At 40.0% G+C, this 72010-nt stretch overlaps 2 protein-coding genes and 1 long non-coding RNA gene across 8 annotated transcripts; 1 reads left to right on the forward strand and 2 right to left on the reverse strand.

The window, feature by feature from the left end:
- Nucleotides 1–1202: 1202 nt before the first annotated feature.
- Nucleotides 1203–42956, reverse strand: tut4 (terminal uridylyl transferase 4). Of its 6 annotated transcripts, none has more exons than XM_026147014.1 (31): nucleotides 42901–42956; nucleotides 42518–42663; nucleotides 40919–41481; nucleotides 40676–40827; nucleotides 39446–39562; nucleotides 39179–39356; nucleotides 38964–39052; nucleotides 38825–38876; nucleotides 38564–38633; nucleotides 34576–34702; nucleotides 34050–34169; nucleotides 20849–21037; nucleotides 20582–20756; nucleotides 19971–20503; nucleotides 19107–19257; nucleotides 17584–17670; nucleotides 12029–12132; nucleotides 11870–11927; nucleotides 11664–11767; nucleotides 11463–11552; nucleotides 10736–10849; nucleotides 10532–10609; nucleotides 10075–10252; nucleotides 9939–9986; nucleotides 8305–8387; nucleotides 8081–8196; nucleotides 6839–6993; nucleotides 4031–4128; nucleotides 2793–3357; nucleotides 1793–1963; nucleotides 1203–1705 (listed from the first exon to the last, which is right to left on the reverse strand). In XM_026147014.1, exons 3-31 carry the CDS (start codon nucleotides 41400–41402, stop codon nucleotides 1617–1619), a joined length of 4575 nt encoding a protein of 1524 aa, XP_026002799.1. In that variant the 5' UTR covers nucleotides 41403–41481; nucleotides 42518–42663; nucleotides 42901–42956; the 3' UTR covers nucleotides 1203–1616. The 6 variants fall into 6 exon arrangements, with proteins under 6 accessions (XP_026002799.1, XP_026002802.1, XP_026002797.1 ...); XM_026147017.1 differs by lacking the exon at nucleotides 42901–42956 and adding an exon at nucleotides 42775–42894 and having other exon boundaries at nucleotides 1814–1963; XM_026147012.1 differs by lacking the exon at nucleotides 42901–42956 and adding an exon at nucleotides 42775–42894.
- LOC113009019 (uncharacterized) lies at nucleotides 7155–8074 on the reverse strand. Its single transcript, XR_003270106.1, has 2 exons — nucleotides 7552–8074; nucleotides 7155–7408 (listed from the first exon to the last, which is right to left on the reverse strand). It is a non-coding gene; the product is annotated as an uncharacterized LOC113009019 (long non-coding RNA).
- A 2289-nt stretch (nucleotides 42957–45245) lies between the features above and the next one.
- On the forward strand, nucleotides 45246–56255 carry gpx7 (glutathione peroxidase 7). Its single transcript, XM_026147043.1, has 3 exons — nucleotides 45246–45446; nucleotides 54494–54755; nucleotides 54940–56255. Exons 1-3 carry the CDS (start codon nucleotides 45315–45317, stop codon nucleotides 55101–55103), a joined length of 558 nt encoding a protein of 185 aa, XP_026002828.1. The 5' UTR covers nucleotides 45246–45314; the 3' UTR covers nucleotides 55104–56255.
- Nucleotides 56256–72010: the final 15755 nt, after the last annotated feature.

A 72010-nucleotide genomic window follows, 5' to 3' on the forward strand; every position in this document is an offset into this window, starting at 1 on the left:
TGGTGTTGGCCAGAGGGGCCGATGGCGCGATATGGCAGCCTCGCTTCTGTCAGTCTGCCCCAGGGCAGCTGTGGCTACAACCGTAGCTTGCCTTCACCAGTGTGTGAATGCGAGAGTGAATGAATAGTGGCGTTGTAAAGCACTTTGGGTGCCTTGAAAAGCGCTATATAAATCCAATCCATTATTATTATTTCTTGTGATGAGTCTTACTTCCACTGTCTTCTTATTCCCAATGTATCCCTGCTGTGTTATGCATCTGTCTCCAATTCATCCAAACCATTTTAAATTACAATAAAGAAACACCAGAGCATTAACCACAGCCGAATACTGTGGATCGACACATTGCAATTATAATTTTTGCCTTTTTCTTTGTTTATTTTTTCCATGTTGTATTATAACTTACAAGGATTTGGCTCCCTCCCTATTAGATTATATCGACACAGAACAGAGAAGTGCATCAGAGCTGTGACCACAAAAAGGAGAGAAGAAATCGCTACTCGGAATGCTAATGTTTCAAAAGTGATTCAGAGCAGCGTTCGATCTCAAATCAAATGGGACTTATCACATTAATGCTAGATTAGATCACAGTGCTGCTGTGGTTGGTTGTGCATGCCTTTAGAGGCAGGGTCTGCTCACTGAATCAACTGTAACAGCTGTAAAGTGCTGTTGTGAAATTGTTCTAAAACACTGAGGACCATGTTCCCATTTGTGAAAACAGCACCATTGCTTTCTTCTTGCCATTAGAAAGAATGCACATCTGTACTCGACTACAGAAATCTCTTCAACTGGCATCTTTAATATACGTTGTACACATTACTGCTTCCACTCTCTATAGTATCTCAAGAAACATCAGCGCAGCTGATTAGAAAGATAAAAGAAGTCTCAATCTTAATGTTACAATGTGCACTAGTCCACTAAGCATCTGGGTGCAAACGTTTTGGGGGGCTTTCAGTGGAGCCAGTGTACCTAGATGGAAGGAAATATTCCTTCCTAGATGGAAGGAAATTGAAATATTCAATTTCCTTCCATCTGTTCTCCACATGGACTCAATGCAGTCACAACCTGCTCAAACATCATTGCTTGTAGTCTGAGTTCTAATGACCAAAGCACAAATGCAAACTAGATCATACATATTATGCTGGAGTGTTGGTAAGAGACATAAACACACAGGACACAGTGAAGCGGTTTGCTTTTTTGTTTATTTTTTTATAGCTTTTTTTTCCATTATTATTTAAGACTTTTCCCCTTTTTTCTTGCTATCAATGCTTTTGGCACTACATACTTAGGGTGACATGTTAGATTGTTTTTAAAACAAACATCTATTCAAAGCCTTCATCTTGTGGCAAGCAAAGTATGAATAAAGCTAATAAAAATAAAGGTTTACATTTGTCCTCCTTACTTTACACATAAAATAAAAACACTTTTTTGGACCCCCTCAAAAACGGGGGTATTAAAATATTTGACATTTGTATCACAAATCAATGTAATGACACAAAAAGTAAAACTTAAAAACTGTACAAAAATGATAAAATTCATTTTAAAAATCGTCTTGTGATCAAATGATGCTTTATGCGTTGTTTTACTGACCATAAGCCTGATTAAAAAAAGATGCCAGTTTACTTCTTCTGTTGGATGAAATTCAGATTCACTGGATGCCGGACATGAGGGACCAGTGGGAAGTTGGGATTCGGATGCATCATAGAACCTAAACAAAGAGAAAAGAAATCCCTTAGAAAAATAATGTCTCTTTTCCAAAAGTAATAAAAAAGCATTGCTGTTCATCATATCTAACCTTGGGCCACAAAGGGTTTACCATGGTGGTAGCCTCCGTTGCCCTGCTGGATGAAGTTCTGGGGCATTCTGTAGGGCCAGGATGGAGACAGAGTGTACTGAGGGGTTTTATTGTGCTCCCATAACCGAGAGCCTTGGCTCACAGCTACAAATGAAGCCGGGTGGCCAGACTCTGTAGACAAAGGGGAAAAAAAATCTTTCTGTAACTGTCAAAAAGAGACAATTGGTACCGGTAAGAATTTTAATCCTAGTGCAGATTTTGCAAATCAAATGGTGTTTTGTGGGTGCAGCACCCATAAGGTAGTAATCAGGATTAGACTAACAAGCTGAAATCAGCATGCCACAGGGAACTGCAGAAGGGTCAACACTGAAAATGCTGACTACTTGCATAAATTTGATTTATTTACAAATTAAATCATTAAAACTTGTGAAATGCTTATGACTATAATAATATCATAGAAAATTTTAAAAAAAACCCCAAACAAACAAAAAAAAACCCCAACTAAATACAAACTAAAACAGCTAAGTGTATGAAACTGACACTGACAAGCCTCAGAGCTCGGGTAGACTGTCGCTCCTGTGTACCTCGTTCTTTTCACTAACATTTTTAAATTGTTAGGGTCAAGAAACAATCCTCGGTCTCATGCACAATCTTTTTGACAACTGCAAACTCATGAGGGTTTGGTAACATTTCCTCTACATTTGCACCATTTTCTTTAGCCTCTCCTAGCTGTGATTGAGATCTGCAGTTTCCTAAGACATACACAACCTAAATCCGAAACATCATCCTGGAACAAAAACTCCAGATTTACTTCTGAATGAAAGAATTCCTTGATTTTCTCTGTAAAGAAAGTGCAGACTCTAAAGCAGCTATACCTGAGCACTAGAGTCAGGTGATTGTGTAATAAAATAAGAAATGGTTTGATGCTTTTATTTAAAGCTAAAGATAGAGACAGAATCCCACACAGACAGATAGTGACCCCAAATCACCCAGTGAATACCTGACTTGACTACAGTGCCATTGCCCATGAGTGACCCAGGTTGTGCCAAGTGGTTGTGCCAGTGTCCTTCCCGTCCTGGCCCGCTGATGCCCAGCTGTCTCCCCGCCGGCTGGGCGAAGATTATGCTGGGGTCATTCAGATTCATGGTGCTGGGGTTTCCACCTGAACCTGTGGGACTCCCGTTCCCAGACGCTGAACGCAGGGCGAATTTCATGCCAGGCGGAGAGGGGGCAGTGGGAGAGGACGAGGTGAGGACTGGTCCATGGATAGGCCAGGAGGTGGAGGGAAGGTGGACTGGGTGAGTAGACTGTCCCTGGGACTGGTGTGACTGGTGCTGGTGGGTGGGAAGAAGTCCCAGTGCAGTGAGTGCACTTGGGTGATACTGGCCTGGGTGGGAGGTAGGAAAGCTAAGGAGAGAGAGCGGGACCTGGGGATGTGCAGACTGCTTGTGGGGACCAGCAGAATTGGTCTTAGTGTGGGAGGGCTGAGTAGAACTGGAGTGGGTGGAACTTGGGGGAACAGCAGTGGGCTGTGGTGAGTAGGGTGGAGTCTGACGACTATCAGACTATTAGGAAGAAAGGAAGAAAAAAGGAAGAAGTTAAAAATCAGCAATCTGAACAAGTGATGTGCAAATAAGTTCTAATTTTATTTGTTCGTTATTTTTGGATTCACATATAAAAGTGACGACTCTTTAGACCATGTTTTCTTAAATTCATTCATAAATCACACTAACTACAATCTTTTTTATTTTTATGGCAAAATGTAATCATTGGGATTATTGTAGGTTCTTTACCTACAATATAAACTGCCTTGATTCAACTGTTATTGTGATTTGGCGCTGTATAAATGAAACTGAACTGAATATGCCCAGTAAACTTATTTTCTGTTAATTATTTGCATCTCTTTCCAGAAGCATGCACTTAATTTTCAGTTGTTTAAGTGAGAGAAGATCCTATGACCTACAGTAGTTTGAGAGACATTGCAAAGTTTAATAACTTCCTTCATTATGAAAACTAAAACTACACTGAAGAAAAGCGGATCACATGTTGTTACATGCTGCCATTTATAGTTCTCAGAACTGGAATTGGTACCAAAAAAAAAAAAAAAGAAAAGAAAAGAAAATCACATCTCAGTGTTGAATATGCATCACTTATGAACTTCTGTCATATCTGTGCTAGCCAGTGTCAGTGATTATTTTGAAAGCGTAGTGTGTGTGGAAGGTTAACTGTTGTACTTACACATTCTGAGGCCTGTCTGGTCCTTCCAGGACAGTCTGCAGCTGTCTGGGGAATAGGGATGGACTGAGAGCTCACTATAGTTCGCACCATGTGAGAAGCTGTAAAAGAATAAAAAGCCATATAAGCTATCTTTTGAGTTCCCACTGCAGAGAATATCTGATGTGTCCCACATCTGATAATTATAACTCAAAATCAATAATTGTTAGGGCATTTACATACATTGATATTTAAGATTTTAAAGAGACTCATAATAAGGTTGGGCGATATGTAAAAATCTCCCAACTGACAATTGCCACTCCAATAACAATGATATTCACGCAGATGACTTTTTGATGGGCAGAGCAATCACGCAAACACTGATTAGCACGTTTAGAAATTATACATTTTGTTTAGAGGGAATAATTTACCTTCTTTATATGTTTGTTTCAATATTACCGGTAACCCTTTAAGACCTACCATAGAACCAAGTCCGCCCGAGCTTATCGTTATATTTTTACATGCTGTAGTCCTATTTTGGGGAGTATTTCAAGTTGCTATACATCAATATAGAGCTGGGCGATATGAGATTTTTTCATATCACGATATGTTTTTTTCATTTCAGGCGATAACGATATATATCACGATATAAGCCAAATAACTATATTTGTAAGATTTAAATGTGCCGTTGCTCACAAGTAAAATGTGAAATAATCAGCAGCTTGTTTTTATTTAAATATTTATTTCCCATAATAAGTTCAACAGGGTAGATGTACTAAAGGAACATGAGACTTTTTCAGATAAATAAAGGCAAATATTACAAACTACACAAAAGGAAGCCGCTAAAGCGTTTAAGTTTCAAAATAGAACAAACGAAACAGACTACTAAATTGTCAGTTCCACTTAGAAACAAAATATTAATTCTAAAAATAAATCTTAGTTTGTTTTACAGAAAAACAGACAAAACTGACTAACTTTTGTCAATATCAAATAAACTGAGAACTAAAAGGAAATTCTCAATCTGTCCTTGTTGTATAGCTTAGCTTTTCAAACAGTTTTAACAGTTACTTTAGTCTGACAAAAGCCGAATGACGAATTAGCGCTTCCAGTCAGAGACTGAGGCTACGTCCACACGTACACGGGTATTTTTGAAAACTGAGATTTTCCGTTTTCGTTTTAAAAAATAATCCCGTCCACACATAAAGGCAGAAATGAAGGAAAACGCTGCTATGAACATGCCAAAGCAGCAGGTGGCGCTAGATTCCTAACCGTGCAGAAATGTTGGCCAATCAGAAGTCTAGAAGCCTCGGTGGGAAAAAGTAAACAAAGCTGGGGCATAGAAGCAGAACCGAGTCGTATGTGTGGAGGGACAGTAACTGTGTGTATATGTAAGCATTTAAACACTGCAGAGAGTAGAATTAACAGTAACAGTATTGTAGAAATTCATTTCACCGAAACAATAACGTGGCGCACAGTGTGACGCATGCACCAGTTTATTGTATTTCCAGACTTGCTTTCGGCACAATTTACAGTGCACGCTACTCTGTTTTTTGTCAGACTTGAAATAGCCGAAATACCTTCACACTACGGAACTTCTATGGCTCTTCCGTTCGACAATCTCTCCGGCATTGGAACCATCATCTGTTTTCTCTTCGGTCACACTCGGTTGATTTTTCTAGTCGGCACACTCATTTCCTCCATTAAGCGCTGGCTCCATTACCCGCTGGCTGCTTCCCAAACAAACACACGTGCGGCTTGGCACTTGTGCTGTACGTAACAAGTCACGCGACGTGACGCTGCGGCTGTGATTGGTTCGGCTCTGCGCTACTTAATTTGGATTGGCTGACCTTTTTTTTTTTTTTTTTTTTTAAGAGGACAAGAGCGGCGAAGTCTATCGCGATAGTTTAATTTCTCTATCGAGTAAAAGTTATATCGCGATACATATCGTTATCGTTCTATCGCCCAGCTCTACATCAATAGAACTGTTATATCCCAAAATTTTATAAATGTATGCATTAAGTCCATAGTAACTGCATAAATTGCAAAAATGTGCAATAAACTACAAAAAAAAAAATGGAAAATCGTTTTTTTTTTTGTTTTTTTTTAACACATATTTCTAGTTACAGAAATTTCAGAGGTATATACCTCAAAACTGTAAATACAAAAAAGTTGCACAAAATAGTTTCCAACCAAAGAAAATTTACTTTGAGTGTCTTCATAGTGTTATTTTTGCCATACACCAATTTTTATATACAGCATGAAAAACGAAAATAAATATTATTATGTAAATTAAAAAAAAAAAAAAAACTAAACTTTTTCCAACAGTGCAATTTGAATTCTAAGCATCTCAGAAACTATACAGAAAAGAATAAAGTCAAACATGACTTTTAAAAACACCATTATAGGCTTTTAAAGGCCCTGAAGGTAAAAACTATGTTTCCCACAAAATATGACATCACTTCCGATTTTGGCAGGCAATGGCAGACATGCAATAGTTCGCGCTGATGTCTTTTCCAACGTAGAAAGTGCTATAAACAGCTGATCGGCAAAGCATGTTTCTGGAATACTATGCTTTTGTTGCTGCAAGTGCTTTTTATGCTATTTTTGCAAAGCTATATGTGGAAGGAAACCGTGACTTAGGACAAGCTGAATGCGTAAGAAGTACGTACTCCTCCGGTTTCCTATGCAAAAAAAATTATTGCGCTAGCTTATGTGGTAGCAATTCTACCGGGACTTAAAAATAGTTATGCAAAACGGAAACACCATCCTGACAAATATTCATTTTCATACACAACTTCAAAGGGAAAAAAAGAAGCTTTTTTTTGTGCTGACCTGGTGCTCCGGCAGCTCTTTGTTTGAGGTGACGATATTCAGGGCAGTCTCGCCGTACATGCCCCATGTCCCCACACTGGAAGCAACGCCGATCCTTTGGCTCTCGTTCCTCCTCTTTGATGTCCTCATCTTTCTCATTTTCCTTCTTTTTTATTCTGACAAAAAAATTTCAAAAAAAAAATAAAAAAAATCATGTCACCACAAGAAGGTATGGAAAACATGCCAGATTTCGTACAAGTCAAATAAAAACAACTTTGACTGAAAATATATATCTGAAGTTTGATAGTTGAAATTAATTTACGTCCAGTGCACTGACTTCGTACTTTAACATCCATGGCTGGTTGATTGAATAGAAAAATGTTAGGCCCCAAAGTTATGATATTATATTCTGTACTGTACAGTGCTGTGCAAAAGCCTTGAGCCACCGCTCTCTTCTTTACATTTTGTTGTCAGTGAGCCTGCCTTTCTTGTAAGGTATCCTGAACAATGGTCTCCACGCTTCCTGAAGGTCTTTCAAAGGTTTTAGGACAATGGCTGCTTTGAGACTCATCTTTGGTCTTGTCCTTGTACCTGACCATTTTCAGAGAAATGTTTTTTTAGTATGTTAAGCCCCTTTCTCGGTCAACAGTTAAAAAGAAGCTTAAAGCAACGGATGAACCAGTGTGATGTCTACACATAACAGATGACAGACAAGAACCAATTTTAAATTGTACCTTTGGGTACTTTGGTAATACTGGCCTGTCCCAAAACACAGCATTAGTTCCCATTTGTTTACTTTAACCTACAAAAATATACCAAAGTTAACACAGTTTGACAACCACAAATACAATGTTTGCACCAACAAGGTGAATCCCAGCATGCTGTTAGCCAAAAACTTGGCATATGCTGGGGTGTGCAATGTACCCATTAGAAAAAACCTGAGGAAACTGGACAAGTAGAGAACAAAAGAAGTTGCTTACCAAAAAAAACAAAAAAAAAAACTGGAATTTTCCTGAGAGATACAACTGGCCATTCTCTTGATTATTCTATTGTTCATGAAACTCTCATGAGAAATGGTCTCAGTGGATGGGTGGCTGTCAAGATCACATTCTTTTGGACAGTTCCCTCCACAGCTTTAGTTGTATTTTTTAAGATGTGAGATAAAACAACTGAGAGAAGTTCTTCGTATTTGAGCATATTGATTTTTTTCTCAGAAATCTAGCCAACTGAGAGATAAATCTCTGTGACTTAAGAGGGGACCACCTGCGTCTCTTTGGACAGTCCTTCATGTAGTGTCCAATCTTTCCGCAGATCCTGCAGCACCGGTCATTAGGAGCCAATTCACCATCTGTCAGCACCTTAGAGTCAAAAAAGTATTCCTGCAACAGAACAGAAGACATTCAAAACACAAAACACCATTAGGCTGGGATACACAGCACACAGCAGTCAAAGTCTGAACATTCAACTGTGTTACATGAATGACCTACCACTTCAGTGCCCGGGACGGGATAAAAGGGAGTTCCAAACAGCTTTCTCCCATTTATAAATGCCTTCATGATGAAGTTTGTCACTGGTGGAGGAATGAGAGGCAGCATAAGTAACAGGGCATTTTCACAGTTTCAAAGCAAGCTTCTGCAGACGTACCCAGGCCCAGAGCAGTTCTGAATCGATTTACATAGAATCCTGACATTTGTCTACATATTTCCCCTTCATAACAACTGTACGGTGGGTTATTTGTTTATTTTTAATATTCGTTTGGATGGAGTGTGGCCACTTTGACAAGTGTCCTGACACTGTAGGTGGCACTATTTGCTACGGCTCATTTTCACTAAACGCACAGTGGATTCACAAGTAACAACTTTATATAAGCACTAATGTTGAGACTTCAGGACTGGAAAGCAATGGCTGACATCACAATGACAAAACTTATGTTTCACATATAGTCTATGGTTTTGGTGCCCATTAAATTTGTTTTCAACAATGGACGGGAATCAGAATAGCATTCTGCCTGATCTGCTGATGTGCAACCACGGATGATCTGATATCCACGTGTCTGTGTTGTTCCCACATCATCATAATAAATGTTGTTCCAGGTTCAACATTGCAAGTGACCAATCACATTGTTGTGACATCCCCCTTTTGTGCCTTTGAAAAATGCCGCCTTAAAAAAAATCTACTTCACTTGCGAGAAGAGAAACCGCTTCGGTCCGCCGATCCAGGAACTTGAATTCTTTGAATTTCCGGATACTTTTGTTTAATAAACAGTAAGCATTATACATATTGTCCTTACAGAGGCGGTTTCTCTTCTCGCAAGTGAAGTAGATTTTTTTGAAGGCGTTTGTTTTTTTCGAGGTGGCGGATGACGTCACGAGAAGGTGATTGGTCACTTGCAATGTTGAACCTGGAACAACATTATTTATGATGATGAGGGAAAAACACCAACACGAGGATATCAGATCGTCCTGCAACCACACATGCTGCTACACTGTGATTTTGTGTGTATTTACATTACTATCATAACCTGACAGGACCTGCTGTTTTGATCTAGTCTCTAAACCATCACAATTTGTCCTTCTTCTGTTCATTTTCAAGCATCAAAGTACAATGACTTCAACAGGTGAACAACTGTAAGTGTGGGTGCAGGTGTACAAATATTCAACCAGCCTCATCCTCTGGGCTAATCTACAATGGAAATGAAAAGCTGCAAGCAATGTATGCACGGTGTACATATTAGAGCATTGGTGTCCAAAGACTGTTGCTGACTGTTGCCTGCTTTTACAGGCAACAACTGCAGAAGGGGAGACTAAATGAAAAAAAATGCTGCTAAGATCCACATAAAAGATAATAAGAGGATGAGAATGATGTAGAGGGTGAGCCTTTATAGCACAAGGTAAGACTGGCTACTCAATTTTTTCAGAGTTGTTTGAACCCAGTAGGAGGCTAAACTGACATGAAAAAAGGAAATAAAACCCAAGAATTGTCTAAGATTGTTCAACCACCAAAATTACACCATAACTTGACAGAGGTTTTAGGAAACTTTATCATAACCAAAGACAAGTTTTCAAAGTCTACAGAATGCATCAATAAGATATTTTTTGTATCAGGTATGGCAGGCACTTACTTTTACGAGAAACTCCAGCACCGAGGTTATGATTCAAATCAAAGGGATCTAAGAAGAAGAGCATATCAGTGGGATGAAAACAACTGTGAATCTGGAAGCAAATCAAGTTTACAGAGATGCAGAGCCATGTTAGCACCTTCAATAGCGATGCATTTGCTGGTCCACTGTTTTTCAAACGTGGTGAGGCGTTTCCTTTGGCGAATGCTGATCACGTGCTCTTTGAAGTCAAACTCTTCAGTGTAAAAGCGTAGAAGTCCCAGCCACAGCTCTCCCACAGACTCTGTGTTCTGCTGATTCTCTAAGTGATGACGACGCTGTGAGAACAGAGGAAACTAATTCCAGAGTCATTACAAGACAAACTGTACTTGCTGCTTTTTTTGTGTGTGTGTGTGTGTGTGTGTGTGTGTGTGTGTGTGTTGTTTAATTAGATTTGACTGATTATTCGAGATACGTGGTTTTTTTACACCCCAGGGAACGCTGAGACTACTAAAGTTAACTTAGGTAATGCTTTTAAATAATTTTCCTACATAATTGCCATAAGACATTTTAACGTGGTTGCTAAGCTGCAAAACTCTTTTGTTTTTCCAACTCACCAGATCCTCAAGGTCATCAAAAAAGAAAGCGTTCCAGCCATCTACCAACCGCTGAGGAACAGTATTCCCATCAAAGATCTAAAAAGACATCACGTATCATTTAGAGCTATTTACTTCATGAAATTCAATGCAAAAATAATTTTTAAAAAAAGACTCTTCAAGTTTCAGGCACAGCACTTGACTGAGTTAATCAGTGGTAAATACCTCCTGCAGGACAGGAATGACAGGTGGCTGCCTCTGCTGCAGAAAGTAAAGCACCATCAGGATGTAAGCATAAGAAGAGAGGCTCCCTCTGGAAGCGTCACCGATGTCACAGCGCTGTGAGGACAAAAAGTGGGTTAGTTACAGGAAGAGACGACACTCGTGGTGAAGGCTTTTTGTAAGAGGGCACACTAAATCATGTTATAGATCTTGTATTTTCTGTTGCATTTTCTTCCTTGTAAAAGAGATTTGATTTCAACGTTAAATAAAGGTAAATAAAAACACACTAACATACATGTGTTATGCTTGCAGTGAGATTTCCAATTTTTTTTGGGAAGAAAACCCTGCTAACATTTGTTGTAAAACCCGTTCCCAAATTCAAGTGCAGACATCAGAAGAATAAGCTCATGTATGTTTGAAAACATGCAGGTGGATATACGTTTATTTGTATACTGAGCATCATTGTATACATACCATCTTTTATATAACTGCACTTTAATATTCCTTATTTTTGGTTTTGTTTATGCACTGGCCTCAATGCTGTTGAGTCTTTATACAGCTTTCATTTACTTGCTGTGTTGGTTCTGTTACTCCCACTGGTATGGGGTGGGAGATCACTTGCAAATACTGAATTTGTGCTTCTTTGAAAACACCCAAGAAGGATCGTAGATTACTGAATACTCAGCCTGAGTACTCTGGTTACAAACCCAGATTGTCAATTTTCACATACCTTTGCAAAGACCTTCATTGTGTATCCCAGAAACTGCACACGTGGATCCAGAGCCGCATATGTAGCTAGCATCCTGGTGTTGTGTTGAGCCTAGAAAGAAGAATCCTCCAAATTCATTTATAATGCAACATATTTGACAATATAAAACATCTCTTATAACATTACATGACAACAGTCATAATGAGGGCATCTTCCACTCACCAGTGTGTTATAAAGGCTGATATCCCCCTCCAAACCACTCTGTTTGTGTTCAAACTTCACTATAGGCACTTTAGCTGTGGTGATAGGTAAGATGTTCCTCAAACCTGAGATGATGGAAATTATGAGATTAAAGTCAGTTTTTCCACACAGACAGGAGTCTCCTACCAAATTATTCAGGGGGAAATAATAGGAACACTTTAACTGACCTGTATGCTTCTTGAGCACTTTTGCAAGGCCTTCAATGATTTCTTTGCAGTTCAGCTTCTGTTCAGACAGATCCAAAAAAATAAATTAAACACTGATCATATGAAATAATGATCATGTGTTTATTCAAGTGAGTGCATCTGGATGTTTTGTCTGCTAACCTCTGCAGTTTCGTGGCCCTCCAGAGTCATGCAGATGTCAAGGTCACTGTCACGGAATCCAAAGCCATTTTTGGAAGATCCAAACAAGCAAAGCTGGGCTTTTTCTGTGGAAACATGGACGTTTTAAAAAGAAAACCAAAACAAGGCACATCAGTCTTTTAAAGTGTTCTCACAGTGATGTTGTACTCTCTAAACTCCATCCATCCATCCATCCATCCATCTTCATCTGCTTTATCCGGGGCCGGGTCGCGGGGGCAGCAGCCTAAGCAAAGAGGCCCAGACCTCCCTCTCCCCAGCCACCTCCTCCAGCTTATCCGGGGGAATACCAAGGCGTTCCCAGGCCAGCCGAGAGATAATCTCTCCAGCGTGTCCTGGGTCTGCCCCGGGGCCTCCTCCCGGTGGGACATGCCTGTAACACCTCACCCAGGAGGCGCCCAGGGGGCATCCTTGTCAGATGCCCGAACCACCTCAGCTGGCTCCTTTCGATGTGGAGCAGCAGCGGCTCTACTCTGAGCCCCTCCCGGATGGCCGAACTTCTCACCCTATCTCTAAGGGAGAGGCCAGCCACCCTTCGGAGGAAGCTCATTTCTACCGCTTGTATCCGCGATCTCGTTCTTTTGGTCACTACCCACAGCTCGTGGCCATAGGTGAGGGTAGGGACGTAGATCGACCGGTAAATTGAGAGCTTCGCTTTTACACTCAGCTCCCTCTTCACCACGACGGACCGGTGCAGCGCCTGCATTACTGCAGCTGCAGCCCCAATCCGTCTGTCGATCTCCGGCTCCCTTCTCCCATCACTCGCGAACAAGACCCCGAGATACTTGAACTCCTCCACTTGGGGCAGGAACTCATCCCCGACCCGGAGTGGGCACTCCACCCTTTTCCGGCTGAGAACCATGGCCTCAGATTTGGAGGTGCTGATCCTCATTCCCGCTGCTTCACACTTGGCTGCGAACCGTTTCAGTGCGAGCTGGAGGCCCTCACCCGATGAAGCCAACAGAACCACATCATCCGCAAAAATCAGAGATGAGATTCTGAGGCCACCAAAGCGAAACCCCCTCCGCCACTTGGCTGCGCCTAGAAATCCTGTCCATAAAAATTATGAACAGAACCGGAGACAAAGGGCAGCCCTGGCGGAGCCCATCACCCACCGGGAACGAGTCCGACTTATTGCCGGCAATGCGAACCAAGCTCTTGCAACGGTTGTATAGGGATCGAATGGCCCGTAGCAATGGGCCAGACACCCCATACTCCCGCAACACCTCCCACAGGACACCCCGAGGGACACGGTCGAATGCCTTCTCCAAGTCCACAAAACACATGTAGACTGGTTGGGCAAACTCCCATGCACCCTCAAGTATCCTTGAGAGGATAAAGAGCTGGTCCAGTGTTCTGCGACCAGGACGAAAACCGCATTGTTCCTCCTGTATCTGAGGTTCAACTAGCGGACGAACTCTCCTTTCCAGCACCCTGGCATAGACTTTCCCAGGGAGGCTGAGGAGTGTGATCCCCCTGTAGTTGGAACACACCCTCCGGTCCCCCTTCTTAAAGATGGGGACCACCACCCCGGTCTGCCAGTCCACAGGTACTGCCCCTGATCTCCACGCAACATTGCAGAGGCGTGTCAACCAGGACAGCCCTACAACGTCCAGAGCCTTCAGGAACCCGGGGCGGACCTCATCAACACCAGGGGCTCTGCCACCAAGGAGTTGTTTAACTGCCTCAGTGACCTCGCCCCCGGAAATTGGCGGGTCATTCCCCTCAACCCCAGACTCTGCTTCCTCCTCGGAAGACGTGTCAGTGGGATTAAGGAGGTCCTCGAAGTATTCCTTCCACCACCTGACAATTTTCTCAGTCGACGTCAGCAGTGCTCCACCAGCACTATACACAGTGCAGGTAGAGCACCGCTTTCCCCTCCTGAGACGCCTGACAATTTGCCAGAATCTCTTCGAGGCAGTCCAAAAGTCTTTTTCCATGGCCTCTCCGAACTCCTCCCACACCTGAGTTTTTGCTTCAGCCACTGCCCGAGCCGCATTCCGCTTGGCCTGTCGATACCTGTCGGCTGCCTCCGGAGTCCCACAGGCTAACCAAGCCCCATAGGACTCCTTCTTCAGCCTGGTGGCTCCCTTCACCTCTGGTGTCCACCATTTGGTTCGGGGATTACCACCACGGCAGGCACCAACCACCTTGCGGCCGCAGCTCAATGCAACAGCTTTGGCAATGGAGACGCTGAACATGGTCCATTCGGACTCAATGTCCCCCAGTCTCCCTCGGAATGCTGTTGAAGCTCTGCCGGAGGTGTGCGTTGAAGATCTCGCGGACTGGGGCCTCTGCTAGACGTTCCCAGCACACCCTCACTACGCGTTTAGGTGCACCAGGTCTGTCCAGCGTCCTCCCCCGCCACCTGATCCAACTCACCACCAGGTGGTGATCAGTTGACAGCTCAGCCCCTCTCTTTACCAGAGTGTCCAGAACATATGGTCGCAGGTCTGGTGATAAGATTACAGAATCGATCATCGACCTACGGCCTAGAGCGTCCTGGTGCCACGTGCACTTATGGACACTCTTATGTTCGAACAGGGTGTTCGTTATGGCCAAACTGTGATTAGCACAGAAGTCCAATAACAAAGCTCCTGTGTTCACTGAGATATTCAACATCTCTTTATCTCAGTCGGTGATCCCCACATGCTTCAAAGAGTCCATCATTGTTCCTGTCCCGAAGAAACCCCACCCTGCTTCTCTCAATGACTATCGCCCTGTAGCCCTCACCTCAGTAGTGATGAAGTGCTTTGAACGCCTGGTCAGAGACTTCATCATTTCTTCACTACCAGACACACTGGACCCACTACAGTTCGCTTACCGTCCAAATCGTTCCACAGACGATGCCATCTCTCATCTCCTCCACACATCACTCACTCACTTGGGACACTAGAAGGGGGAATTATGTTAAAATGCTCTTCATAGACTACAGCTCTGCATTTAACACCATAATTCCCTCCACACTCACCACCAAGCTGGAGCATCTGGGACTCAGCTCATCTATGTGTCAGTGGATCTCCAACTTCCTAACTGGCAGACCACAGGCAGTAAGGATGGGCGGACATGTCTCAGCCTCCACCACTCTCAGCACTGGAGCCCCCCAGGGGTGTGTTCTGAGCCCCTGCTGTACTCTTTGTACACATATGACTGTGTGGCCACTACCAGCTCCACCACCATCATCAAGTTTGCTGACGACACCGTCGTGGTGGGCCTGATCTCTGATAACAACGAGACGGCCTACCTGAAGGAGATTAGGAATCTGGAGAACTGGTGCCAGAGGAACAACCTCCTTCTAAACGTCAGTAAGACAAAGGAGCTGATAGTGGACTTCAGCACTAAGCAGGAGAGGAACTACCAGACCCCCGTCATCAACGAGTGCCCAGTGGAGAGAGTGGACAGCTTCAAATACCTCGGAGTTCACATCACGCAGGACCTGTCATGGTCCTGTCACATCAACACCGTGGTGAAAAAGGCCCGACAGCGTCTCTACCACCTCAGACGCTTGAGAGACTTCCAACTGCCCCCCAAGGTGCTCAGGAACTTTTACTCGTGCACCATAGAGAGCATCCTGGCGGGAAACATCTTAACCTGGTTCGGGAACAGCACCATGCAGGACAGACGAGCTCTACAGAGGGTTGTGCGGTCAGCTGAGCGCACCATCCGCTCCGAGCTCCCTGACCTGCACTCAATCTACAGCAGGCGGTGCTGGACCAAGGCCAGGAAGATGGTGAAGGACCTCAGCCATCCCAACAACAGACTGTTCTCTCTGTTGAGGTCAGGAAAGCGATTCCGCTCCCTGAAGACCAACACAGAGAGACTGAGGAGGAGCTTCTTCCCGCAGGCGATACGGTCTCTCAATCACACCACCACACAGTACTGACCCACACATATGGTTCTTACACACACACTGGACTTTCTGGACTTTGTTTTTGCACAACACTGGTCACTATATTCTTCATTTCCGGTTAATACTTGTACAGCTGCTGTTATTGTGTATATATTTATTTATATTTAGATTTCTTCATACATTCTTATATAGTTCTATATTGTGTATTTTGTTGTACAGTTATTTTATTTTCAACTTTAATTTATATATTTTATCTTATTCTCCCAGTTAAATTTACCCTTCATTCTAATTTGTGTTGTACAGTTATTTCATTTTTAACCTTAATTTATATTTTATTCCTTCCTAGTTAAATTTACCCTTTTTTAATTTTTCATATTTATTTCCTATCTTATTCATAGCCTTTTCCTTTTTTGTTTTCTTTAGGTCACGAGCAGTTGTCCAAGCATTTCACTACATATCGTACTGTGTATGACTGTGTACGTGACAAATAAAATTTGAATTTGAATTTGAACAAAGCACCGCTCGGGTTCAGATCAGGGAGGCCGTTCCTCCCAAGCACGCCCCTCCAGGTCTCGCTGTCATTACCCACGTGAGTATTGAAGTCTCCCAGCAGGATAACAGAGTCTCCAGGTGGAGCACCCCCCCCCCAGGGACTCTAAGAAGGCTGGGTACTCCGAACTGCCACTCGGCGCATAAGCGCAGATGACAGTCAGGACCCGTTCCCCGACCCTAAGGCGCAGGGAACAAACCCTCTCGTCCACCGGGAAAAACCCCAACATACCCGCAGCAAGCCGAGGAGATATTAGAATACCCACCCCAGCCTGCCGCCTCTCACCAGGGGCAACTCCAGACTGAGACAGAGTCCAGCCCCTCTCCAGGAGACTGGTTCCAGAGCCCAAGCCATGCGTAGAGGTGAGCCCGACTATATCTAGCCGGTACCTCTCAACCTCATGCACTAACTCAGGCTCCTTCCCCACCAGAGAGGTGACATTCCATGTCCCTATTGCCAGTCTTGGCAGCCGGGGGTCAGTCCGCCAGGGCCTCCGCTCCTGGCCGCCACCCGGCACACAATGCACCCGACCCCTATGGCGCCTCCTGCGGGTGGTGGGCCTGCGGGAGGATGGGTCCATGCCTCCTCTTCGGACTGTGCCCGGCCGGGCCCCATGGACTAAGGCCCGGCCACCAGACGCTCGCCCTCGGGCACCCTCCCTGGGCCTGGCTCCAGGGCGGGGCCCCGGTAATCCTATCCCGGGCAGGATAAACTGTTCCCTCGATGTTCTCTTCTGAATCGCTCTTTGTCTGGTCCCTCACCCAGGACCAATTTGCCATGGGAGACCCTACCAGGGGGCAAAAGCCCCCAGACAACATAGCCCCTGGGATCCCTGGGACACACAAACCCATCCACCACGATAAGGTAGCGATTCAAGGAGGAGCTCTCTAAACTCATTTCTATCAATTCTACAAAATCTGCTAATACTCATTAAGTTCATGGAACTCAACAGTCGCTTCACATTGAATGTATTCCTCAGTATATTGTGTCTTGTCAACTGCTCGACAGCTTTTAACTTAAATTGTGCAAAACACACAGTAACACTACACAGCAAAGTTACCAAGGAAATGGAGAGAAATGTTTGAGACTTTTGTTTGCAGTAGATTGTTTCAGGCTCACCATTGTATTCCTTCCTTATAAACCTCTCCAGGCTAGCAAGGATCTGCTCCCTCCTCTGCTGTTCAGCATGTGTAGGTGACAATTCATCTACCACAGCAGATGACACACACACACACACACACACACACACACACACACACACACACACACAAAGAAAGAAACAACGATGCCTTAATTATTGAAGTTTTTTCTTTTTTAACAACTGCTGAAATACTGGTTTCAGACTGCACAATATGAGAATTATCTGCTTTTGATGCCATTTGTTTTCTCGTGTATTAAAGGAATTTTTGATATGTTTCCTCAAGCTTTGTAGAGTCTTTACATTTTGATCAAATATAATCATAAGGTATTTGCCAGCTGCCCACCATATGCTGAAGAGAAGATGGGTTTTTATTTTACCGTATTTTCACAACCATAAGGCGCACTTAAAAGTCTTAGATTTTCTTCAAAAAGTACGACGCGCCCTATAGCGCGGTGCGCCCTGTGTGTTGTAAGGAGGACGTAGTAGAGAACACCATGAGAACGCTAAAGGGTGAAGTGTGGGCGTTGATCGTATATACCGGACAATCGCACATACCTGTATAAAAGGACAGGTATGTGCATTATGTGGAACATCGTTGTTTTAACAACCCTGAAAATGGCAAAGAGACACGCTTATGAAGCACAGTTTAAACTGAAGGCCATCAGCTATGCGGAGGAACATGGAAATCGAGCAGCCGCGAGAGAATTTAAGATTAACGAATCGATGGTTCGCAAATGGAGGAAGGCAGAAAACAAGCTCCGGCAGGTCAAGAAAACGCAGCTGAGTTTCCGCGGACATAAGGCGAGGTGGCCCGAGTTGGAGGAAAGACTCGAGCGGTGGATCATCGAGCAAAGAACGAGTGGGAGAAGCGTTTCGACGGTCACCATTCGGCTAAAAGCAGTTTCACTAGCTGAAGAGATGAACATTGAACATTTCCAAGGAGGTCCGTCTTGGTGCTTTCGTTTTATGAAACGGTGCCATTTTTCCATCCGGACCAGGACTACGGTAGCGCAGAAACTTCCAGCGGATTATAAGGAAAAGTGAGTACCAAACTTTGTTTTGCTCCTGCTTTATTTTTAAATACGCACACTTGTATGCTTGTGTGTTGTTGATGATGACGATTACTGGTAATAAAAATGTGAGTACCAAACTCAGTTTTGCTCCTGCTTTATTTTTAAATATGCACACTTGTATGCTTGTGTGTTGTTGATGATGACGATTACCGGTAATAGAAATGTGAGTAAGGTACCGAACTCAGGTTTGCTCCCGCTTTATTTTTAAATACGCATACGGTACTTGTATGCGCCCTATAATCCAGTGCGCCTTATGTGTGTGTTAAATACAGTAATGGCACACATAACTGAGACTGCGCCTTTTAGTACAGTGCGTCTTATGGTCGTGAAAATACGGTACTCAAAGATAATGGCTATACAAGCAAAATGATTCCTTGCAGGAAAATGCTAAAGTGAAACAAGTTAGAAGTGCAATGTTCGCTACATACAGTAACATAGTTTGCAGAGGCCATCGAGGATCTCTCTGAAGCGGTCATTCATAGGGGGCAGAGGCTTCAGCTCGATTTTCTTAAAGTCTTCAGGGCACTCGTCCTTCAGGTGACCATCTCGTTTGCAAATGCTGCATACGACAGTTGGAGGCTGGAACAGGAAAATTAACGATGTCCAGGAACAGCTTTAATGTTATGTAAGAGTTCCGAATGTCACATATTGCAAAGCTTGAAAATATTTCCTTATGTTTGCTTTAATGTGTCTAAATACTGAAGCAAGTCATATTGTCGCAATCTTAAAAATACTTGAAACTGCCAGTGCTACCCCTCAGCCTCTAAGTAGACACACCTACGTTATCAACTTCAAAATCCTACATTGCCTTGTTCTCAAGTTATTACATTCACATGATTTTCAAATAAATAAACCAATTTAAAACTACTGACCCACCAACTCATCCATCCACCGATCCATTCATTCACTTTCTTATCCTATTCTGAAGCTTTCCCAGCTGTCAAAGGGAAAGAGGTGGGGACAAGTCTACCACAAGGCTAACACTGAGACAGACAACCGCTCACACTCTCATTCACAATCACTAATTAACTTAGCACGCATGTGTTTGAGGAAGCCGGAGTAAGTGGAAAATAACCCACAAAGCTACAGGGAGAACATGCAAACCACACAGTTATGTAGCATGAGCATCTAAGATGATGCTTCTTCTATACTACAGCAACAAGTTTAATGGATCTCTATTATAAACAGGTCAGAAGCCTTATCTCAAACTACATTACATACAAAATGTTGTGCCTTGCTAAGGCATTTACAAATATTTATCCAATGGATGGATGACATTAATTACTATTTACCTTTCCACAAGTGAAAATCATCTTGTCAAACACATAGTGCAGATCATCTGGTGCAACAGGCCCGTCATCCTCTGAAACTCCGTTATCCTCCTCTTCCTCTTCTTCTTCCCTGTCACTGTCCAGCAGGCCATTGGGGGAGGAGGAAAGTGTGTTTCCCTCACTGAGAAGCATGTCCATGAGGCGGGTGTCTAAAGTGCTCTCATTTCTTTCTTTGGATGGATCTGAACCATCTTCATCATCACTGTCAGGCTCTTCGTCCTCCTTTGATCCCTGGTGCCCTCTTTGAACACTCTGGCTTTTTTCTGCTTTGATGTTATTCTCATCCTTGTTTGTAGATGAAGGCTCTTTCTTCCCAGCTTCTTCCAATTTTACACCCTGTGCCCTTGCTTTCTTCTTTGTTTGGTGACCTCCGGTGCCCTTTTTCTGAGGGCAAGCAAAGTACTTGTAAGCTGTTCTGAAACGCTCTTGGATGTACTCAAAGACCATCTGGCTGTTCAAGCTTCGAGCAACGTTCCTCTTCAAGGCAAACGGATCTAGGAATATAAGAATGAATGAATTTCTCCATTTCTCTATGCTTGGAAAGTGAGTTTTGCAATAGAACTATCTCTTACCTTCGATAGCAAGCCTGCGACGAGGCCAGTTCTTCACTTCCCTAGAGAGGAGGTCCTTTAAGCGGATGCTGATGATATATTCTTCAAGTGCAAATTCCAGTGTGTAGAAACGTAAAAGCTCCAACCATAACTGGCCCAGCGCAACATCTTTACCCACGTTGAAGGTTAGGCGGATCTTTAGGTGAAAGCAGCTATGGTTAGTGCAAAGCCCAGGGGCAAAAGCGAGAGTATCAACACTGTCACTGAGTTAGGTAAAACAAATCTTACCAAACCCTCTGAGTTAGGGGCATCATTGCGGTGTTGAGGTTTGGCTCTGCCTTCTCCCCTGGCCTCGTTTCTGTTCTCTCCCCGTCCTTCGGTAGAGGTCGGAGGTCTATGCTCCCACTGGACATACATGTCCATTGTAATTCCAGTCAAATGATATTCATCCACATGTTTGACATCAAAGCCTTCAATCTGCAGGAGAAAAGCAAAGCCAAACATAACAGAGAGTAGAAGCAAAGTAAAACAGTTAGCAAAGAGATCACTAGCTTGTTTTTAATAGCCATTTTAGCCTGTAGAATCTGATATCACAGCTATATTTTTACTAATATTTACTACTGTCGTACTTTTGATACATCGCAAAGAAGGTCAAAAGGCAGAAGCCTGACTGAAAAATCAGTGGTCTTATGGAGTGATGAATCTGATTTTTAAATTTGTGATTCAAATCATTGTCAACACGGGAGTGTCTACAGTAAAACACAGCGGAGGCCCCGTCATGATTTGTGGCTGCATTCCAGCTAGTGGTGTTTGAATTTTGTCAAAACTAATGGAATTATGAACACTAAAAATACTGTCAGATTTCAGTACCATCTGGAAGAGTTTGGCAACAATTTCATTTTCAGCATGATAATGACACAAAAAACCAATGCAGTCAATTCATACAGATAGAAAAACACATAATGGAACACTGCCAGTCATGGAATGTCCCCACAGAGCCAGATCCCAACATTATTGAGGTGCTGTGGGATCATAACAGGTAGCAAAACAAAGCAAGCTTCTCTTAGAATGTTTTCACACCGGTTTGGTCAGTTTAAGGCTACATCCACACTAGCCCAGATAGATTTGAAAACGGCGTTTTCGCCTGAAAACGCTTCGCGTCCACACTAGCGTTTTCCATCATTTTCACAGAGTTGTGCGTCCACATTGAAACGGCCCAAAACGCTTATATTCCAATAATGCGCATGCGCCAAAGCAAGTGAGAATTAAAGAATTTGAAGAAAAGCTATCTGGAGCATGTACAAGCTGATATTAATCATTTTTAGGACTGTCAAAATTGAGAGCAATGAAAACAACTGCTGTATAATGCCCTCCGCTATCTTTGTTTAATTGGTCACATGACTGCATCACATGACTAAAATGTGTCATCGTTTTAGAAAGTCTGCGTTTTCGAGTCTCCACACTGCGGCGGGACAGCTCCGTTTTGAAATGTATGTGTTTTCGAGAGCGTTTTCAAAACGCTGCGTTTTTCCTTGAGGAAAACGCCGTCTCAGTGTGGACAGGAGGCCAAACGAAAACGCATTAGTGTGGACGTAGCCTAAATCAAACCCTGTTCATTTTCCCCTTGGTGTGGTGTATTTGTTTAGGTGTAAACACAGTAATCACACTTGGGTGTCGACCAAAGCAACCGCACAGAGACACTTTGGAGGGGGTGATCTCACTACAGTTCCAAATGAACTTGAGTGGTTTGTTTGTGGCGTGAAAGTGACCCCAGCCCGAGCTAAGAAAGTGTCCTGTAGCAAAATATGCTGTTTATTCTCAATGTGGGAAAATGCTCTGCACTATAAACTAGAGATGGACCGATCCAATATTACGTATCGGTATCGGTCCGATACTGACCTAAATTACTGGATCGGATATCGGAGAAAAATAAAAAATGTAATCCGATCCATTAAATATCACGAAAGCACCTCACAAAACTTGCAACACGCCGTAACTCACCTCAGAACGTTAGCACGTCGGAGCAGTATGCATCACGTGATAGAGCGGCTGTGGCATGCAGGACCTGTCGGTGGTCTGGATAGCATTTGGAGCTTCGCTAGCAACCCGGCATTTCATCTCCGACAAAGTTATCCCGAGAGAAGTAAAGCAAGTGTGTAAGTCCATCTCTGAATGTTTGTAAAGCATTCCTGCGTTAAGCTTAACAAGTGATATATGGAGCGACTGCCTCTTCTTGCTGCTACTTCAATCATGAAACTGCTTAATGATCAGCTGATCGGCTTTTCTGTAGCGAGTCCATGTCTCTAGTTTGCTTTTGGCCCACTTTGCACCAGAAAGAGGAAACCAGCGGCTGAACAACAGCAGCACGTTTAAACTTGATCAGCTGTTGTTAGAATTTATTTAATATTACTTTCTACTCGAGGATCTTTTTCTAGTAGCTGACGCTGGTAACTGTGCAGGGGCGGATCTAGCAAAGTTTAGCCAGGGGGGCCGATAGGGCATTAACAGGGAAAAGGGGGCACAAAGACATACTTTTCTTTCTTATTCTCATTTGTCTCATTCTCAAATGTCTAGCTTTTAATAAATAATTATCTGACACCCAAAGTTTTAATTTGATGCAAAATGAGTAGAAGTCCATTACTGTATATAGTAACTATTAAGTATGTATGTATGTATGTATGTATGTATGTATGTATGTATGTATGTATGTATATATATATATATATATATATATATATATATATATATATATATATATATATATATATATATATATATATATATATATATACACACACACACACACACACACACACACACACACACACACACACATTAGGGGTGCAACGATATTCGTATCGAAATTGAACCGTTCGATACAGTGCTTTCGGTTCGGTACGCATATGTATCGAACAATATAAATTTTTTAATTTATTTTATCAACTTTTCTTCTGACGATGCTGTCTGTGTTGAGCGCTCAGTGAATCTGCGTTCGACTACTCCGCCTAGGCTGCACTGTCGAGCACAGATCCACTGAGCTCCACCCACATGCATTCAATCAAGCTAGCAAGACAGAAGCTAAGCTCATTGCAACATGGCAACTGCCTCAGTGCCTCCTGAAGTCGAACCTCCTCCACTGTCATTGAAATCTGGCGTTTGGAACTTTTTTGGCTTTCGTGTGAAGTATCACCCTGATGGTAAGCGCGTTGTGGACAAAACTACAACAGTATGTCGGATGTGCCATGCCATGATTAATTATATCGGTGGGAACACAACAAATATGAATGCACATTTACGCCGACATCACCCTAGTGCAAAGACGAGTGAAGGCAGCCAAAAACAACAACAAACACACATGCTACAAACTTTGTCGGAGTCATTTAGACAGCCGTTAGCGCATGATTCTAAGAGGGCAAAAGAAATCGACAGGGCAATTGCTACTTTTATTGCTGTCGACATGCGACCCTTTTCTGTTGTAGAAAACACCGGGTTTCGGGAAATGCTGAGAGTACTTGAGCCCCGTTACAGTATTCCTTCACGAACCTATTTCACCGATATCGCAGTTCCTGCTTTGTACAAGGAGACAAAAGCTAAATTAGAGACGGCAGTGTCAGCAGCACCCGCTGTTGCTCTGACCTCAGACGGCTGGACGTCAAGAGCTACGCAGAGCTACCTCACTGTCACCGCGCATTACATTGATCCGGAATGGCAGATGAAAAACTGTGCTTTGCAGACACGCCTGGTCGAAAGTCACGCCACTGACGACTTAGCCAAAGGTCTCTCTGAAGCTGTGGAAGACTGGAAGTTAGTGCGACCAAATGTGACAATATCTGTAACTACTGACAATGCGAAGAACATAGTTAATGCTGTCACAGCTGCTGGGCTGGGGCCACAAATCGGATGTTTTGCACATACAATTAATATAGCTGCTCAGAAAGGAATGGCAGTGCAGAAGGTTTCCCATCTCCTAGCAAAGATGAGAAGAATTGTCTCCTTCTTTCACAGAAGCACAACAGGATGCAATGTGTTTAAGAAAAAACAGCAACTGCTGCAGCTTAGTGAAAAAAAAAACTGATTCAAGATGTTCCAACTAGGTGGAACTCTCATGATATGATGGAAAGATACCTTGAACAGCAAGCTGCAGTGTATGCTGCTATGGCCAACAATACTGTGAAGAAGAGTATGAAGAACATTCAGAATCTAACTCAGGAAGAACATGCACTGGCTGAAAATCTTGTTACAGTCATGAAAACCCTAAAAACTGTGACAGTCATGATGTGTGAAGCGTCATCTCCAACAGCATCCATGATCCTGCCACTTAAAATGAACATCCTGAACTCTATGGCGCAGTCTGGTGATGACAGCCCAGCAGTGAGAGATGTAAAAAAAAAAAAAAAAAACATCAGGGAGGACCTGGAGAAGAGATACGCTGATCCTGCCCTTCAGAATTACCTACACAAGTGCACAGCTTTAGATCCTCGATTCAAGTCCCTGCGACACTTGGATGATGTCACTCAGCTGAGAGTCTATGGAGCACTCACCACAGAACTTGTCTTGAGCATTGAACAAGTAGGTATTCTTTTTTTTATTTTTGAAATTTTATTTAGCTACTGCTTGATTTATAAATATTATTTAAACAAATACAATTAACAGTTTGGTTGTTTATATTTCCTCAAGACCAAGCCACAGGCACCACAGAAACTGCGACCTCCGCAGAGACTCAAGCAGCAAACTCTTCAGATTCACCATCAGCATCTCCACCAGAGAAAAAGTCGGCCATGAAGGAGTTGTTTGGAGAACTGTTCATGTCACAGGAGCCAAGGACCAGGTCTGCAGCCGAAGTGGCAGAGGAGGAAATTAACTTGTACAGGTTAGCAGACTGCATTCCCACAGATGATAACCCACCGAGATGGTGGAAGGAACATCACAGCTTGTACCCTCATCTTTCCAAGTTGGCACAGTGTTACTTGGTTGTACCTGGAACCTCTGTCCCAAGTGAGAGGGTGTTTTCCACAGCAGGTGACATTGTCACAGCAAGCAGATCTGTACTGTCAGCAGAACATGTGGACATCCTAATTTTTCTGAAGAAGAACATGGAAATTGAGTAAAATATGTTTTGGTTTGTATTTAACAGGACCGTTTATTTAAGTTGTTTATGCTGTATAAGCAGCTAAGTGCTAGCATTCCAGAAGATGAGTGTTAGGGGAGGTCCATTAAAGAGTGATTCATTTTATGGGTACCTGATTTGTTATATATGCTGCTGAGAATATACCCCAGAAGAAGGGTATAGAATAGCTTTTATTTGTATTTATTTTTTATTCTTTACATGGTGGTGTTTTTTTTGTTTGTTTGTTTTACATGGTGCCAAGTCTGCACAACAGAAAATATGTGAAGTATAGCTTTACCAGATTTAAGTTTTCATGTGTTTTCTGTACACTATAGAACATGGTTCTAAAAAATTTTTTTCATGTCAGGGATTGGGTGTGTTTGTTTTATATTCTGCCAAGAATAGAAAATACCGTCAGGGATTCCCAAACAATGCAGAACTGTATGTGGTTGATACCTTGTTTTTAGAACATTTCAAATGTTTAAAAATATATTTAGGAAGGCCTTTCTGTGCAATACATTTTTATTTAAGTTGTTTTTGTTGTATATGCAGCTAAGTGCTAGCACTCCAGAAGATGTGTGTGAGGTGAGGTCCATCAGAGAGTGGTTCATTTTATGGGGACCTGATATGTTCAATATGCTCCTGAGAATTTACCCCAGAAGAAGGGTATAGCATAGCTTTTATTTTGGAAAAGGACATTTCTCTGAAATAAACTCGTTTCCAAACTCTTTTATTCTTTTATTATTTTGTTGTTTCAGCAACATTTCATTTAAAAACTGTATTTTTGAGTTAAAATAAATATTTATAATCTTAATAAATTACAAATTAAAAAAGGCATGAACATTTTTTTGTATCGAAAAAATATCGAACCGTGACACCAAAGTATCGAACCGAACCGAACCGTGAATTTTGTGTATCGTTGCACCCCTAATATATATATATATATATATATATATTAGGGGTGCAACGATATTCGTATCGATATTGAACCGTTCGATACAGTGCTTTCGGTTCGGTACGCATATGTATCAAACAATACAACATTTGTAATTTATTTTATCAATTTTCCTTCTGACGATGCTGTCTGTGTTGAGCGCTCAGTGAATCTGTGTTCGACTACTCCGCCTAGGCTGCACTGTCGAGCGCAGATCCACTGAGCGCTCCACACAGACAGCATAGTCAGGAGGAAGAGCACAGGGCAAGCTAGCGAGACAGAAGTTAAGCTCTCAGCAACATGGACCTCCCCCACTCTCATTCAGATCTGGCGTTTGGAATTATTTTGGTTTTCATGTGACGTATGACCCTGAAGGTAAGCGAGTCATGGACTAAAGTAAAACAGTATGTTGGATGTGCCATGCAATGCTCAATTACATTGGTGTGAACTAGTGTGTTAGCGCAGTTAGCTCGTTAACGTGTTGGCCGTCTAGCCCCATGCACGGGGCGATCGGCGGTAGCTCGTTAACGGAGATTTGCCGTGTTGTGGCGTTAAGGTCATTTCAACGAGATTAACCTGAAAGCACTAGTGGGAACACAACGAATATGACTGCACATTTACGCCGACATCATCCTAGTGCAAAGACAAAAACAACAAGCATGCTACTAACTTTAGCCGAGTCATTTAGACAGCTGTTAGCACATGATTCTCCTTATGCTGCTGAGAATATAGCCCAGAAGAAGCGGATAGTATAGCTTTTATTTTGGAAAGAGCCATTTCTCTGTAATAAACTCTCTTTTCCAAAGATGAGTGATTCCTCAATCAGATACAGGGCTTGCAATATCGCTAGCCCGACGTCCCGGAGCTAGCGATTTTTTCAGTCGGGCTACCAAAATCTATCTCTTCCCTGCCCGTCAGGCTATTGTAGGAAAAATATATGTCAATGCTTTTGCATTCTTTCAGAAATGTAGCTGGGTAATTATGTCATTGGCATCGGTGAGCCACTGTCAATATGTGACATATTGAAATCGCGTTTGAATTTGCGCTTGTTTTTTGCTTTCACTTTGCAATCGTGCGAACTGTGTATAGAGAGCGACAGCACTGATCTGTGAGTGATGATAATTTGTGCACCAATTCCTCTGACATCGTCTTATTAATCGTTAGCTTACTATGCAAACATGACAAGTGAAATCTCCTGCAGCAAGCTTAAACATGTGAGAGGTTGATCGCGCAGAGAATCGCTGAGCTTATGTGAGTGCGTGTGTAAAAGCAGCAGGAGAAGTTATGACAAATCAGACTATAAGGCAAAAAGAAAGTGCAGCTTTATGGTTTCATGGACAAAATAATTTCTGTGGCTGCAATATGACGAGCTAAATAACCAGGGCTGCACATAAGTGGTCCGCAGGTGCGCATTTGCTGTCAAAATAAAAAACACGCACAAGGGTTAGGGTTAAATTTAAAAACTGTACTTTTGAGTTAAAATATATATTTATAATTTTAATAAATGACAAATTAAAAAGGCATGAACATTTTTTTTGTATCGAAAAAATATCGAACCGAACCGTGAATTTTGTGTATCGTTGCACCCCTAATATATATATATATATATATATATATATATATATATATATATATATATATATATATATATATATATATATATATACATATATATATATATATATATATATACACACACACATACACACACACACACACACACACACCCTAGTAAGCTATAGTACTTTTTCCTTTGGGAAGGTACCATCTGTGCAGTCTGCAATTTTGTTGAAGAAAGATGTTGAATCTATTTAATATTTCTTGAAAAATAATTGATTTCTCTGCATTTTTTTCACACTGCATCAAATTAAGGTTGATTATGTCGATTAAGCATCATGAGGTGGCGCGTGAAGGGTGGTTCCCTATTTTTTATTTATTTATTTTTGTTGTTGCTGGGAGTTGGAACGCTATTAGTTAGGTTGCTTAATATTTATGCTAAGTACTCTTTAAAATACCAGAATAGGGAGAATGGTGGTTCAAGTTTATTAGATTGATCAGTATTGCTGAACTATGAAATATTTTTTTTTGCATACAGGTATCACAGAATAGCTTTAGTGTAGTTGTTGTTTTAAACTTGAGTATGAACTTCTACAAAATGCAGCAAGATATTTAAAAAACAGTTTTGTTGATTAAAAAACACTATATCGGATTCATATCGGTATCGGCAGATATCCAAATTTATGATATCGGTATCGGTATCGGACATAAAAAAGTGGTATCGTGCCATCTCTACTATAAATGTAAAAGCTCTGTAAGGTCTTGCAACTAGCTGTGAAATGAATGTAAATTCTCACTTTTCTCACACAGCACTTTCTTCCTGTATTACTTTTATTGCTCCCACCCCAGATACATCTGCCTAATAAGCAGACTGACACGTTTTGATTGGCTCGGAGTTCACTTGAATTTTTCTCTATGTGAAAACCAACCAAACCATTGTAAACCTGTAGTTTTTCCCCAAACTCATCACCTAATTCAGACAGAGGAACTATAGGGTTTTTTTTAATGTTGTATATTTGCACATTTTAATAAATCATTATATCTTTTTACAATTTCCTAGCAAAATATAAAGAAATAAAAGGTGGCCTAAAACCTTTGCACAGTACTGTATGTTTAAATCCCCAAAAAACACTTTCTTTTAAGATCTTTTAAGGCTGCAAAGCAGAAATATGGCAGCTTTGCAGCCTTAAAAGATCACCTAACTGCAGATTAAATGTATATGTAAATGTATATTTTTCTAGCCTGCCATGCCACTTCTCACTCTAGATTGTTAGCTGCCCAGTTTTGGAAACATGAGCTATAGAGATGATGTGCTTAAAGCATCAAAAATACTTTTAAAATATTCATAACCAACATCCTTTCCAAGAAATGTTTTTCCGTTTACACAAAACGATCCACAAACAGTTTGGTTTGACGGGTATATAAGAACTACTCTTCTTCCTGTCTAAGGAGCTTGAAAAGTAAAATGTCTGGACTTCAAGTTTCCTTGAAGAGGTTTCACCTCTCATTCGAGAAGCTTCTTTACTTTTAGAACTGAAGAAGCTTCTCGGGTGATTCAGGTGATTGGATGCCGGATCAAATTAAAATTTGACAGATTACAACTTAAGTGTGAAAAAGCTATAAAACCTCTGTATGTTACTCAATGTCATTGTAGCAGGTGTGCATCATTAGAGTGGCATTACTTGTTCAACCAGCACAACAAGTAGCTCCGTCACTCACATAGAGAAGCTACTGCCACTAGAATTGACACCTTCTCATATCCTGTTCTGCAGGGGATGTTTTTAGACCTTACACTATTTAAAAGCAATGAATCTCAGTGAGCAACATTAGATCAAGTTTGTAATGAAATCATTTCTGTTCTTCACCCTGTGTCATCCACATTTGTAACCATGTGGAAAACTGCAACAAGTCTCATAAAACCTATTTTATTTGTTTAATTTATCTTTTTAAAAACTAACAGGAAAAAAGATCTGCTAAACATTTCATAAACAGTGAGTTTATCATTACCTTCTGATAAATGCATAGATATAATATAGGTAGGCATCTTTAAAGAAAACTAATGATTTACAGCATCAGAAGAGTTTTCGTTATTACACAGGCAGAGCATACAGCATAGTGCTCAAAAAGTCTGATGAGATAATCTAAGCAACAACACGGGATATTTTTAGTGTTGTACTTTTGCATCAATGTGTCCATTCGTGACAAGAATGATACAATTTTCCATCAACGTCTTGTATTTACACCTAGTTTCCAAATAGAGACTCGAGCCATGTGGGATTGTTTTTTTTAACCAAACTATCCTGAAGACACACAGACAGAAAATGTGGGTCATTTTGTCCATTAGATGCTCAGACACTGTCAACATTACACTGTCTGGGCCCTGCTACCACTGGTAAAACCTTTGACATAGGGCTGCTCGATTATGGCAAAAATGATAATCACGATTATTTTCACTGAAATTGAGATCTCGATTATTTGACGATATTTATTTAACCCTTTAAGACCTACTATAGAACCAAGTCCGCCAGAGCTTATATTATTTTTTTTACATGTTGTAGTGCCATTTGTGGGAGAATTTCAAGTTGCTATACAACTGTTATAGCCCATATTTTAATAATATGTATGCATTAAGTCCATAGTAACTACATTAATTGCAAAAAAGTGCAATAAACTACAAAAAAATTGAAAATCGTTTTTGTTTTGTTTTTTAACATATATTTCTACTTGGAGAAATTTAAGAGGCTTATCCCTCAAAAGTTTAAATACAAAAAAGTTGCAAAAAATAGTTTACAACAACAGGAAATTTATTTTAAGTGTCTTCATAGTTTTATTTTGGAGATACACCAATTTTTATATATACTGCAGGAAAAACGAAAAAACAATCCTATGATGCAAATTTGCAAAGAAAACAGCACGTGCATCAAAATAAACTATTTCTAGAAGTGCAATTCGAGTTCTAAACATCCCAGAAACTATTCAGAAAAGTCAAACATTACTTATAAAAACTCCAGTATAGGTTTTTAAGGCCTACAAGTAAAAAACTACATTTTCCGCGAAAATGACATCACTTCCGGTTTCGGCCAGGAAATGGCGGACATGTGATAGTTCGCGCTGACGTCTTTTTCAAAGTGGGAAGTGTTACGAACAGCTGATCGGATCGGCAAAGCGTGTTTCTGGAATATTATGTTTTTGTTCCTGCAAGCGCTTTTTATGCAATTTTTGCAAAGCTTTATGTGGAAGGAAACTGTGACCAAGGACAAGCTGATGGCATAAGATGTAAGTACAACTCCTCTGGTTTCATATGCAAAACCAATTATTGCGCTAGCTTACACGGTTCAGGTTCTACAGGGATTTAAAAATAGTTACGCAAAACGGAGCGTGCTGCTCTGACCAGATTTAAAGGGTTAACAATAACAATGTATTGAATAATGACTTTAAAAAATAATATAAAATAGTGTGCAACACCACTGAAGTTTTTTTTTTACCTCTCTTTTCAACCAACGGCAGTCACTCTCCTCTCCAAATAACTTTCCGAGATTCCCTCGGGTCCTCTTAATCAGCGGTCTCCAACCTTTTTTGCGCCACGAACCGGTTTATGCCCGACAATATTTTCACGGACCGGCCTTTAAGGTGTCGCGGATAAATGAGGGAGGGGCTAATAATCGGCTCATTCATTTTTAATGATCGCTGAAAGCCCAGATCGTAATCGTGATTAAAATTCGATTAATTGAGCAGCCCTACTTTGACATGATGTGAAAGTGTCATATGATGTCAAAATTTGTTGTTGCTCTAGTAACACTATGCATTTGTGTTCTCTAATTTGTAACCTTACTTGCAAGTTGCACTTGCAGAGTGCAAACAGTGGATGGAAATTGTTGATGTGGTTACATGGTGGGTTTACCGCTTACCACAGCGGGTTAAAAAACTGAACCCAAGACTGAACATTTTTCAGTTTTAATTAGTGGTGCAACGGATCAAAAAATCTCACGGTTCGGTTCGGATCACGGTTTTAAGTCACGGATCGGATCAATTTTCAGATCAGCAAAAAAGAAAAAAAAGAAAAAATTTAACATTTACCTATTAACTTTTTAAGTATTTTTTGCCTATTAAAAACATTCAACTCAAGACTTATTCCACGCAATTATATAAAAACAAATTAAGGTGCAAAATAGGGCAGTACAGGGCTTTATATTTACCACTCCGCTGTGATATAATGAGCGGTCACGTAGCTTTCCGTTGACCTGGAGGTCCACCCGTTTGTAGTTGGGCAACAAAAGATGCCTGGGACAGTTCAGCCATAACGTTAAACTTTTCCTGCTCATACATGCCTGGGTACGATCCTGTCACTGAAGTGGACGCGCAACGGGATATCATAGTGTGGCTCAAGCACGTTCATCATAGTTTAAACCCCTTGTTTTGCACAAGGGAATACGGCCTCCCGTCTGCAGCTAAACACTCCAGTAGCTTTTGTAATAGCTTTAGCCCGGTCGGATTGGGCAGCAAAGGGCTGCTTAAATACCGCAAACTCCTCTGCTCCTCCACTTGGACCGCTAGCGCTGACCATAAATATCGCTTGACAGACTGACCATGCGCACCATACACATACCTTTTTTCCTTCTTTTTCGAATCTTCGGATCACGTGCGTGCCGAACCGTGGAGTGGGATCGGTTCGGATTACGGATCAACCGTGATCCGTTGCACCACTAGTTTTAATATATTACACTGCTGTACAGGCTTCTGAAGCATTACACAGTTAAGTTACTTTAGTTATTCTTAACTGTTCTTAACTAAAAGGTTAAGCAGTTATATGTTTACTTAAGATTTCCACTGAAAATCTATTACTTCTAGGCTGGAGGCAGAGCCTTCAGTTTTCAGGCCCCTCTTCTGTGGAACCAGCTTCCAGTTTGGATTCGGGAGACAGACACTATCTCTACTTTTAAGATTAGGCTTAAAACTTTCCTTTTTGCTAAAGCATATAGTTTGGGCTGGATAAGGTGACCCTGAATCCTCCCTTAGTTCTGCTGCAACAGGCATAGGCTGCTGAGAGATTCCCATGATGCATTGAGTTTCTCCTTTTCAGTCACCTTTTTCACTCACTATGTGTCAATAGACCTCTCTGCATTGAATCGTACTTGTTATTAACCTCTGTCTCTCTTCCACAGCATGTCTTCTTTCCTGTCTTCCTTCTCTCACCCCAACCGGTCGCAGCAGATGGCCGCCCCTCCCTGAGACTGGTTCTGCCGGAGGTTTCTTCCTGTTAAAAGGGAGTTTTTCCTTCCCACTGTCGCCAAAGTGCTTGCTCATAGGGGGGTCATTTGATTGTTGGGTTTTTCTCTGATGTATTATCGTTTGGTCTACCTTACAATGTAAAGCGCCTTGAGGCAACTGTTGTTGTGATTTGGCGCTATATAAATAAAATTGAATTGAACTGAATTGAAAAACGCCACGGTGGTTACCTTTGTGTTCATATTTGAGGTATGCTGTGTCACTTGGTATAATATTGCATCACTACTACTGCACTATAATGCTGATGCTGCTGCGTCAATACAGTTCACACTTTGAAATAGGTAAAGTGTCACTAACGACAGTAACTCTCTGAAGATGAAGGTGGTAAATGCCCTTCATTCACTTGTACTTATAACTGCTGCTGCTCAGAAGCTTTATGCTCCAATCATTGTTCTGTATTTTTTTTCCCTATACTCTCAAAAATCTCATTGTCGCAAACTTTATGGAAATACTCTCAGAAATCTCAGATACAATTTTGAGACTATATCTCCCAACTCTATTCCAGGTTCTAAAATATAAAGAAAGGGATTTAAAAATAATTTTGTTTAACGTTGGTTATTTGCCAAGGAGCACAGATACAGAGTGGCCCTTTCTCAGTAACTTACCCAGGGGCCCAGGTAGACAGGGAGGATAGGGTCTTTTCTCTGCTGCAGGAAGAAGATCACCATGAGGGCAAAGGAGTATGAAGGGATGCCACCTTCAGCCTGACAGTCAATGTGACACAACTGTGTGGATAAATACATAAAAGAAAAAAAAAAAAATCTATTTTTGCTTTCAGCAAAACATCAAAGCAAAATTTGGTCCAAACAATACATCATACAGACCAACAGATCATCTGTGTTTGCCATTTGGGCATATAAGTTTTATATTTGCACACAAATGAGGTTGAAAATAACTCTTTTAACAAGAGATTTAAAAAAACAAAAACAAAAACCCACTTCCATTACATCATCATTATTTCTGGTCCGTCAGTTTTCATATCCAAAACATCCACTATATCCTTTGTGCCATTTCATAAACACATTAATTATCAAGTATCATGACACAAAGATACTTTTGCAACATGCTGAGAACTAAACAAAGGACACATGTATTAGGTGTATGCATTCTGAGTGTCCGAAACAGGCTTACCCTTGCCCAGTAGCGGAAGGCCAACACCAGTGAAATCAGTCTGGGCTCCAGTTTAGACAGGGCTGCCAGATGATTGGTCGTAAGACAAGCAACATCATTTCCTGCACTCACTTTACACATCAGACCGCTGTGAAGAAACAGAGGTGGGGGAAGATGACAATTAGCTGGACCAAATTCTAACTGTCATAATGTCTCACTGGCTCATGATCTGAAAAAGAGGTCACATTAAAAAACAAAAAACAATACCAGACTGCAGGCCTCAGTGATTTCCCACACACAGGCTTTATATAGGCTGGGCACTTAATACATTTTGATAATTCACAACTTACTTTAGAATTTTCATATTTATTTTTGTAATATATACAGTGGACATAAACAGTGTATACACTTTTCCCATTTTTAATGTGACCTAGAAGCCTTTACAATTCAACTGACAAACAAAGTTGTTAGGAAAAAATATATTCAAAAAAATTAAGCTAGTTGCATAAGTGTCCACATCCTTAAACTAATACTGTGATAAATCAAAAGGTGTTACAACAGACTTCCTGGGAACATGCCTGCCATCAATTAAGAGACTCTGATTAACCCCAAATAGAGTTCAGCTGCTGTCCCGATCTTCACTGTTTTCTGCTACAGCAGAAGTCATGGTTTGCTAAGAGCCTAAAAAGCATCAAAGTCTAGCGGTCGAAAGGTATTAGTCAGTTTTTTGTTTTTTAAAAACCACTTACAAAGCATTAGATATATCATATACATCAAAGTGGATAAAAGCAAACAAAAAACTGGTTACAGCTTACAAAGAAATGCATCAACTCTCCAAAAGGCATGAGAGAAAATGTGTTCCAATCTGATAAAAAAAAAAACAAAAAAAACAAAACACAATTCTGAAAGGTAAGTGTGGGTGGGAGGAATGGAAAAACTTCTATCAAAAGTGCATCACAGGCACGGTGAAGCATTGCTTATGATTTGGGATTGCTTTTATTTACCTACAGCTGTGCTTAAAAGCCAGGTACCAATTCTGCCAAGGAGAACAGTCAAATATAGAGTCAAAATTATCTCAGATGCTTGTTGATGGCTACCAAAACCATCTGGTCAAGGTGCAACTTGTTAAAGCGACATTTATCTAAATGTTACTGGGCTGGATGTGTATACAGTGCTGAGCCAAAGTTTAAGACCACTTGAAAAATAGCAAGCAAAAAAAAAGTAATTTACTGTATAGTTTGATCTTAACAAGGTTCCAAGTAGACCCTTAACATTCAACAAGAAGAAATGGGAGTGAGCAAAACATTTGTTTTTTAAGCCTCCTAGGACCTGGCATCCACATATGTGGACATCACATTTTGGGTTGTCTAGACCAAAATACTTAATTTTTTTTCTACAAGGGCCTGATATCCACTTACGAGGACATTATACTGCCACTGTTCTATCAAAATTTAAAACGAATGTGGCTCTCATTTTTCTCAGAAACATAAAACTAGGTAAACAAAAAAACAATCTCGTAATTCTTTGGGACCGGATGAATGTAAAAACAATCAGCCCAAATATCAAAGAAAAATTAAAAATGCAAGCCATGAAAGAGTTCGGGTCTTGGGAGATTAAAACAATGCTTGAACTCAAACAGGATGTTTTACAGCTGTTCGAGTTTAGGACCACACCTCCAAAAAACCTGTGATTCTCCTGGAAGAAGTCCCTTGTCCTGCGGGCATTGTGTACTGTAGCATTGTCCTGTTGAAAAACCCAGTCGTAACCACACAGAGGAGGGCCCTCAGTCACGAAAGATGCTCTCTGAAACATCTGGACATAGCCAACAGCCGTTTGACATTCCTGCACCTCCAGAACCCTCAATTGCTCCACTGAAGGAAAAGGCATCCCATTCCATTATGGCCCCCCCTCCACTGTGGTGCATAGAAAACATTGCAAGTGGGATCCATCAGACCATGAAGGTTAATTTTTTTTTTTTTCGCATCAAACACTTAAACTTTCTTCCACCTTTAAAAATTCTATGTTTGGTGCTCTCTTGGAAAGTCCAAATGGCCAGTTCTGTGGCGTTCAAGGAGATGAGGTCCCTGAAGACATTTTTTGTTTTTGAAGCCCTTCAGTCTCAGATGCCGTCTGATAGTTATGGAGCTCCAGTCAGCACCAGTAACGCCGGTGCCGACTGCAGCCCCAGTAACGCTGATCGAGGATCGTCCAGTTTCTTCAAGGACAGCCAACAGGATCATCAGGCTCACTGCTGGTGAATTTTTTTTTTTTTTTTTTTTTTGGGGGGGGGGGGGGGGGTCTTCCACCTGATGTTTTTGTTCCATAATCCTCAGGATCATTTAAGACAGCGGTCCCCAACCCCCGGGCCTCGGACCGGTACCGGTCCGTGAGTCGTTTGGTACCGGGCCACGAGAGTTGAGGCTCAGGTGTGAAATGTATAGTTTTCAGGGTTTTTATCGGTTTTCAGCATTATTTTGTTATCGTTTACTCTGTTTTCCTTGGTCTTTTCATGTGTGTTATGAATAAATTTTCTTGTTTTCGGTACCGGTACTAGTTTTATTTTGTTGTATTTATTCGCGACACCTTAAAGGTCGGTCCATGAAAATATTGTCGGGCATAAACCGGTCCGTGGCGCAAAAAAGGTTGGGGACCGCTGATTTAAGAAATTCCAAATGACTGTTTTATTGAGCCCCACGTCAGCAGCGATGGCGTGCTGTGAAAGACCCTGCTTATGCAGTTCAACAACCCGACCACATTAGAAAAGTGGAACATTTTTTTTTTGTCTTTGCCATCAGTGACTACCTGACAGACAATGACAATGACTCCATATTTTTGCACAGATTTGGCCATTTAAAGGCATGTGGTCCTAAACTTTTGATCAGGTGTAAAACTGCCTTTTTTAGTTTAAGCGTTTTCAATAAATTGCATGCTCTAAAAATTGTTTTTTTTATCTCTCTCTCCCATTTCTTCTTGTTGCATGTTGGAGCTCTACTTGGAACCTTGTTAAGACCCAACCATGCAAAATATGATTTGCCATTTTTGAGGTAGTCTTAAACTTTTGATCGGGACTGTATTTAAGCCTGTGTGTATAAAAATTGCATAAAAAGCGCTTGCAGGAACAAAAACATAATATTCCACAACAGGCTTTGCCGATCCAATCAGCTGTTCGTAACACTTCGCACATTGAAACAGGTAGTTCGCATGTCCGCCATTTCCTGCCCAAAACCGGAAGTGGCGTCATTTTCGCGGAAAATGTAGTTTTTTTACTTGTAGGCCTTAAAAGCCTATACTGGTGTTTTTATAAGTCATGTTTGACTTTTCTGAATACTTGCTGGGATGCTTAGAACTCGAATTGCACTGCTGGAAATAGTTTATTTTAATGCACGTGCTGTTTTCTTTGCAAATTTGCATCATAGGATTGTTTTTTTGTTTTTCCTGCAGTATATAAAAATTGCTGTATCTCCAAAATAAAACTATGAAGACACTCAAAATAAATTTCCTGTTGTTGTAAACAATTTTTTGCAACTTTTTTGTATTTAAACTTTTGAGGGATAAACCTCTTAAATTTCTCCAAGTAGAAATATATGTAAAAAAACAAAACAAAAACGATTTTCAATTTTTTTTTGTAGTTTATTGAACTTTTTTTTTGCAATTAATGTAGTTACTATGGACTTATAGCCCATATTTTAATAATATGTATGCATTAACAGTTGTATTGATGTATAGCAACTTGAAATGTTCCCACAAATGGCACTACAACATGTAAAAAATAATAATAATATAAGCTCTGGCAGACTTGGTTCTACAGTAGGTCTTAAAGGGTTAAATAAATATTGTCAAATAATCGAGATCTCAATTTCAGTGAAAATAATCGTGATTATCATTTTTGCCATAATCGAGCAGCCCTATACTCCCTAGCCTTACATTTAACTTATTCTGTCACTGAAGATAATGCTGTGTCATAGACATACAACATGGAGGGACAAAAAGAGATCCTGCTAATGCTCACCTGCTAACATCCCGACAGAACACGATAGGTACTTTGGCATGGAAGTCTGACTCCACCTCAGAAAACTCGGCTAGGGAGAAAACAATCAATTACTGTTTGTTTTGTTTTTTTAAATGATGGGTTTCAGCCAAATTGAAAACAAAAAATGCAGATTGGGGGGGGGGGGGGGGGACCCGAAACAGCATTCAGCTAATCTGGAGTTATATACAGCTTAATAACCAGCACATCAACTTAATATAAAATGCAACTGAGAAAACTTACGACTGTTTTTGAGGATTTCCAGCACCTGAATTAAGACTTCAGGTTGTGTCATCTGAACAGACATAAGAAAAGGTCACTGCTGTCATTGTGCTTTTGTGTTAACAGTAAATGGATTGCAAACTATTAGCAGCAGACTTACTGAGGGAGGGTAGGTGACATCAATGTTGATATCACTTGTCTTGAAGGCAAAACGGGTAAGACACGAACCATAGAGACGGAGTGAACAAGCTGGAAACCAAAGAATCAACGTCAGGCAGATCTATAGTCTACGCAGAATAACTCTCACAGAAAGACTGCCAACTGTCAATAAAGATAAAATCAAGGAATTGACTGGATGCGATCACATCATACAACCTGTGAGGTGTTTCTGTATAATGATCTCCATCCTGCTGACCACTGTCTTTCGAATCTCAAAGTCTTCATCTGATATCCCTTGCTGCCTGGCAGTTTCTAGGACAGCGGCATTGACAGCCCACAGCTGAGCAGCAGAAGGAGGTGGCAGGGCACGCAGCTCGTTTTCCTCTTGTTTCTCCTAACATGTCACAAGCAGAATGTGTAAACTATTTTAAAATCTTCCTATCAGTCCACTCAGATAAACACCAGCATATCACAAGTACTTACCATTATGTTTTTTTTGTGTCTCTTTTCCTTGATGTGTTTGTGTGCTCCTTGAATGTTCTCAATGTGCACAGAGCACAGCTTGCATATGTACTGGTAGTTTGGGTACTCAGGGGACTGCTGTAAAAACAAAGACATGGGCAATCAATTTATGTTCTCTACATGTGGGGGATTTGTTATTTGGATCCTCCAGCTTATAATTAAACAGTGGATCTCACCTTGCCATGCTGGGTGGAGATTTAAAAAAAAAAAAAAAAAGTGCCCAGTACAAAAAAAACCAAAAACACACGTTCTGAAAATGACTCAAGGTAACAGAAGAATGAAATAGCGAAAATTAGGAAGAACAGATCCTGTTATACATCCTGTTTAAAAACTGAATGTTCATATCAAACATTATCAGGGCTTCATAAAAATAAGCTCAGCTTATGTACAGGAAATTCCCATCAGCCAAAACCTTCCAACTACTCTAGAATGTGTTTCAGGCCGTCTTTGCTAAGTATGATCTTAGAGACAGTGAACAGTTTGGGTTTGGTTTGTATTTTAAAGAGGAGCAGCCAATTAGATGAACTGAGGGGCTTCACCATGGTCCAAATGGTAGAAAAATACGATAATGCGTCCAGTTTAAACTGAGCTCAATCTTGAGTTTACTCAGACTTTTCTATTAGAATGAGCCTTTTAGTCTTTTTTCCCCATTTATATGAGACAGAAATGATTAGCCATCAATGATCAGTGCATCAATGTTTAATTAGAATGATCACATTTAGGTTAGCACCAAAAATGAAAATGAGATTTAACACATGATCTGCCTGTGTGCTACTATTTTTTCCCATGTTTAATTTAACTAGACAATTAGATAATTATTATAGTACAGTAGCAATCTGCTTTATAGCTAAATTGTAAGCTGATTTATTCCAATGTAAAGGCAAGACCTTACTGCCAAAATGTCCTCAAGCTTTAGTTAACCCTTTATTTACAGAAGAGCCATTCCATTTGGATATTTTCATTTGTGCTTCTGTTTATGAAAATAAGTGTATCATAAAAATCGATGTATCTCAAAAATAAAGTTATGAACACATTCTAATTAAGATGTGGCTTTTTAAAATTTTTATACATGTGGAAAAATGCAAATTAAAAAAAATTATTGCACTGTCAAGTAATTTAGCAACTCTGGACCTATTACATACATATTATTAAAATTTGGTATACAAAGGTTATACTGAGTGGTTTTCTCACTTTCAGCAGTCGGTAGATGTAGTCTCTGCGGAGACGCTCCTCTGCCTGTCGGAGGCCCAGCTGTTGCTCTGTGAGAGGTCCTTCCTCCACAGTGGGCCTCACCTCTGGGCCCTCTTGCACAGACTGATTCATCAGTGTTGCGGCTTTCAACACTAAAAAAAACAGCAAACACAAAGCACTTTACTGGAGCTCTATTTGATGAAGAAGACTTCTTCATTTCAGGAAAAATGCTTTACAACCCACCTTGGGATTTTTCTTTTGCCAGGGCTCTAGTAGAGCTCCTAGCCTGCTCTGTAAGCCCTTTGTCAGGGGTAACAGGCACTACAGAAGAGCTGCTCTCTTTGTTTGCTGAGGGGCTGCTGTCTGCAGAAAGAGATGTTCTGGACTCAGAAGCCTGTGGCACCAGGTGCTGCTGTAAGCTTGCCCCTTTTCCTTTGCCTCTCTCCCCAGAACCCGTTCTTCCAGTCAGCCTACTCAATCTGGATGGCCGACCTCTTCTCTTGTCCTGGGGAGTATCTGTAGAAGTCTTGCCTTGCCCACGGCTAACCTGGCTGCCTATATTATGTTCATCCTTGGCAGTCGTGCTGTTTTCTTTGCTGCGGCTTGCAGACTTATGACCCTCTCTCTGCACAAGAGTCTCTTTATTGGATTTCTCAGTGGATAAAGCTTTAGCTCCTCTGAGCTGAGACTGTTTGACTGTCTTTACTGGAGTCAAGGACTCATCCATCCCTTTGTTTCTTCTGCTCTTATTCCTGGTGGAGTCAACACCACACTGAAGATGGCCAGGGAGGCAGGCCACCCAAAGTCTAGGAAAAGAAGAAAAAATAAATTGTATCTGCAGTGAAATAATGTGTTGTGCATTGTTTTAACAATTCAGCCGAATGCATATGTAAACTTTGAATGAGTAACTTAGAGAAAAATCTTTAGTTCATAATTGTTAGTTTATTGTTTATTTAAAACTTTTTTTTTTAATAACAGATTTTTTCCCTTTATTTTTTAAAAGAGTTGACTTTGACTCATTAAAAAGGTGAATAATCAAGTTATAAATAAATAAGGAAGTGTTGAGTTAATTTTGGGTCAGATCTTTACCTTTTACTCTTTTGTTTAAAGGATTTATCATTGTTTAAAAGTAATAAAGATGAGCGGGGGGCGTTACAGAGCAACTTTAACTTTGTCTTTAGAGTTCAAACAGATCATTTTTATTATGCATTGTCCACGCTGAACACAGAAAATCCCAGAGCCAAGTTACCAAGTGAGCACATCAATAAGTTTTTATGAAATCAAACTAAAATATCTTGTGAGCACACTAAACAAAAACTATGACAGATGTGCACATACAGTACAATTTATAAAGCTCGTTTGTAATATTCTCAGTTAAAACAAAAATCGTTTAGCACAGAGATCCACACTGCTGCTAATGATCATTTTCATTCGTCATAAAGCAACAGACCAATTTGTCTATAAAATGCCGAAATTAATCAAACAAAAGTTAGCATCGTAGTTCCAACGTAATCAAACTAGCGTTTTTAGATCAAACACAAATGCCAAATAGACAGTTTACCACCCTGATTGCTTTCCCCCCAGGTCTGTTCCTGGAAATCCACCTCCACTATCGCAGTTGGAGATTAATTTCGTTTTACAGTAAACCACAGGTTAGGGGTTGCAGACATTACTACTCACTGGGGCTTCCGTGTGTTTCAGTTTAGAGAAAAACAAACTTAAACACAACACCGAAAGCTAACACACACAGTTAGCTAAACTTCCGAGCAACAAATAAGGGAGGAAGATGCCATCAGGCAGAGAAAAAAATGCGTTAAAATAGAATTAACTTAAAAAGCTTACCATTAAAGGTTAAATGTACCGTCTTACGTTATGGGAATGCTTCACGCTTACTTCCTGGGGTTGCTTTGCTCTGCAGAGTACGTTGTTAGCCCTCTCCGTAATGTTACTGAGGTTAGCTGCGATGCCCGGTCGTCCGCCTGAGCTAGCTACGGGAAATAAATAATACTGGTACTCACTTACTACACAGCAGCAAGTCATAAAAAACACAAAGGAGACGCTTAAACCATTGCAACACAACAGAGCACGCACTGACTTACTTTCGAACTCTTAAGTTGATTCGAAATTATTGTTTAGCTATCTCCATGGTTCTGGTCTACATAATGTTTTCAAATCCCACGGCCCTGGTCAAAACAGCAAGCATTGACGCCATGTTAATACATTACCCCGCTGCATTGTGGGAGTGCCAGTGATGATGAAGAGGGGCGTGTTTCGTGCCGCGTTCATGTACTACTAGGAAGGTCCTTGTTTTGTATACAACACCCTTTCTCTCTCTCCCTCTCCCCCCCTCTCTCGCTATATATATATATATATATATATATATATATATATATATATATATATATATATTAGTGATATTAGTGTCTGGAGAAGCTGTGAAGACTGTTATGTTGCTTGTAGCATCATTCAGCATGATCAGTTTGGTAGTGGGTCAGTGACATATCCATGGAGGGACACATAGAACTCTACATGCCAGATACCAAATGACTGCTATTTGGTATCTGGATGAAATCCTTGAACCCAGTGTCAAACCCTACATTGGTACACTGAATCTTAGTTTCTCTTGGTGCTTGGCATCACATGGCAAGAGTATGCAAATAGTTTCTGGTGGATCAAGGAATTGATTCCATTTACAGGCACCAAAGCTTGCCTGACCTAATAGAACACCGATAGAACAACTCTGGCACATTGTGTTTAGGTCCATCTCACTCCACCTGGTTACACGTCAGACTGTCCAGGACCTGGTCTAGCTGATGCCCTTGTCCAGACCTGGAAGGAGATCCCAGATCTGGATCCAAGATCTATAAGGAAAAAAAGTGCAATTTGAGTTTCATTATATCTCAGTTTTTCTAAATAATAAAGAAAAGCTGCTGTAGTAAATGAACAAAATCCATCAGCATGACTCTTTGGGTTTAAATTGTAAGAAGTAAGTATGTGAAATAATACCGAAAATGATGATAGATCATAGCTGTCCTGTAATTATAAAACAAAGGTTTTGTTAATTCACAGAAAATGCACGTTTCTTACTTTCCTTCTTTCTTTACTTACAGTGTGACGGTATATCATGAAAAGATTCATTAAATATATATCTATTAGTTAATTGCATGAGTGGCTATGGATTACTATTAGTTTTTGGATGAAAGGCCATTGGGAAGGTCTTCCTCAGTAGGGCTGATTCTGGCATGGGCATGGGATGTGATGGTAAGTAATGTGTTTTACACACAGACACATGCTCATATGGTGGAATAGTATATAATAATGCAGTTTTCCTCTGGATAACTGCCCTTCACTTAAGTACCTAAAGCACAGTGCCCAGCAATTTCCCTTAGAATAGTTATCCCTGAATCAGAAACATATAAATTCTCATTCATCCTCCTCTCAATCATCTGAATTTTTGCTCTGTTTTCAGCAAGAAACAACTAAAGAGTAAATGCTGAACTTATGCTATATTATTTTTGTTGATAGGCCTACGTCATACTTGCCCTAATCCTCCCTCATCAGGTTAGCAGGTTTCTGAGTCAATAATTTGCGCTGCTCTTGGTATAATGCTGGTTACTAATTGCTGAAATGCACTGGCTGGTCTTTATATATAAATTAAAGAACACTGTTAATAGATCACACTGTGATTGCAGCATCACAGTCATTTGCTTTGCTTAATAAACCTGTCCCATAGCCTCTAAAATAAAATAGCTACATTGTATCACAGCCATAGACATCCTACTTCAGGATGTCTGTGGCTAAAATAAAATTCCCTCCATTCATTATCCCAACTGACACAAAGAAAAACACAAAATCACACACACACACACACACACACACACACATGTAAATATATATATATATATATATATATATATATATATATATATATATATATATATATATATATATATATACATATATATATATATATATGACAAACCTTAATCTTACAGAGCTTTTAATACACTTCTCAGTTCACGCAGTTCATGATCTACACCGAGAGTTCATGAAAATCTGTGTTTTTCATGCAAGGTAACAACTGGGCACGAGTCAGAATTGTAAAATATAGCTATAAATGATAATGATCTGTGTCACTTTGTCAACTTTGTTGGAGGAATGTATGGTCCATTGCTATGAATTATGAAATGGCATTTTTTCCTCTCTTTTCATAAAGGATGATCCCAGTTTATACTAAAAGTGGCGATAAAGCAACTATTTCCTTAGTATTTGGTAGTATTTGGACAATTAGAACTGCTCCAAGGCGCCACACAGATACTTCTGGGTCACTGCTCTCACGGAACCTTCCTGAATAAAACTGGAATGCACCCTAAACTGGGCCTCAGGTCCGTTATTCTGAGACATCAAGACACACTTTCCTCACGAGTTTACAGGCTAAATTGCTAGTTTCTGCTCATACCGAATACAACCGAAGACCAATAAGACTTTTATTTTTGTTAAGCGCTTCCTGCCCAGGAAACGCTGATCGCTGTGTGTAGCTTGAGTGCAGAGGAGGTGCGCAGACTGCTGGTGACTGCGGGGCGGACGGAGAAAGACTGCAGGAGTTTATCTTGGTTCCGCTGGTGGTTTGACTGCAAAGATGTTTCCTGCAGTGCTCACAGTGTTACTGACTTTCTTCAGCCTCGCTGAAAGCAAACAGAAAGACTTTTATACTTTTAAAGTTGTGAATAGCAGGGGTAAGCTGGTATCTCTGGAGAAATATCGGGGTTCGGTAAGTACGACTCACAGCAGCTTAAACTACAGATGTTAGAGCGCAGTTTCTCGGCACGCCAGCCCTTTGCTTGAATGAATGTTGCATGGGAATGTTGGCTTCTTTCTTTCTTTTACTTCTCTCCATGAAATGTTGTTTGTAGATGTAACTAACACAGCAGTGATGAGAATCAGTTTGATTGTGGGCTGCTGGTGGGGATGTCCCGTCACGTAGCCCGGATAGCCTACGTGGCAGGCCTGCAGCCCCTGAAGCTGCAGAAAGTGCTGAGATTTCATTCAAACAAGTTACGGATCACCAGACCGCGTTAGCCCTAATCTGTCTGAAGACTTCATTCTATCTTCACTCTATCCGTCATCAGAGGTAACGGAACATACATGAGTTTGGTTTTTACCCCAGTTATTACAATAACTGTTGATATACACCTAAATAAAAATAAATAAACGTAATAATGCAACAATGATGTATATTACATATGACAACCTTTATATAAAATGATAATAATAAGACAAACTGCATCTTTTTTGACTTAGCTGTCTTTGACTTTATTTGCTTCCAAATTCTTAATCATGGAGCTTTAAATGATTATTATAGACGGTATCTTTCAAAAAGATATCCTTTTTGTAATAAGGTGAAAGACTCTCTGGATTTTGTTTTAACCATAAACACAAACAGACAAATTAAACTATAAATCTTTCACACACTACAGGTGAATGAACACAGTTTGTACACCACAGAGCTGTAGCGGTGCACTTTTTAAGGAAGAGTTACTGTAACTAGTACAGTGCCTAAATGGGTTGAGTGTACGTAAAGTTCCAATTTACATTTCATGTCAGCAAGGAATAATTAAATGTAAAAGCAAGACTGAAAACTGGTGTTCCATTACACATGAGAACTTTGCTGGACCTGCTGTGCTGCCTTGTAGATTAGACAAACAACCATTAAGATAAGACACTTGCTCACACACTGACATTCAAAGATGTTCAGTAATACGTACTGGATACCAAAGACAAGCAAAGCTATAGTCTAAAAAGTGAAGCCAGTGGGAAATGCTTTTAAACCTGCATTCTTTTTCAGTGAGTCCAAAAAATGGATGATCTTTGAACCAGTTGAAGACAACAGTAGCACAGCATGATAGTTATTCACTGCATCTCACTTCAAAATGTTATATTCAGTTTCAGTTCAGTTGTATTTATAGTGTTAAATCACAACAAAAGCCACCTCAAGACACTTTATATTACAAGGCAAAGACCATCCAATATTAGAAAAATAACCCTAATAACTAGAAAAATTTGCATTTCCTGCGAAAATGCTGTGTGGATGCCTTAACGCTGAAGATATCTGCTGAAAAAAGCTGAAAAAGTTGAAAAAAAAAAAAAAATGCCTTGAGCAGGATTAGAACCTGGCCCTCCTGGTCAAAGGGCAGCTATTTAGCTCACTGAGCCAAACACTTTCTCACAAAGAAACGGTGGAGAGATTGACAATTGTGCTAGCAGAATTTGGGCAAAAAAAAGGTGGTGAAAATTCTGCTGAAAAGAATTCAATCAGCAGAATTTCTGCTGAAAAGAGTTTTTTTCTGAAAACAGCAGAAAAAACTGAAAATTTTGCTGAAAAGAGCTGAATGAGCAGAAATCTGCTGAAAAGAGGTTTTTGCTGAAAAAGAGCTGAAAAAGTTTGGATTTGTGCTGAAAAGGGGTTAAAAAAACTGAAAATTTTGCTGAAAAGGGGTGAAAAAGATGAAATTTGTGTTGAAAAGAGTTTAAAAAAAGTTTAACTGTTAAGTGAAAGAAATGTTGCCATAAGCTGGATTTGAACCCAGGCCTCCCAGTCTGAGAACGGATGCTTATCTCACTGAGCTAAAACACAGCTCAGCCCATCATGCAAAATCAGTGACCACATTGATAATGTGTTCCATTCATTTCAATGGTCAAAAGTCATAACACACATCAGCAGAAATAGCAGAATTTTTTAAAGTTTAAACATAGTATTTCTTCTAAAACTTAGTATTTATACTAAATAATATTTTTTTTCCTGCCAAATCATAGCATTCGTGCTGGAACACAGAAAGTTCTGCCAAATCATACAATTTGTACTAAAACATTATTTATGATTTAGCAGAAACACTGGGACTTGGTAGAAATACTATGATTTACATGAAATACTTTGACTTAGCAGAAGTACTACAATCTAGGAAAAAAGTACTACAGCATAGCAGAAATTCTATCATTGAGCAGAATTACTAGGATTTAGAAGAAATACTAAGATTTGGCACAAACACTGATGTGGCTCAAGAACCTTTATTGTGCAGTTATACTATGATTTGGAAGAAATACTATACTTTGGCACAAATACTATGATTTGGAAGAAATACTATGTTTTAGCACAAATACTATGATTTGGCTCAAATACTATAACTATCCTCGGTCAGAAGGAGAGGCTGACATCCAGGGATTAGATTACCACAGGTGGAGTTTATTGCGGTCAGATGGATGGTACAGGGAGGTATGGCATACAGTAGGAGGATGTGGAGAGGTGATATGGTGTGGTTTCTATGATTAAGAACAGGGTATGCATTACAACATGCATACAGATTAAAGATTAAGAAAACTGGCAACAAATTCCTCCACTACAAATCAGTCTGATGCCACTTTTTACAGTGTTCCCGTTTACTAAGGCACTACCCAAAAGGCGCCACAAGAGGGCACTCCAACACAAGAGATGACCTATTTACACTGATGCACTTAGTAAACAGCCCCTACTTAGCCACTACATAACACAGTGATATTACAGTATGACTGAGTAGTAATACTATAAAATAACAGATTTCCTAAAAAAACTATGAAATTGCAGGAATTCTATGACTTGGCAGAGATACTACGTTTTAGCACAAATACTATAACAACGCAGAAATACTATGACTTAGTAGTAATACTATAACATAACAGTTCAATGTTCTTGCACAAATACCACAATATGGCAGAAATACTATGTTTTAGCACAAATACTGTGATTTGGTATGAATACTACGATTTGATACACATACTATATTCCGCAGATACACTATAACATAACAGATATTCTACGACTTAGTAGTAATACTATAACATAACAGAATTATTAATTGGGCACAAATACCACGATTTGGCAAAAATACTATGATTGGGTACAAATACTATGATTTGGCAATAATACTGCATTTTAACAACAACTACTGAGATTTGATTGAAATACTATGATTTAGAAGAAATACTATTACTCAATACAAATACGATACTTTGGGACAAATACTATGTTTTGGTTCCAATACTATGATGTGCAACAAATACTATGATTTGGCACAAGTTCTATGATTTAGTACAAATACTATGATTTGGCAGAAATACTATGACTTAGTAGTAATACTATAAAATAACAGATTTCCTAAAAAAAACTATGAAATTGCATTAATTCTATGACTTGGCAGAGATACTACGTTTTCGCACAAATAGTATAACAACGCAGAAATACTATGACTGAGTAGTAATACTATAACATAACAGTTCAATGTTCTTGCACAAATACCACAATATGGCAGAAATACTATGTTTTAGCACAAATACTGTAATTTGGTATAAATACTACGATTTGGCACACATACTATATTCCGCAGATACTCTATAACATAACAGATATTCTACGACTTAGTAGTAATACTATAACATAACAGAATTATTAATTGGGCACAAATACCACGATTTGGCAAAAATACTATGATTGGGTACAAATACTATGAATTGGCAATAATACTGCGTTTTAACAACAACTACTGAGATTTGATTGAAATACCATGATTTAGAAGAAATACTGTGACTCCATACAAATACGATGCTTTGGCACAAATACTATGATTTGGCACAAGTACTATCATTTAGTACAAATACTATGATTGGGCAGAAGTACTATGTTTCAGTACAAATACAATGTTTTGGCAGGAATACTCTGATTTAGCAGAAATACTATATTTTAACATAAATACTGTCTTTTGGCAGAAAATCCTGCTAAAAAGGACTATTTCTGCTTTTTAGCAGAAATACTGTAATTTGGCATAAATACTATAATTTGGGATAAATACTATGATTTGGCACATATAATATATTCAGCACATATATTATAAAATAACAGAAATATTATGATTTGGCCTCAAAACCATGATTTTGCACAAATACCATGATTTTGCAAAAATACTATGAATTGGCAGAAATACTATGATTTAGCAGAAGTACTAAGATGTAGTAGAAGTACTTTGCTTTAGCAGAAATACTATGATTGAGGAGTAATACCTAAACATAGGAGAAATATTGATACACAGACACACATACACAGACAGTAAAGGGAACAGGAGCTGTGGAGAGTCTGGGCTTGGTATATGTAGGTCAGTTAAATTAGCTGCACCTGCTGTAGTCAGCCCTTACACACACAGACACAGAGAGAGGTGTGAGTTTTCTTCAGTGTATTTCTGACATTCAGGATTCCCCTCGAACAAATGGCCATAATTTCCTAACCGTAGAGGCTAGAACGGTCATTCAGGCATCGTTTTATTCAGAAGAGATGGGGGAATCTTCAGGTCTTCATAATTCAGAGATAAAACATAAATTATTAAAGATATATGACTTGTAATACACTGTAACTGAGTAGAGGCGAAGCAAAAACTGCCTTGACTTGCTCTCAAACAACCTTTGGTAACTCTAAATCTATATGGAGCATCAAAATCATTCTTTCACCGTAAGAAACAGCAGGTTTTGGTGAACAGTCATGGAAATTTTCAGGGCTCTGTGGAAATCCATCAAAAAGATATGACGAGAGAAAAAAGTGGTTCATTTCCAGAGATTGAAATCTGATGAAATCTGAGCGAGGGACAAATTTCCTACCCTCAAACAAGTCCAACTCATTTCAGAACGGTAATAGGTGAGAAAGAAATTCTTGAATTGTGAGCGTCAGGAGTGTCTGAAGATATACGGGGACAAGCATCATGTCTTAACTTTGCTTCGTTAAGGAGATATGACAATTTGAAAATGCCTCTCATCAGAGAAATCCAGCGGTGATTTTGAACAAACTCTCCATTGAGTTTATATGGAGAGTTTTCTGACTTTGTGTTACTCTGAGGAGATTTGCAAAATATCTATAAGTCCCACAACAATGATAGTGACATTTTCTGAAAGCCAGCAAAAATACCTACGTTTTGATGTATAATTTGTGGGGCTTGAGTGGAAATTGAGCGAGTAGCAAGAAGTTGTTTGGACATGCAGAGAAAATTCAAACAGTTTCACTGTCCCCTCTGAGTTAATTGCATAGCAACCATAGCAACGCATGTATTTTCTGAAAAATCACAATTTTGCAACTGAAGACTTAAAGAGAGATAAGATGAAAACGGTAGAAGATCTGAAAAAGCTGAATCACACAGGAATAGCCCAATCATTTGAGAACGTTTTAAAGTTTGAATGGAGTTTCTAGGTGAAAGTATGAGGAAGTAGTTAAGTTTCAAAGACAAGAAAGTTTTAGCAGAATTGTGGAAGTTTCCCATTCATTTCAATGGGACAAATTAAAGGAAAAAAGTGTAATATTTTAAAAAGTATAATAGTAATAAACACCAAAAGTCATAGCCGGCATTAGCAGAAAGAGCAGAACAGTTTAGAGTTTGAACGGTGAAAATAGCACAAAAATTGTGGAAGTAGATCCACGGCGAAAAGTGTACGGAAACACCCGGAATAATAAAGAATAAAGAGAAACAGGAACTCAATAGTGTGGATGCCTATTAAGGCATCCACACAATTAGGGTAAGCACTTCTACATAACATCTGCAGCAGTATAATGTCAAGGACTTGTTTGAACCATTTTCCCTTGATGTCCTTGTGCACATCCCATAGTTGAAAACAGTCGAACAGAGTCACTCTCATTTAATGGGTTATTGTGTTTTCCGTCTCCACTCCTCCATCCTACCTCACCTCACCTCACCTCACCTCACTCTTTTCACACCCTCTTCTCATTCTATATGCATGTGTGTCACACATTATTATTAAGTTATAAAAATAAGATATCGGCACTTTGTGACTTTGTACTTTGTGACTAATAAATCAACACCAGCTGCTTCTTCAGTGAGATCCACATTCTGTGGATGAACTCCCACTCCACTGTCGCAGATTCCAGCATGCTGATTATAGTCCTTGATCATACTGTAGTGTAACTGTGGTTTCTTGTATTTTGTTCGAGTTTTTTGTTTGTTTTGTTTTATTTTAACTAGAGTTGTGCTTTGTGTGATTTTGGGGTGCATTTCTATTTGCTGGTGTTTTCTTGACCTCTCAGGGCCACTGTATAAAAGGCATCAAGGACTGCCAAAACAGCAGCCCTACCAGTAACTTTAATTCAAAAAATGGGAGTCATCCAATGACCCCATACGCTACCTTCTCAGCATTACACCCACTAAGTTTGAAGTTAATCATATTAACTGTCTTTGAGATATGGTACCAGACACATAAAGAGCTTAATTTATTAGAGATGTGGATATTTTCAGTATCCCATGTCATATATGTCAGACTTGCAATTGTATTATCTTGACACCAGATGTCACTAGATGATAAGATTACACACTGCTTTCTCAGGAAGCCATACTTCTGCAGTGATGATCTTCTGTAGTTTAACTGCGAGTTAAAGTATGAAGCTGTGACATGTATTAATGTGTATTAGGATGCTTATTAGTCTCTGTATCTGTGAATGGCGTCTGTAACATGTAAAGGCCTAAATCACAGTTATCTGTGGTTCAAATAATTAGTCAATCAGTGGGACGGCCAGACTTCACTTTTGCTTTTTTTGAAGAAGGAGCCTGTCTGTCTGTCTGTACACAGTGGGGCAATATGTGTGTGTGTGTGTGTGTGTGTGTGTGTGTGTGTATATATATAAAAGATGACAGAGGCCTGTAATTTTCATCATAGATATACCTCAACTATGACAGACAAAATGAGAAAAAAATATCCAGAAAATCACATTGTCTGATTTTTAAAGAATTTCTTTGCAGATTGTGGTGGAAAATAAGTATTTGGTCAATAATAAAAGTTCATCTCAATACTTTGTTACATACCCTTTGTTTGCAATGACAGAGGCCAAATGTTTTCTGCAAGTCTTCAAGGTTTTCACACACTGTTGCTGCTATTGTGGCTTATTCCTCCGTGCAGATCTCCTCTAGAGCAGCAGTCCCCAACCTTTTTTGCGCGATGGTTTATGTCCGACAATATTTTCACGGACTGCAAGATGTCGTGGATAAATACAACAAAATAAAACCAGTAGCAGTACCAAAAAAAAAAAAAAATTAATTCTTAACACACGGGAAAACACCCAGGGAAACAGAGTTAACAATAAAAACAATAAAAAACAATGATAAAGACCAAAAGAAACCATAAAAAAAATTCACACCCAAGCCTCAAGTCCGGAACCAAACAACTCATGGTCCGGTACTGGTCCGTGGCCCAAGGGTTGGGGTCCGCTGCTCTAGATCAGTCATGTTTTAGGGCTGTGGCTGGGGAGTCTTTGTCTGGCCTGTGAGCCTTCTAGGACTGGGCGATATATCAAGTTTAAAAAAAAAAAAATCGATATATTTTCGTACGAGATATAAGATGTGACAATATCGTTTATATCGATATAGTATATGTTATGTTATAATTATACTCGTGGAGTCGCAAGTTTGCCTTTCTTTCGTCCACTTTTGTCTCTCTGCAACGTTACTGGGCCTCGCCTCTCCTTCACTGAACACAACTCCCCCCTCCCCCATTGCTTCACCTGCAGGCAACGGCAAGCTGGACACGGCAAATCTCCGTTAACGAGTTACCGCGGATCGCCCCGTGTGTGAGGCTGGACGGCGTCAACGTGTTAGCGAGCTAACCGCGCTAACGACATGCATGGCCTAAAATCCTTTCATTTTCTGTATGTATGAATTCTGGTTGTGCCTACTGACCGCGAACCGATTTTATGTGGTACACGGCGCTCAGCAATCTGTCAAGAAATGTTTTAGTTCCACTTTGGAAAGCTACGGAGCTGCACCGCTTGATGGATTGTCGGAGCAGTAGGCTACCGTATTCCGGAGCCTCGCGGAGTGATACGTACTGTGCTTCAACGTAATATTACCGTATTGTGTGTGTATAAGCACCATAAATGGCACCTGTTAAGAGACACGGTTACAAAGCAGATTTCAAACTCCAGGCTGTCAGTCACGCAGTACAACTTGGGAAAAGAGCAGCTGTGAAATCTGTCTTTGTTATGCTCAGCGTCTTTTAGTTTACATTTTGACTGCACAATTGTGAGCTTTTTGTTATGCACAAAAACATCATTGTTTTCTTTTATTTATGGAGCATTATTATATAATAAATGCTGATAATTTATTTTTGAGTAATTTCTTCATGTACATCTACGCTGTATGTTAATAAAAGTGCCTGTGTGACATCTGGGACACAGCTTTGACTAAGAACTCTCTTTTTGTTCTTACCTTATGGCTTAAAAAAAATATCGAGATATATATTGTATATCGCCATCCAGCTAAAAAATATCAAGATATGAATTTTGGGTCATATCGCCCAGCCCTAGTGCCTTCTCCACTTTGCTGTCCATCTTCACTGTCACAGTGCAATAAAGACAAAAATAGTCTAAAAAGAGACAACTAAACAAACAATTTTACATCAGATATGGTCTCAGTGAAAGTAACCGTTATTTAACATAAATTAATGAAAAAATATCCATATCTGTTTCAGTTATAGCAGGTGGCCTCTTCACTGAATGTGTCATCCTCAGCAGCCTTGTAAAATTGGTCAATGGCAACCTTTAACTAACACATATAGCTTCATAGATCCAACATATACTGTACAGTGGGGTGATTCAATCCAGTGGTTGCCAACTTTATGTGAACTACATGCAAATAAAACTGCAAGTAGTTCATTTAATTATGCATGTTTAAAGAAACATATATACTGACACATATTAAGCTAGGAAAGCTTTTGTGGTGTTTTTACAGTGTTTTCTGGTGGCTTTAGGTTTCCCTGGTGGTAAACGTAGCTAGTGAATGTGGCTTCACTGAGGAACACTACAATCAACTGCAGCAGCTCCAGCGGGACTTTGGTCCATATCACTTCAATGTGCTAGCCTTCCCCTGTAACCAATTTGGACAGCAGGAGCCTGGCAGTGACAAGGAGATTGACAGCTTTGTGCGCAGAGTCTACGCAGTCTCCTTTCCTCTGTTCAGCAAAATTGCTGTTGTTGGCACTGGAGCCAACAATGTCTACAAGTACCTTCTTGGTGAGTAACTGCCTCTTTGGGGGGGGGGGTTATGAGAGAGCAGTCGTGTGCGGTGTAGAAAAAAGAGAGGGGAAAAATAGAAACCTTTGAAGCAAAACTTAAAACAAATAATGTTTTTTTTTTAAAGGTTACAAGCTTACACGAACCTGTTATTCATACATCTATGTCATTTAATCTTTTACAGAGGCATCTGGAAAGGAGCCTGACTGGAATTTCTGGAAGTATCTAATTGACGTTAACGGCAAAGTGGTGGATGCATGGGGACCAAAAGTCTCTGTCAAAGAAATTCGCCCTAAAATTGCTGAAATGGTGCGGCAAATAATCTTGAAGAAGAAAGAAGAGCTTTAACACATTTCGCTTCAAGACTCTACTTAATGTTAATACCACAGGGAAACTGTGGCAGGTTTGAGCAGAAAATGAGTCACTGCTTTGGTAACATTACACTAAAGCCATGGCTTATTCATTTGTGTTAAGGAAGTAAAACGATTTGTGGTAGGTCTTGTTTGTAGCTATAAATAATTTTTTAAAAAGGTGGCGCTACAGGAAATAGAAGATCAAATACACTGGGGATTGAGGCAATATAAGGTGTGATCAAGCAGCAACCCTCAGGCCAAAGAAAGGTTCCAAACATTCCTTAAATAGCTACACGAAGCTGGCTCCAAAATGCGTCAGTACTTTTGGCTCGCATGTCTAAAAATCCTTGCAGTATTAAAAAGCACACACTGGAATAAAAATTGTATTTGGCCTCTAATGATACCTATGCTAATTTAAGTCTCACAACCTTCTCTCAGTGTTTGTGGTGTTGGAGTTTATCCAAATTGATCAGCTACAACTGTACTTCTTTACTTGATCGTCTTAGTAAGATTCAAAGCTCCCAAATGTGTTATGGAAATTTTCATCCTTCTGACACCTAAGTTTAAGTGTACTGTAACAGAAAATTTAATTTCTCTTGAATCTGTACTAAATTTTCCACAATTTCATTGTAATTTCTTTCCTCTACTTACATTTTATTGTTCTTATTGTCATTCTTCCCATGCTTTGCTCTGGTTATATTTAGAGTTCCTTCAGTTGTCCAAGCCAGTAGTGTTAAATAGTACATGGTCTCTTTTTTTCTGTTCAGCAAATGATTTAATTGGCATATGAATAATTGATCAGTAGTTACAAGACAAATGTCTATATTATTAATTAAATGTTAAGCAAAAATGAACAAAAATATTTTTGTCGGTTCATTTAAAATGTTTGGACCCCAGATTGATTGGATGGCGGAAGTAGTGGACCTCCAGCTATTTTAATAGGGGACCCCTGAGATAGTCTATATAATTATTAAATTGAAACAATTATTTGGGTTTAACATAAGGAAATGTTAGTTAGTGACCGATTAGCCTAGTGACCTTTCCGTGTTTCTCATAATAAACCATTTCAGTGCCTCATCTTCAGCTGCAGGTCTAAACATCCTTCAGTTCAGTTCAATGCAGTTAGAGCAGTAAGGCAAGGCAAGGCAAGTTTTTTTGTATAGCACAATTCAACAACAAGGTGATTCAAAGTGCTTTACAGAGACATTAGAAACAAAAACAAATAAAAAGCATGATTTAAAACTGATTAAAACAAGCAAACAAACAAACTAACTAATTTACAAACAAACAAAACAGTATATAAAATCAAAACAGATAAAATCAGAACAGTAGATAAAATCAGTAGTTAAATGTAAGTTTTGAAATTTAAGCTTAAAAGTGTGGATTTGGTGCTTTATTCAAATGCAGCTGAGAATAGGTGAGTCTTCAACCTGGATTTAAATAAACTGAGTGTTTCAGCTGATCTGAGGCTTTCTGGGAGTTTGTTCCAGATATAAGGAGCATAAAAGCTGAATGCAGCTTCCCCGTGTCTGGTTCTGACTCTGGGAACTGATAAAAAACCGGATCCAGATGACCTGAGGGGTCTGGAAGGTTCATACTGGGTCAGGAGGTCACTGATGTATTTTGGTCCTAAACCATTCAGAGCTTTATAGACCACCATCAGGACTTTAAAGTCTATCCTCTGATGGACAGGCAGCCAGTGTAAAGACCTCAGAGCTGGACTGATGTGGTCCACTTTTTTGGTCTTAGTGAGGACTCGAGCAGCAGAGTTCTGAATGAGCTGTAGTTGTCTGACTGATTTTTTTAGGTAGACCTGTAAAGATGCTGTTACAGTAATCAAGCCTACTAAAGATGAATGCATGGACTAGTTTTTCCAGGTCCTGTTGAGACATCAGATCTTTTATCCTTGAAATATTCTTGAGGTAATAGTAAGCTGATTTTGTTATTGTCTTAATGTGTTTTTCTAAGTTTAGGTCTGCATCCATCACTACACCCAAATTTCTCACCTGGTTTGTGGTTTTTAGGTGTATAGATTGAAGTTCTCTGGTGACCTGTAATCGTTTTTCTTTGGCACCAAAGACTATTACCTCAGTTTTGTTTTTGTTTAGCTGGAGAAAATTGTGGCACAACCAGTCATTAATTTCCTCGATGCATTTACCAAGAGCCTGTACAGGGCCTTGGTCTCCTGGTGACATTGTGACATATATTTGTGTGTCATCTGCATAGCTATGATAGTTTATTTTGTTGTTCTTTATAATCTGTGCCAATGGGAGCATGTAAATGTTAAACAGAAAGGGTCCCAAGATGGAACCTTGGGGAACTCCACATCTGATACTTGTCTGCTCAGATGTGAAGTTACCTATTGATACAAAGTATTTCCTGTTTTCTAAGTATGTTTTGAACCAGTTTAATACAGTTCCTGAAAGACCTGTCCAGTTCTCCAGTCGTGGAGCTCTACTGCTAATGTCTGAACATTAGCAGTAGAGCTAATGTTTGAACTACAGAACTGACTTTAATCAGCATTCAAGCTCATAGTGAGTTCTGTAGTCAAAAATCATTTATTTGTACCGATTAGCTAATGAACATGGCTTTCCCCAACACCCAACTGCTCATCCTTGCTAGAAACCATAAGGGGGAAAGCATAAGATGCTAGTTACTGCAGCCCCAAACAATGACATTCCACCACCATGCTTGACTGTAGGCAAGACACACTTGCCTTTGTACTCCTCACCTGGATGCCACCACACACCCTTGACACCATCTGAACCAAATAAGTTTATCTTGGTCTCATCAGACCACAGGTAATACATGTCCTTAGTCTGCTTGTCTTTAGCAAAATGTTTGCGGGCTTTCTTGTGCATTATCTTTAGAAGAGGCTTCCTTCTGGGACGACAGCCGTTTGATGCATTGTGCGGAGCGTATGGTCTGAGCACTGACAGGCTGACCCTTCACACCTCCAACCTCTGCAGCAATGCTGGCAGCAATCATACATCTATTTTCAAAAGACAACCTCTATGATGCGAAGCACGTGCACTCAACTTCTTTGGTCAACCATGGCGAAGTTATGTTAGGTTCTGACTGGAACCTGTGCTGTTAAACTGCTGTATGGTCTTGACCACCATGCTGCAGCTCATTTTCATGGTGTTGGCAATTTTCTTATAGCTTAGGCTATCTTTATGTACAATAACGATTCTTTTTATCAGATCCTCAGAGAATACTTTCCTATGATGTGGCATGATAAACTTCCAGTGACCAGTGAGAGAGTGTGAGAGCAATAACATCAAATTCAACACACCTGTTCTTTATCTGTACCTGAGACCTTGTAAAACTAACGTGTCACATGACTCCTGGAAGGGAAATGACAAACTGGGCACAATTTGGACATTTTACTTTAGGGGTATACTCACTTTGAAGCAGATTTTAATCAGGCTGGTACAGTTATGTTCAGCCAGTTCTTAAATGCACCGGAACATGTGACAATGATTAAAAGCTACACTTTAGCTATTAGCAGTGGCTCAAGGTCAAAGTAGCCATTCATTTAACCTGAATTCTCGAATCTCTCTCTTCCTAATTATGTCCCTATTTCAGTCATTTTACTTGTTGGTGTAGGTATTATGGGCACCTGAGATGAAATTCCCCCTGTTTGAAAAACTGAAATATATGCAAGTATTTGATGTTTAAATTTATAGGTGCCAATTTTTTGTATCTGAAGCGGCACAAGTATTACCTGTTTTATATAAACATGTAAAGAATAATCTTATTTTTTTAATACTATACCATTAGGCTGAATGTATGTTTGTTTGTTTAGAAATAAATATGCTAAATGATATCCCTGTGTGGTGAGAATGAAATAGCTTTAAGATTAAAGCATAGATTTTGATGTTACAGACCTGATCTGATATTTCCCCATTAGAATGTAGTTACCAATCTCCACTTCGCTTTTAGTGTCACTGTGAAGGCTCTTGGCTATTGGTGAGTGTTCAAACTGTATGTACTTTAGTTAAATGGTAAATTAGTTAACCCTCCTGCCATCCTTTAAAAAACTCACACCCATCACCCTAGGGACCATTCTCAGCCACGCCATAAAAAGACCATATATCCATATTTTATTCCACTTTAAATTAGCCAACCTTGTAAAACTACTTCTCCCTGAAATATTCATGTAAAGTTTTAATTATATTTTCGTTGTTTTAACCCTTCAAATCCCAGTGTTATTACATGTGTGTTATAAGCCCCAAAAACCAAAAAATGAAACTAAATATTTCCACAAAAAAACAGTTGAAGTAATATGTGATTGTCATTATAAGTAGGCCTTTAGATGGACCAAAGATTGGCACCAACATACATTTTGACCTGCCATTATTTTTTTTGCATTTTTTTTGCAATTTAAAAATTAAAACTTCAAGGCCCTGAGTCTTCATTGACATCCAAGAAAAGAAGAAAAAATAAAATCATATGATGATAATTTGGGGTTGAAAAATAGCGTTTATAATGGAAGTCAATGGGCAGAAAATGGTCCCCAGGGTGATGGGTGTGGGGATTTCTGCTGCTCAGCCATTTTAGGCTGATTTAAGGAATTCACACTGGAATATTAACATTGACAGGTAAAAACTATCCTGTGGCAAGTTTGGTTATATTCCACTGAACACAGTGGAAATGGCAGCCATTTAACACATAGCAGTGGCACAAAAAGGTCCCAAGAAGGCAGGAAGGTTAAACTACTACTAAAGTACATTTGCTTGACTTGATGTACTTACCTACGTTAACTGTAATGACTCTTAACAGGATACATTGTTTTAACAAAGTAAATGATGAGACTATTTCGGATTTTTCAAGTGCTTATCTGAGTCAACACAGTGAGGAGTGCCAGAGGAAACAGAATACCCAACCACAATTAAGAGGATACATTCCCAACCCACGGAGCTAGATACTACAGATTACACCCATAATTTAGGAGTGGAGTGGATGGAATGTCACACATGCATTTCTGACTAAAACCTCATTGTGCACTTGTGGAATCAGCGTGAGTGTTGTTTGTGTCACAGTGACCAGCACAATCACTTTCAATGACTTGTGACAAATGCTGGTTGAAAAATGGGATGCCAACCCACACCAGTGTGTGACCAAGCTGGTAACCAGCATGAGGAGGAGATGCCAGGCTGTTGTGACTGTGTATCAGTCACAACAGCCTGTCAGGAAAGGTAACTCTAGTATCAACTTCAGTCTATTAAACATCCGCTCCCTCACTGGTAAGGGACATCTCATCCAGGATCTCCGATCGTAAGTTGGATTTTCTTTGCCTGACTGAAACGTGGCAACAGCCCAATGATTTTGTTTCTCTCAATAACTCCATTCCATCTGAGTTTGTTTATACCTGTCAACCTCGCAACTCGGGGAGGGGCGGGGGTCTCGCGATAATTCACCGGAAGCACTGGAAAGTTCTCCCTGTCTCTGCCCCTCTCTCCCATTCATTTGAAAACATTGCATTACAGCTCCCTGGATCTATCCCCACCAGTATATGTATATCGGCCACCTAAGCCAAATAAGGAGTTTTTAAATGAATTTGCTGCTCTACTCACTCATTTCTCTATACTTTCTCTAAATCTGATAATTGTTGGTGACTTCAATATTCATATGGACAGTGACAAAATCCCCCTTTCCAGAGATTTTACCCCCTGCCTGGAAAGTTTTGGGCTTCTACAGTACATAAAGTTTTCTACTCATTCTAAAGGACATATCTTGGATTTGCTCTGTTGTTGTGGTATTACCTCTACACATTGTAAAGACACATTGATTCCCCAGTCTGATCACATGTTTATTTCTTTTAATGCAAACATAACCACTTTCAAAACCTGTACTCCTCGTAATATCACTTTTAGGAAAATTAGTAATATTAACCCAGCTGTTTTTTCATCTGCCATCCATGACCTTCCATCTATCCACAGCTCCTCAACCCCTCATGAACTTGTTTCTCATTATAATGTCAACCTCCATAACCTTCTTAACATATTTGCTCCCCTTAAACATCGAACTGTCTCATTTTCCCGTTCAGCACCATGGTTTACCCCCAACCTGCGTCATCTTAAAGCTAAAGGACGCCAACTCGAACGTCTATTCATGAAAACTGGACTTACTATACATAAAGAAATGTATAATGATCATGTTTTGTTCTCTAAGGGCTGCATTGTTTCAGCCAAATACTCAAACTACTCTGGTTTAATCAGTTCTAATGAAGATAACTACAGGTCTCTCTTTTCATTGTTCAGTAAAATTACAAAACCTCCAGTCATATTCCCCTTCCATATGTATTCTGCTGAGTTTTGTAATTCTCTTATCTTTTTTCACCCATAAAATCTCAGATATCCACCGTCAACTTAACTCTGCAGGAGCTTCTTAATTTCCTGTTTCCCCCACTGTCTTCCTGTCAGTTATTTTCAAGCTTTACTCTTCCCTCCATAACTGAGGTATCTAGTCTTATTATAAAATCTAAATCATCCACTTGTCACCTTGACCCTCTTCCCACTGTGTTAGTTAAAACCTGTATTCCCTTGTTAGCGCCTCTCATAACCAGTATTATCCATTCCTCCCTCAACACTGGAATCGTTCCTTCATCTCTGAAAAAGGCTTCTGTTATTCCAACTCCCAAAAAGCCTGGTGCAGACCCCAATAACTTTGATAATCTTCACCCTATATCAAATCTCCCCTTTATTTCAAAAATTCTTGAAAAAGTTCTCCCCTCCCAGCTTCACTTACACCTCAATAACCATAATCTCTATGAACAATTAAAGTCTGGTTTCCACCCCAATCATAGCACAGAAACTGCTCTGTTAAGGATTACCAATGACCTTCTGATGGCAGCTGATTCTGGTCTCCTATCCATCCTCATCCTTCTTGATCTTAGTGCAGCGTTTGATACCATTTCTCACAATATCCTCCTAAACCAGTTAGCGTCCATTGGCATTAGTCACACCCCCCTTGCCTGGTTCACCTCCTATCTCTCAGACCGCATTCAGTTTATCCAATTTAAATCCCACTCTTCAAGTCTCCATCCTGTTTCTGCTGGTGTGCCCCAGGGTTCAGTATTAGGGCCTCTTTTATTCATTATTTACATGCTAACTATTGGTCATATATTTTGAAAATATAATACACATTTTCACTGTTATGCTGATGACACCCAGCTCTACATTTCTTCTAAACCCAATTCATCCCTCCCACCTACCTCCCTCTCAAACTGTCTTATCGAGATTAGATCCTGGTTCTCCTCCAATTTCTTTAAACTTAACAGTAATAAAACAGAAGTTTTACTTGTTGGTACAGCCTCTATCTTATCCAAATCCCACAGTTTTTCCATTAACATTGAAAGTTCTCCCACCCATCCCTCCCCTCAGGTTAAGAGTTTGGGTGTCATACTTGATAATACTCTTTCATTCCAGTCTCACATTAATTATATAACCCGGTCTGCATACTTCCACTTATATAATATTAACCGACTCCGTCCCTTCCTTACTCCCCATGCTGCTGCCATCCTTGTCCATAGCCTTATTACGTCCCGTATTGATTACTGCAATTCCCTCTTATTTGGTCTCTCTTAATGGTCCCTTCATAAACTCCAACTTCTTCAAAATTTCGCAGCGCGGGTTATAACTCGTACTCTGTCAAGAGCTCATATTACCCCAGTTCTTCAGCAGCTTCACTGGTTGCCTGTAGAAGCCAGGATAACCTTTAAAATCTTACTTCTCACGTACAAGTGTATCCATAAATCTGCTCCTTCCTTTTTGTGTGACCTGCTCCATATCACCACTATTACCCACCCTCTCAGATCCTCATCTGCTATTCATCTTACTGTTCCGTCCGTACGCCTTACAACTATGGGGAACAGAGCCTTCAGTTGCTCTGCTCCTCGGCTGTGGAACTCTCTTCCTCCAACCATAAGAAATATAGTCGCTCTTCCCGCATTTAAGTCACAGCTCAAAACACATCTGTTCAAACTGGCTTATTCGCTTTAGTGCTGATTTTATCTGTTGTCAAGTTCTGTTTTTGCAATTTTAACTTATTTCATGTATTTTATGACTATTGCTTCTTTTATTAATTTTGTTCTTTTCTAAGGTGACCTTAGGTTTTTGAAAGGCACCCTCAAATAAAATGTATTATTATTATTATTATTATTATTATTATTATCACTCTTCCACATGTAATTAATTAAGAAAGTAATTAGTTCAAAATCCCATTTATGCTTTTTTTCAGAGCACATGATTCCCAGGTGGAGGAGTTCAAGTACCTCGGGACACACAGAGAAGTAGATTGAGAAATAAATCAGAAGATTCAGTGTCCACATCACTGTAGTTGTTCCACAATCCATCTACGGTCCACTCAGTGACATACAGATCAGTTTATAACTTTTATGTAATGTGTTTCGTCTGGATTTTTGGTTCATATTCTCTCTCCTTTAAAATGAAACATATATAAAAATGAGAGACTGTTCATTTCATTTCTTTGGAAGTGAGCAAACCAAAATAATTATTTCCCCACTGTATATTCCTCAACTTATTTAACAATATCTTGGTAGTCACAGTGAAGACCTGGAGGTGTCTTTGGGGAGGGAGGTCATGGGGAAGGAGGTCTGGCATCATGGTTTAGGCTTGTGCCCCTGCAATATGGACACAGATAATTGACAATGGATGGATGGAATGACATGCCATACCATATAGGCCTGTTTGAAACTACTACCAAAGTGCAGTTACTTGGCTAAATGTACTTAATTACACTATTACTATTAACCGGATGTCATAACATTGTTTTAACAAAGTAGATGATCAGAGTGCTCATCTCAGGGAGTACAGTGAGGTGTGTCAGAGCAAACTTGTTCCACAGAATACTCAACCCCAGCCTAAAGGATGCATTCCCAACCCGCGGACATAGATACCACAGATCACAGTGTCCCAGATTATTAGGAAAACTGGTGCATATCTCATATTCAAACACCTTTGTATTCCATTGTGTAGCTCAGTTTTTTTTGTGTCACTGAGCTTTAAATGGTAGAACTTTATAGCCTTGTTAATAGTCTCTCTTAGTGGTCACTCACAATATTGCAATAAATAACATATTCATATAATCAACATGTAAAAATCTGATGTATGATGTAGTTTATATATTGGTCATATACAATGCTGTCTATATTACTCATCTGTATTAAGGTAAGTCAGTGCTTTTAACAAAACAAAAACAAAACGTGTGGTGTAAAATCACCTAGCGTAAAATATTACGCTTAGGGAGTGAGAACGTACGGTGGCCCCTAGAGACAAAGCACGTACAAACTCCAAAACACTTGCAAACTCCAAAACATGTACAAAATCCAAAACACTTGCAAACTCCAAAACATGTACAAAATCCAAAACACGTACAAAGTCCAAAACACTTGCAAAATTCAAAACACAACGGAAGTGCTCCAGGACACTAGGGGCAGTGTTGAGCTCGATTTGCAAAATAAACGGCAAGTTTGTCTGTATGGGACGGTCTAGTCTCCGTCGCGCTTCCCAGGTTGCCTAGCAACCATAATACGAACCGCTGGAAACTTGTCATACAACTTTGTTTGACAGAAATGAAGGAGAACATATTTTGTTCATTTGTTTGTTTGTTTCTACAAGAGCTTTGTGTGATTTGATAAGTATCTGAGGCTGAGACCACAGGACAGTAAAACATGATTTTTGGGCTTCATTTCTGTACTGAACAGTCATTTAAGATTAGTTAGTAAATAACAATTAGCTGATGTTGTTCATGAGACTAAAGTCATATCACTTTGGTAATGTAAATATAATATGGCCAATATTATAGTTATTATATTAATCATTATTAGCTATTACAGCAGTGAACATGAACTCTGTGTCAAATACTGAGCTTCAGTACAGATTCAAGTTGCAGTTATTTATATGTCTTATCACCTTAAATCTTCACTCAAAGACAAGTATCTTTGACAGTGCATATATAGGTGTATCATATATAAGAGACAAATGTTGTTCCTTCAGTGTGTTGGCATTACTAAATTTGGCTCATTGCTTACATATATTTATAAAAAGAAAATGTACAAGCTGTGATAACTGTTTCTGATAAAATGAAGAGTAGACTGATATATGAAATATTCCTTTATTGGGTGAGAAAATCAGACCATGTCATAACTGCTTTAAGTCATACAGAATAGATATCAGAGCCTTAAACAGGCTGGCTTCTGCTAAATGGGTCAAACTGGGCAGAAAGTATACATACACATAACATCCTTACAGAATATGATGTAACACTATAGATCAACTTACCTCAGAATATATAAAGGATATAAACAATTACAGCAATATGATGCAACAAACATAGCAGTACTACTAATCCAAAATACTCAAAGCTTCATAGAACTGGAACAAACATTTATTTTTAGCTCCATTCTGCTGCTGATACATACTTTAGGTTTCTGAATATTAAACTTGTTGCTGCCTTTCATAGTGTGTAACTTGAAGGCCCTGAGTACTTTCTCCCACACTGAAAACACTGGAATGATACAATTATTTGAACATTACCTAATAAGACTGATTCAGCACAGACAGTTATGTTAAACTTTCCTAGCAGTCCTTCACAAACAGGGAACAGTATATTCTCTCCATCTGTCAGCTGCTGCTGGCTCTTCCTCCTCCTCTTCCTCACACACTGCTGAGTTTGTCCTGGTGGATCATCAGGGGTGCAAAGCCTCACAGATGACGTGCAGCAGTGGGTCCCTCAGTCTGTCCTCACTCTGGCCACTTGCAGTTGTCACACATGGAAATCAAATGTGTGATAAGCTGCAAGATTCAAACACAAGTGTAACTTCTAAATGAATGTTCATACTTTTATTACACAATCAGAGAGAAAGAAAAAGAGAGAGAGTGCAGGACAGACAGACAGGTGACAGTCTCAGGTGTATACACTGCTACAAAACAGCACAAAAGAAGGAGGATTGTGTTATTACAAAACAAGAAGAGTTCCCAGATGGTTCAGTGGACACATGTGTGACTCCTGTGATTAAAGCATCTTTCTTTCAGCTTAACGAGTGAACCGTCAGCTCGTTCAAACACACGTTAAAGTCCGTTTGGCTCGACACCACTGAACAGAGGCAGCAATATAACACAGCTAACATTAACAGCGCAGTGAATCCTGCTTGTGCCGTGATATTCAGGACTGCAAACCGAGCAGCATCACTGACTTTCAGCTTGTTGTGTTTGTGGATATATGACTGACTTTAATTATACATAAAATCATCACATTCTCTGTATGTTTAAAGTCAACTGTTGAACGGCGTATATTTTGAAGTAAAGGCTTTAAAACCAAGTTAGTACAAACGTCGCTAATGTCACATAACTTTGCCGACATGTGGCCAACAGTAATGTTTTAATGTTCTTCATTATAAAAACATTTGCGCATAAATAAGTGACATAACATTCAGTACTTACTTCTGAAAGTTTACTCTTCTGCCGTTTTTTCGGCAAAATTATCCACACCACCGCCGCGCTATGGAATCTGGGATATGTTGGGCCATGAAGGCTACACCGACCCATCCTTAAAATTCAGGGAAATTAAGGACGCATTTGAGGGCCGCATTTCGAGCAGCCTTTGAATTGGGACAGCCTTCGTTGTCTCGCTGTGACGTAATTGGCCTTGAAATGCGGCCTTTAAGGCTGCAGACCCTGAATTGGGATACACTCCAAATCCGGTCATTGGTACTTCCTGGCTTGTGTAGTTACTAGGTAACAAAAGCTCAACGCTGCCCCTAGCGTCCTGGAGCACTTCCGTTGTGTTTTGGAATTTGCATGTGTTTTGGGGTTTGCAAGTGTTTTGGAGTTTGCATGTGTTTTGGATTTTGCAAGTGTTTTGGAGTTTGCATGTGTTTTGGATTTTGCAAGTGTTTTGGATTTTGCAAGTGTTTTGGAGTTTGTAAGTGCTTTGTCTCTAGGGGCCACCGTAAGAACGTGTTGAAAATCTGCAACTTGTTGTGTTTAGATAAATAATAATCGGCATCGTGGTGGGGAGCGGCATCACGGGCATCTGCAAAAACATAAATTGGTTGTACTGATGCTGCCCTGATGTCATGCCAGCGCATTTTGGGAATGGCATAGGCACCGATTGGCTTTCTATCACCCATTTGATGGGAGTAAAGGCACTCTCCATTTGCGAGGTGCGCCTGCTGTTTGCGGCACAGGGAGGAGAGGGCAGGGCGGCGGGGTATTCTCGGCTGGCAGGAGCGGCATCTAGTAACCAACTTGCAAAATAAAACAAAATAAAAGCAAAGCAACGAACACGAAAACAGCAGACATTATGATACAGACTTAGAATTTGCACCGATGTTTTTTCTAAATTCTATATGTGAAAAGTGAGCACGAGAGCCCTCGGTACGCCTGCTCGCTGCTGAAGTCAAAGTAAACTTTATTGTCATCTCCGCTACATACAGTCCAGAGAGACGAGACGACGAGGCTCCAGTTACAGCAGTGCAAGTAAACAAACAATAAATATAAGAAGAGTAAGAAAATAAATATACACTTTCGGACTCGGGGTAAAGGGATCAAAAGTCTAAAATGAATGAATAGGGGACGCAGGTAAGTGACGGAAGTGACGGACAAGGTAAGCGACCCATGTTGTAGGTGACGTCAGACGCCGAAGATTTTGGCGGAGAAAAAAAAGCAAATGGTAGCATAGAGTTTAACAAAGGTTTTTCAAGCTTCAGTATTACCAAATATACTAATCAATTGTCATATAACTAACATCATCTGTCCTATCACCTTTAACACCCTGGATGACAACGGGAAGAGTTTAGACGCTCTCCAAGATTACATCGACCGCTGTTTTCAAGATTTAGTAATGAAGAAGGCCCACAGTACATCCTCCCCGACCAAAACTGAGACGCCGTCATCGAAGAGATATCGCCCGGCAGACTCCCCCGGTACAACATCGCCTGCCGGCAATGACATCGCAGACATCCTGGAGTCAATCGACAAGCGATTGTCCAGTTTCGATGCGAGGCTGGCCCTGGTGGAGATTTTACACCGGGAATTTAAATCTCTGAGAGAATCCCTGGAATTCAGCCAGCAGCAGGTGGAATCGCTTGCCGCTGAAAATGCCACGCTACGGGAGTCGGTTAAATCTCTCACCGATAACGTGACCCAGCTAAACATTGAAAATAAAAAAATAAAAGAATCCGTTATCGATCTACAAGCCCGTAGCATGAGAGATAATCTTGTGTTTTCTGGTATTCCAGAATCTGCCGGAGAGGACGCGGAGGCAACGGTGAAAAGCTTCATTAAAATCCACCTGAAGCTGCCGGAGGACATCGTAAAGAACATCGATTTCGATAGAGTGCATCGCTTGGGGGGCGTGCGGTCGCGGACCGGGAGACCACGGCCTATTGTGGCCAAATTCGGTCAATTCAAACAAAAGGAACAGGTGAAGAGTCGCGGCAGAGAGCTGAAAGGAACGGACTTCAGCGTGAACGACCAGTTCCCCAAAGAGATCCTGGAACGACGCAAGGTCCTGTTCCCAGTTCGACGTAGCTTTATCCAGAAAGGCTCCCGTGCTGTCATCGCTGTGGACCGGCTCTACGTGGACGGACAGCTCTACCGCGACCCCGGCATCACACCGTGGTTATATTGACTGCACTCCAGATAAGAACCCGCTACACTCTTTTCTTATTCATTCACACTCTCTCCTTTAACATGAGTTTAACCTAGTAATATCAGTATGATGTCATAGCAGATATAACACCGTCACCCTCCGTCATTGCTTTAATTGGAATGTTTCCGTTTTGTTTCTTTTTTTTTGATGTTGCTCACAGTTCATGTGGTTTCTTTCTTTCTCCTGTCTTTCACTGCTGTGATCACCCACTTCCCCACTCACCTACAAACAACACCCTCTATTTCTCCATATTTTCACACCACGATCACGCAAACACATCAGCTCAACGGCGGCACATTCACAACAGCCTCACAGCACGCACAGACTTGCAGGACACATAAGCAAGCCACGCTTGTTCATATTAGTGAATATTCACACACATAGTCAGACTTATGGAGCCTCTCACCACACTTCTTTTTCTCTTTCTATTTACAAACAAGTGATGTTCCCACATCCTCTCCATCTGTCTAAACGAAACACCCAGCGTACATCATTAGACATACACACACAATTATGGGCATGCTGAGGTTTGTCACATGGAATGTAAATGGAGCTGGCTCCAGAGGAAAGAGGTTAAAGATATTTAACCAGCTTAAAAAACTACAGGCAGATGTTGTTTTATTACAAGAAACTCACAGACCTGTCACAGGTTTAAACGAACTTAAAACACCTGAGTTTCCTAACGTGTTTGCAGCCTGTTATAATTCTAGACAACGGGGAGTAGCAATTTTAATACATAAGAATGTTAATTTTATAGTACTCGATACAGTTATAGATCCAGAGGGTAGATTTCTAATTATTAAACTATCAATATTGAACCAAAAACTATGTATTGTAAGTATATATGGTCCAAATGTTGATGAACCCTCATTCTTCCACGGATTTTTTAGTGCACTCTCTGAACACCTTGATTGCACACTCATTCTTGGCGGTGACCTCAACCTTGGACTAAATGAAGACATGGATAGGCTCAACACAACAGGAACTCAGCGCAATTGGCAGTCCACAAATATAATCAATCAGTATATGAGCGACTTTGGTCTTTGCGATGCATGGCGCTCTCTTCACCCCACCAGTAAGGAATATACTTTTTTCTCGCATGTTCATCACTCTTACTCTCGTTTGGATTATTTTTTGGTCAGCAGCTCACTGCTGTGTGACATTTCAGACACTGAGATTCATCCTATAGCTGTCAGCGATCATGCTCCCGTATCCTTAACACTAATACACAAGAATAACACTACGCCAAGAAAAAACTGGAGATTTAATATATCACTACTTAAAGATGAAGACTTTATTAAATATTTTAAAAAGGAATGGACTTCATATTTAGACTTTAATGACACTCTCGGAATATCTGCTTCTGTTCTATGGGAAGCAGGTAAAGCTGTGATGAGAGGTAAAATAATTTCTTTCTCATCACACAAAAAGAAAGAAGAAAACAAAAATATTCAGGAATTAGAAAAAACCATCAAATCACTAGAAGAAGCCTACGCGTGCAACCAAGATCAGGAAACATTGAACAAAATATGCAAAACAAAACTAGAATTAAATGAAATTATTAATAAAAAAACACAATTCCTTATACAAAGACTACGCTTGCAGAATTTTGAACACAGTAACAAATCAGGTCGATTTCTAGCTAACCAGCTAAAAATAAATAAAGAAAAAACCACTATATGTGCTGCTAAAGATTTATCGGGGAACACAATATATGATCCTGGAAGAATAAACAACATTTTTAGGGATTTCTATGAAACTTTATACTCACCACAAATAAACCCATCTAAAAATGAAATTGATCTGTTTCTTGACAACGTAACTCTTCCAAAATTACTAGACAGTCAAGCAATGGAACTGGATTCGCCACTGACGCCAAGTGAACTCCAGGAAGCCCTGATAAGTATGCCCAATAATAAGGCTCCAGGTCCAGACGGCTTCCCTGCAGAATTCTACAAAGAATTCTGGACAATTTTGGCACCAGTATTCCACGGCATGTTGCAGGAAATCGAGGAAAATGGCAGACTACCACCAAATATGAATTCTGCCAACATTAGTCTCCTGCTAAAACCAGGCAAAGACCCTTTATTTCCCTCAAGCTATCGTCCAATTTCTCTTTTAAATGTAGACCTTAAAATAATCTGCAAAGCTCTCTCAAAGAGATTAGAGAAAATGACCCCCCTCTTAATTCATCCTGACCAAACTGGTTTCATAAAAGGTCGGCACTCCTCAACAAACACTCGTAGATTACTTAATTTAATAGACTACTCATACGATAAAAACATCGAAACCATAATATTATCTCTAGATGCAGAAAAAGCATTTGACAGAGTTAACTGGAAATTTTTATTCGCAACTTTACCCAAATTTGGTTTTGGAAACTCTTTCATAAACTGGATAAGAATATTATACAATTCCCCAACAGCTCGTATCAGAACAAATGACCAGACATCCTCCAGCTTCTGTCTCCTGAGGGGCACCAGACAGGGATGCCCACTCTCCCCTTCACTTTTTGCAATTTTTATCGAACCTCTAGCAGCAGCATTTAGACAGGCTACAACAATTAAGGGCATAAAATGTAAGAACATAGAACATAAAATCAGTCTCTATGCGGATGATGTGTTGCGTTTTCTACAAAACACACAAACCAACCTCTCAGAGGTAATTACTTTAATAAACTGGTTTTCAAGAGTTTCAGATTATTCAATTAACTGGCCAAAATCTACAGTTCTCCCCATTAACTGCTCCTTCCATAATTCTTCCTCTGCCCCACTGCAATCCGGAAATATTAAATATTTAGGTATTAATGTTTCTCCTAAGCTTTCAGACTTAACTAAATTAAACCACATCCCACTTCTAAAGAAAGTAGAAGGCGATCTGACTAGATGGAAATCTTTACCCATATCACTCATGGGAAGGGTCGCCACTATAAAAATGATGATCTTGCCAAAAATAAATTACTTATTTTTGATGATCCCTAACAAACCATCACAAGATTGGTTCAGATCTCTGGATTCATATATTTCCAAATTCCTTTGGAAAGATAAACCCCCGCGTATCAGCTTAAAAACGCTACAAAGAACCAAGGATAGAGGAGGATTAGATCTGCCTAATTTTTACCAATACTTCTTAGCCAACAGGCTTCAGTTCATCTCAGAATGGTTAAAACATACCTTCTTAGTTGAGCCCTGGCTAGATGTTGAACAGGCACTATGCAAGGAT

This window comes from Astatotilapia calliptera, chromosome 17, assembly GCF_900246225.1.
Source record: "Astatotilapia calliptera chromosome 17, fAstCal1.2, whole genome shotgun sequence".
In the NCBI taxonomy this organism is placed as follows: domain Eukaryota; kingdom Metazoa; phylum Chordata; class Actinopteri; order Cichliformes; family Cichlidae; genus Astatotilapia; species Astatotilapia calliptera.

Excerpts from the sequence above, each read along its gene's own strand:
- tut4 (XM_026147014.1), bottom strand. The coding sequence starts at position 41,402 with ATGGATGAGTCCTTGACTCCAGTAAAGACAGTCAAACAGTCTCAGCTC. Across the intron at positions 40,828-40,918 it reads GGCAAAAGAAAAATCCCAAG|TGTTGAAAGCCGCAACACTG; the intron begins GTGGGTTGTAAA and ends TGTTTTTTTTAG. Across the intron at positions 38,634-38,824 it reads GGAAATCCTCAAAAACAGTC|CCGAGTTTTCTGAGGTGGAG; the intron begins GTAAGTTTTCTC and ends TTTTCTCCCTAG.
- gpx7 (XM_026147043.1), top strand. The coding sequence starts at position 45,315 with ATGTTTCCTGCAGTGCTCACAGTGTTACTGACTTTCTTCAGCCTCGCT. Across the intron at positions 45,447-54,493 it reads TGGAGAAATATCGGGGTTCG|GTTTCCCTGGTGGTAAACGT; the intron begins GTAAGTACGACT and ends TGGTGGCTTTAG. Across the intron at positions 54,756-54,939 it reads TGTCTACAAGTACCTTCTTG|AGGCATCTGGAAAGGAGCCT; the intron begins GTGAGTAACTGC and ends AATCTTTTACAG.